The following is a 72,089-nucleotide window of genomic DNA, read 5'->3' as shown; positions in this document are numbered from 1 at the left end:
ATTTTCCCGGAATAAATTGTCACCAAGCTCTAAGGTGAGGTTAATCCGGGTTGCAGCGGTAGCTAGCAACCTAGTAAGAGACGATCACCTCCAATGTCAAGAAATATAAAACCCCCCAACTCCTAAAAAAAGAGTCAGATCAAAACAAAAAGTACACCATTAGAACCGCCTTGTCCGAATCCTCTATAAAGGAAACTTACCGCCCTTTGGCTTGAATAACAAAGAAAATATATTGGCTTGAAAATCAAGAAAATTGACTTTTACCACGTTATTCTCCACAAACGAGATATTTTTTTCTTTCCGCTTTTTTTTTCTGCTCAGCTAGCTGGGCACTGGAAAATCATAGAGAGCTGTATAATAGCTCATTTTAAAGGAAATTGCAACATCTAGTCACTTTTGTATTTAAAAATAAACTACTTTTTAAAGTAGAATCAATTTTGTCAAAAAAATTGCATTTTTGATGTATTTTCATACTGCAGTCTTTTCAAAGATATTTGAATTTTGAAGCAATAAAACAGTCCATGTAATGAACTCTATAGTAATAATAGCTACTTGTCTCAATAGTAACCGAAACTCCTGGAACCAAAATTTTCTTTTTTGGCTTAATCGCTAAAATTATTATGTAAACTGCAAAAATATTTATGATACCTAATCAGTAATAGTAATTTTTTAATTTAAACAACAAAAATACATGAAAATTCTAAAATTAGTTTTGCTTTTTGTCTCCTGGAAGAAATTTTTTTTTTCATCTCAGTTCAAATTTATTATTGTATCCTGGAACCAAGCTTTTTTTGGTTTGTAACCCGTAAAGTACATATCTCCATATTTTTGTCTCATAATTGCAATTATTTTAGTTTTCAGTCCAGAATCACTAAACTTAGTATGTAAACTGCAAAAATATTTTTGGTGTCTAACCAATAATACTAATTTTGTAATTCAAACAAGATAAATACCTGAAAATTTTAAAATTAGTTTTGTTTTATGCTAGGTTTTATATACTCGACACGGGATTTTGTGTGCTTAATAATTTTAAACATTGAAAAAATATGGTTTCACGCGAGTGGAAAAAAAGAAAGAATAACCAAAAACAATATCAAAATAGAACAATCCAAATTTCTACTAATAGAAAACTTTACTACACAAAAAATAAAGCTAACATCCTGAAATATCAGAAAAGTTTATTTAAAAGAGATAAAAATGCCACCAAACGCAATAAAGCTCGAGCACGCGTAAGGATTGCTACTAAGATGTCTTGTGATCCAGGATTTAAGAAAATGAAATATGACAGAGCAAAACAGAGGTATCTTACGGATCAGGGGTATCGAGAAGGGAAAATTGAGACAGCGAAACAAAAGAGCAAGGAAAGGTATGATAACGATATAGATTACCGAAACAAACATAAGAAAAAAGTTGCTACCAGAATAATGGGTAGATACTGGGGTGACAAAAGCTATAATGAAAAAATTAAATTCTCTGCGAGGTTGTACCGAAGAACGCATAAGGACAAAGGGAAAAATTACATTCAGAAATACAAGAAGATGGCAAAAATGCAGGCTGATCTTTGTAAATTGAGAAACATTTTACGCATGTTTTATCGGGATCACGAAAAGTATTCGAAATTACAGATTAAAATTCTCTTTGAAAGAGCGGATGCTGTTGAAAAGTCGGCTAGTCATGCTTTGGCAAAGCTTCATAGCAATATCCAAAAGAAATGTTGTCAGTTTAACGAAAAGCTTCCAAGGTATGGATTGGCAACTGCGGAACAGTTTATAGATGCAATGGAAAATGTTCGACAACACAGTGAATATACGGAGGCGTACTTCTTAGAAAATTCGTATATTAATTTTGGAAGGAGCAATTGCAGTTTATGTAGCAGCAATAAAAATATATATACAAGCATACCTATCAACAGCGAAGGAAAAGCAATGTTTTTCAATTATGGCGAAAACGAGCCTGTTAGGGTTATTAGTAAATGTGTTTGTAAGACTAATGATTCAGAACAAATTCCTGGAACACCGACTCAAGAAAAAAGCATTTCTAACTGTGTTTTAAACATTACAATAAAGAACGAACTATAGCCCATAGTAATTGGAATCCGGGCTGCAGTGGTAGTTACAATTAAGATATCCGGGTTGCAGCGGTAGCTAGCAACCTAGTAAGAGACGATCACGTCCAATGTTAAGAAATATAAAAACCCATAGTTCCTAAAAAAAGAAGTCAGATCAAAACAAAAAGTACACCATTAGAACCGCCTTGTCCGAAACCCCTGTATAGGAAACTTTCTGTCCCTTGGCTTGAACAGAAAGGGAAATAAATTGGCTTGAAAATCAAGAAAAGTGGCAGCTACTACAACATTCTTCCTAAACGGGATATTTTTTTCTTTTTTTCTTTTTTTCTTTTTTTCCAGAGATAGCTTGGCACTGGAACATCGTAGAGGGTTGTTCAATAGCTCATTTTAAAGGAAATTAATTGGGTTAAAAACCTTTTGTAACTAAAATAAATTATTTCTAAAAGAGATTAAATTTTTTCACCAAAAACTGCATTTTCGATGTCTTTTCACACTGCAGTCTTTCAAACATAATCGTTTACCAGCGGTAAGATTTGAACCCACGCCTCCGAAAAGACTGGTGGCTAACACCAGTGCCTTGGACCACTCGGCCAAGTTGCCTCTCATAAATAATATATATGTGAATCCGGGTTGCAGCAGTAGCTAGCAATCTAGTAAGAGACGATCATCCGGGTTGCAGCGGTAGCTAGCAACCTAGTAAGAGACGATCACCTCCAATGTCAAGAAATATAAAACCCCCCAACTCCTAAGAAAAGAGTCAGATCAAAACAAAAAGTACACCATTAGAACCGCCTTGTCCGAATCCTCTATAAAGGAAACTTACCGCCCTTTGGCTTGAATAACAAAGAAAATATATTGGCTTGAAAATCAAGAAAATTGACTTTTACCACGTTATTCTCCCCAAACAGGATATTTTTTTCTTTCTTTTCCACAGATAGCTTGGCACTGGAACATCGTAGAGAGTTGTTCAATGGCTCATTTTAAAGCAATGGCGCTATTTGTACTTAATTTTTTTTATTAATTTTTTTTACGAAAAACTTAATTTTTTATATACAATATTAATCAATGACGTCATAGTCTTTGGATGTAGTTAGTACATAAAGTCTGGATCATCGAATTAAAGCTGAAACTAAGTAAAGAACAATTATGCCTCCATATATTCACAGTGATCTATAAAATTTCCCATTACATCTATAAACTGTTCCACAGTTGCCGGTTCATACCTTGGAAGCTTTTCACTAAACATGCAACATTTCTTTTGGATATTACTATGAAGTTTTGCGAAAGCATCTCTAGCTGACTTTTCAACAAATCCATTCTTTCAGAGATAATTTTAATCTTTATTATAATAAGGCCAAAACAAAATCGTCGACTTGCAACCTTACTTTTGACACATTAGTTAAATCTTCATCAGGCTTAAAAAATGATTTGCTAGTTTTACATGAAAGAACGAACCTTAGTCCATATACAATAAAAAACGACACCTTGCCCATGTTAACTAAAACATAAATAGGGAATATGTAATTTCCAATAGTATCATGGCTGTAGAGATGGCTGAAACCTAGTTACAATAAAAAACGATCATTGGAATAACAAAAATTGAATACCTTTGGAATTAGCTAGCTACTTGATTATTTGAGACTCGTCTCTTACTATTTAAAAGAAGAAAAAGCCGTAGGCTTTTTCCTGTGTGTAATCAGTTTATTATCATAGGCAGCGCGCTAGCACTGCCTGAGTAAAGAACGATGTGGGCACAATGTGTTTTTTTTCCGGGTTGCAGCGATAGCTAGCAACCTAGTAAGAGACGATCACGTCCAATGTTAAGAAATATAAAAACCCATAGTTCCTAACAAAGGAGTCAGATCAAATTATAATCAAGTTATAATAAAGATCCAACTCTTGCCTATACTAACTGGTATGGGTCGCTTAAATATAGTGTAGGCTTGTAAAGTTATATCCGGGTTGCAGCGGTAGCTAGCAACCTAGTAAGAGACGATCACCTCCAATGTTAAGAAATATAAAACCCCCCCACTCCTAAAAAAAGAGTCAGATCAAAACAAAAAGTACACCATTAGAACCGCCTTGTCCGAATCCTCTATATAGGAAACTTACCGCCCTTTGGCTTGAATAACAAAGAAAATATATTGGCTTGAAATTACAGTAAAGATCCGGGTTGCCGCGGTAGCTAGCAACCTAGTAAGAGACGATCACGTCCAATGTTAAGAAATATAAAAACCCATAGTATAAATTAAAAACAAAAGTGGTCCAAGCACAGAGCCCTGTGGGACACCTTTCACAATAGGCAAGGAAGAGGAAAAGGTGCCATTAACCGAAACATACTGAGATCTCCCTGAGAGATAAGACCTAAACCATTCAAGTGGGACTCCATGCACTCCAAATGAAGATAATTTAGACAAAAAAACAGAGTGAACAACCATATCAAATGCCTTTGAAAAGTCAAGAGATAGACCCAAAACACTCAAGCCCTTTTCACGGTTAACGTGCACAAACTCTGTTGCATCTTCAAATGCATGCAAGGTTGAAAAACTGGGACGAAAGCCATACTGACGGTTGGTTATGAGAGAATTACCTGCAGTCGTATTAGTCCTAAATACAAATGAAGAGAGTCTACAATACAGTACTTTTTCAAAAACCTTAAAAATTACAGGAAGGAGAGAAATAGGTATATAATTTGAAATTAGAGATGAATCACCTTTTTTAAACATAGGTACAACATTAGCAACTTTAATTAAATAAGCAAAAACGCCAGAAGAAAGAAATAGGTTACTTATATGTGAGAGGGGGTTAGAAACAAACTGACCAATTTTTTTAAGAACATTACAGCTCAAACCAAAACCATCAACTGAACGGCTATTTGAAAGCTGAAAAATAATATTAGAAATTTCTGTATCACTGCATGGAAAAAGGAAAAATTACTTTTCTGATAAGGGAAAACTACTTACTCTGCTGTAGGATGGATTAGGAACTGAAGGAAGTGAGGTGAAATACGAATTGAAGGTGCTTGCTGAAGAATTTTTGTCCACGAAAGATCCATCAGCTTTCCTGCAGCGACAAGGGGGGGACTGTTTGAGTTTCTTGCGGGATTACAATAAAGAACGAACTCCTGCCTATACTAACTTGCATAGGCAACCGGGTTTCAGCGGTAGTATCTATATGGGGAGACACCCCGCTCTTAATTGTTATAGCTATATGGTGGGACTGTCCGCTACTTATCATTATAGCTATATGGGGATTACAATAAAAAACGATCATTGGAATAACAAAAATTGAATACCTTTGGAATTAGCTAGCTACTTGATTATTTGAGACTCGTCTCTTACTATTTAAAAGAAGAAAAAGCCGTAGGCTTTTTCCTGTGTGTAATCAGTTTATTATCATAGGCAGCGCGCTAGCACTGCCTGAGTAAAGAACGATGTGGGCACAATGTGTTTTTTTTCCGGGTTGCAGCGATAGCTAGCAACCTAGTAAGAGACGATCACGTCCAATGTTAAGAAATATAAAAACCCATAGTTCCTAACAAAGGAGTCAGATCAAATTATAATAAAGTTATAATAAAGATCCAACTCTTGCCTATACTAACTGGTATAGCGTATATAAGGCAGTATCAAAATGTAAGATTATACAACATATTAATTTACTAAAAGTGGAGGACTCATACAAGGAACTAAGTCATTATATAGAATAAGTGTCAAGTAGACTCTGTCACCGTAAAGACTTCATTTACGGTGATAGCAATATTAGAGTTTCTGTGGAATACATGAAAGAACGACCTCTAGCCCATATTAAATGAAACACAGTAAAGAATGTTACATAAAGGACCGATATAGTTCATCATAAATGGTATTTTTCAATTAGGTGTTTTTAATCCGGGTTGCAGCGGTATTACAATAAAGAACGAACTCTTGCCTATACAAACTTGTATAGTGGGAAATAAGGATCGATCATAATATAATAAAGTATAATAAAGATCGAACTCTTCCCTATACTAGCTTGCATACGCAACTTCACTATAGTTAAGATTACAGTATTTATATTATACATCATTATAGATTATAAAAGGTTCAAATGTTCGAAGATTATAGAGTTAAAAATTTTCCCACAGTGAAGAATCCAACCCGAGCCTGTTAAGTGAAAGTTAACTATCCTAGCCACTAGACCATATGGAACCATAAAGAACTATGATTTAAGAGCCATATGCATATTATTATTTCACCAAACATAAGGCCAAAACAAAATCGTCGACTTGCAACCTTACTTTTGACACATTAGTTAAATCTTCATCAGGCTAAAAAAATTTTTTGCTAGTTTTACATGAAAGAACGAACCTTAGCCCATAGTAGCAGAAATAAGAATATCTAGGTTGCAGCGGTAGCTAGTTACATTAAAGGACGATCATTTGAATATTATCCGGGTTGCAGCGGTAGCTAGCAACCTAGTAAGAGACGATCACCTCCAATGTTAAGAAATATAAAACCCCCCAACTCCTAAAAAAAGAGTCAGATCAAAACAAAAAGTACACCATTAGAGCCGCCTTGTCCGAATCCTTTATAAAGAAAACTTACCGCCCTTTGGCTTGAATAACAAAGAAAATATATTGGTTTGAAAATCAAGAAAATAGACTTTTACCACGTTATTCTCCACAAACGGGATATTTTTTTCTTTCCGCTTTTTTTTCCTGCTCAGCTTGCTGGGCACTGGAAAATCATAGAGAGTTGTATAATAGCTCATTTTAAAGGCAATTGCAACATCTAGTCACTTTCGTAATTAAAAATAAAATACTTTTTAAAGTAGAATCAATTTTGTCATTTAATTGCATTTTTGATGTATTTTCATACTGCAGTCTTTTCAAAGATATTTGAATTTTGAAGCAATCAAACAGTTCATGGTAATGAACTCTATAGTAATAATAGCTATTTGTCTCAATAGTAGCCGAAACTCCTGGAACCAAAATTTTCTTTTTTGGCTTAATCGCTAAAATTATTATGTAAACTGCAAAAATATTTATGATGCCTAATCAGTAATAGTAATTTTTAAATTTAAACAACAAAAATACATGAAAATTCTAAATTAGTTTTGCTTTTTGTCTCCTGGAAGAAAAATTTTTACAACAAAGAACGACACCTAGCCCATGTTAACTGAAACATAAATAGGGATTATGTTGTTCCCATCAGTATCATGGCTGTTTACATTAAAAGACGATCATTGGAATAACATACCACTGCATACATTGGACTTAGTTAGCTACTTGATTGCTTGAGGTTAGTCTCTTACTATTTCAAAGAAGAAAAAGCCGTAGGTTTTTTCCTGTTTGTAATAATATAGCATGAAATCCGGGTTGCAGCGGTAGCTAGCAACCTAGTAAGAGACGATCACGTCCAATGTCAAGAAATATAAAAACCCCCAACTCCTAGAAAAATAGTCAGATCAAAACAAAAAGTACACCATTAGAACCGCCTTGTCCGAATCCTCTATAAAGGAAACTTACCGCCCTTTGGCTTGAATAACAAAGAAAATATATTGGCTTGAAAATCAAGAAAATTGTCTTTTACCACGTTATTCTCCAAAAACGGGATATTTTTTTCTTTCCGCTTTTTTTTCCTGCTCAGCTAGCTGGGCACTGGAAAATCATAGAGAGCTGTATAATAGCTCATTTTATAGGAAATTGCAACATCTAGTCACTTTTGTATTTAAAAATAAAATACTTTTTAAAGTAGAATCAATTTTGTCAAAAAAATGGCATTTTTGATGTATTTTCATACTGCAGTCGTTTCAAAGATATTTGAATTTTGAAGCAATAAAACAGTCCATGGTAATGAACTCTATAGTAATAATAGCTACTTGTCTCAATAGTAACCGAAACTCCTGGAACCAAAATTTTCTTTTTTGGCTTAATCGCTAAAATTATTATGTAAACTGCAAAAATATTTATGATGCCTAATCAGTAATAGTAATTTTTTAATTTAAACAACAAAAATACATGAAAATTCTAAAATTAGTTTTGCTTTTTGTCTCCTGGAAGAAAAATTTTTTTCATCTCAGTTCAAATTTATTATTGTATCCTGGAACCAAACTTTTTTTGGTTTTTAACCCGTAAAGTACATATCTCCATATTATTGTCTCATCATTGCAATGATTTTAGTTTTAAGTCCAGAATCGCTAAACTTATTATGTAAACTGCAAAAATATTTATGGTGTCTAACCAATAAAACTAATTTTGTAATTCAAACAAGATAAATACCTGAAAATTTTAAAATTAGTTTTGTTTTATGCTAGGTTTTAGATACTCGACACAGTATTTTGTGTACTTAATAATTTTAAACCTTGAAAAAATATGGTCTCACGTGAGTGGAAAAAAAGAAAGAATAACCAAAAATTATAATAAAGAACGAACTCTTGCCTATACAAACTTGTATAGTGGGAAATAAGGATCGATCATAATATAATATACAGTAAAGAACGATATCTTGTCCATAGTAACTGATATACGGTGCTTCCAGGGGTAGCTATCCGGGTTGCAGCGGTAGCTAGCAACCTAGTAAGAGACGATCACGTCCAATGTTATCCGGGTTGCAGCGGTAGCTAGCAACCTAGTAAGAGACGATCACGTCCAATGTTAAGAAATGTAAAAACCCATAGTTCCTAAAAAAGGAGTCAGATCAAATTCAAAAGTACACCATTAGAACCGCCTTGTCCGAAACCCCTTGAAAGGAATTAAATAAGAGACGATCACGTCCAATGTTAAGAAATATAAAAACCCATAGTTCCTAACAAAGGAGTCAGATCAAAACAAAAAGTACACCATTAGAACCGCCTTGTCCGAAACCCCTGTATAGGAAACTTTCTGTCCCTTGGCTTGAACAGCAAGGGAAATATATTGGCTTGAAAATCAAGAAAATTGACTTTAACCACGTTATTCTCCCCAAACGGGATATTTTTTTCTTTTTTTTTCTTTTTCTTTTCCACAGATAGCTTGGCACTGGAACATCGTAGAGGGTTGTTCAATAGCTCATTATAATAAAGATCGAACTTTTCCACATACTAACTTGCATACGCAACTTCACTATAGTTAAGATTACAGTATTTATATTATGCATCATTATAAATTATAAAAGGTTCAAATGTTCGAAGATTATAGAGTTAAAAATTTTCCCACCCCGGGAATCGAACCCGAGCCTGTTAAGTGAAAGTTAACTATCCTAGCCACTAGACCATATTGAACCATAAAGAAGTATGATTTAAGAGCCATATGCGTATTATTATTTCACCATACCAATTATAATAAGGCCAAAACAAAATCGTCGACTTGCAACCTTACTTTTGACACATTAGTTAAATCTTCATCAGACTTAAAAAATGTTTTGCTAGTTTTACATGAAAGAACGAACCTTAGTCCATATACAATAAAGAACGACACCTTGCCCATGTTAACTAAAACATAAATAGGGATTATGTAATTTCCAATAGTATCATGGCTGTAGAGATGGCTGAAACCTAGTTACAATAAAAAACGATCATTGGAATAACAAAAATTGCATACCTTTGGAATTAGCTAGCTACTTGATTATTTGAGACTCGTCTCTTACTATTTAAAAGAAGAAAAAGCCGTAGGATTTTTCCTGTGTGTAATCAGTTTATGTCATAGGCAGCGCGCTAGCACTGCCTGAGTAAAGAACGATGTGGGCACAATGTGTTTTTTTTCCGGGTTGCAGCGATAGCTAGCAACCTAGTAAGAGACGATCACGTCCAATGTTAAGAAATATAAAAACCCATAGTTCCTAACAAAGGAGTCAGATCAAAACAAAAAGTACACCATTAGAACCGCCGTGTCAGAAACCCCTGTATAGGAAACTTTCTGTCCCTTGGCTTGAACAGCAAGGGAAATATATTGGCTTGAAAATCAAGAAAATTGACTTTAACCACGTTATTCTCCCCAAACGGGATATTTTTTTCGTAGAGGGTTGTTCAATAGCTCATTTTAAAGGAAATTAATTGGGTTAAAAATCTATAGTAACTAAAATAAATTATTTCTAAAAGAGAATAAATTTTTCCACCAAAAACTGCATTTTTGATGTCTTTTCACACTGCAGTCTTTCAAACATAATCGTATACCAGCGGTAAGATTTGAACCCACGTTTAATTAAAGCTCTGCATATGATATATCACCTTCTCTGTTCATCCTAAAACATTAAAATAAAGGCCGAACTCTTTAGAGCTTTAATAAAGGCTCGTATAAGTATGTTTAAAACTAAGTATATGAGTGAAAACGCTCCTTCAAAGTTCGGAATAATCATTTAAGAAGAATAGATTTTCGAATTTTTTTCCGGGTTGCAGCGGTAGCTAGCAATCCGGGTTGCAGCGGTAGCTAGCAACCTAGTAAGAGACGATCACCTCCAATGTTAAGAAATATAAAAACCCGTAGCTCCTAAAAAAAGAGTCAGATCAAAACAAAAAGTACACCATTAGAACCGCCTTGTCCAAATCCTCCATAACGGAAACTTACCGCCCTTTGGCTTGAATAACAAAGAAAATATATTGGCTTGAAAATCAAGAAAATAGTCTTTTACCACGTTATTCTCCCCAAACGGGATATTTTTTTGTTTCTTTTCCACAGATAGCTTGGCACTGGAACATCGTAGAGAGTTGTTCAATGGCTCATTTTAAAGGAAATCTCTAGATCTAGCGCTATGTGTACTCAATTTTTTTTAAATTAATTTTTTTTACGAAAAACTTAATTTTTTATATACAATATTAATCAATGACGTCATAGTCTTTGGATGTAGTTAGTACATAAAGTCTGGATCATCGAATTAAAGCTGAAACTAAGTAAAGAACAATTATGCCTACATATATTCACAGTGATGTATAAAATTTCCCATTACATCTGTAAACTGTTCCACAGTTGCCGGTTCATACCTTGGAAGCTTTTCACTAAACATGCAACATTTCTTTTGGATATTACTATGAAGTTTTGCGAAATATAATAAAGAACGAACATTAGCTCATAGGTTACATAAAGGATTAGAATAAGGACCGAAGTCTATACAGTAAAGAACGATTTCTCATCCATAGTAACTGATATATGGTGGTTCCAGGGGTAGTTACTTGTGTTATAAAGAACGACCTCTAACCCAAGTTAATTGATCCGGGTTGCTGTTACATTAAAGAACGATCATTGAAATAACAAACCATTGCAGACATTAGACTTAGTTAGCTACTTGATTGTTTGAGGTTCGTCTCTTACTATTTCAAAGAAGAAACAGCCGTAGGCTTTTTCCTGTTTGTAATCAGGTTTGATAATAATATATATGATTACATAAAGGATCGATTTATCCGGGTTGCAGCGGTATCTAGCAACCTAGTAAGAGACGATCAGGTCCAATGTTAAGAAATATAAAAACCCCTAACTCCTAAAAACAGAGTCAGATCAAAACAAAAAGTACACCATTAGAACCGCCTTGTCCGAAACCCCTATAAAGGAAACTTACCACCCTGCGGCTTGAATAACAAAGAAAATATATTGGCTTGATAATCAAGAAAATTGACTTTAACCACGTTATTCTCCACAAACGGGATATTTTTTTCTTTCTTTTCCACAGATAGCTTGGCACTGGAACATCGTAGAGAGTTGTTCAATGGCTCATTTTAAAGGAAATCTCTAGATCTAGCGCTATGTGTACTTAATTTTTTTTTTAAATCAATTTTTTTTTACGAAAAACTTAATTTTTTATATACAATATTAATCAATGACGTCATAGTCTTTGGATGTAGTTAGTACATAAAGTCTGGATCATCGAATTAAAGCTGAAACTAAGTAAAGAACAATTATGCCTACATATATTCACAGTGATGTATAAAATTTCCCATTACATCTGTAAACTGTTCCACAGTTGCCGGTTCATACCTTGGAAGCTTTTCACTAAATATGCAACATTTCTTTTGGATATTACTATGAAGTTTTGCGAAAGCATCTCTAGCTGACTTTTCAACAAAATCCATTCTTTCAGAGATAATTTTAATCTTTTTATAATAAGGAACGACTTCTTCCCTATGCTAAATTTTATAAGCCACTTAATTATTACATTAAAAGACGATTATTGGAATAACGAACAATTGTACACATTGGAATTAGTTAGCTACTTGATTGTTTGAGGTTCGTCTCTTACTATTTCAAAGAAGAAAAAACCGTAGGCTTTTTCCTGTTTGTAATCAGTTTTTTATCCGGGTTGCAGCGGTAGTTAGCAACAAAAATCGATATAGTTCATCATAAATAGTATTTGTCAATTAAGTATAATAAAGAACGACCTCTTGCCTATACTAAATTTTATAGGCCACTTAACTATAGTAACATAAAGGATCGATACTGTAATTGGGAACTAAAAGAGATCAACTCCGAGTGGCCTTGAACCAACAACTGTTCGGTTAACGGTCGATCGTGCTAGCCACTGGCACCACGAAGTCATTAACTAAAATTGTAATTCGGGTTGCAGCGGTAGCTAGCAACCTAGTAAGAGACGATCACGTCCAATGTTAAGGAATATGAAAATCCATTGCTCCTAAAAAAGGAGTCAGATTAAAACAAAAAGTACACCTTTAGAACCGCCTTGTCTGAATCCCCTTTATAGGGAATTTTCTGTCATTTGGCTTGAAAAGCAAGGGAAATATATTGGCTTGAAAATCAAGAAAAGTGGCGGCTACTACAACATTCTGCCTAAACGGCATATTTTTTCTTTCTTCTTTCTTTTCCACAGATAGCTTGGCACTAGAACATCGTAGAGAATTTTTCAATGACTCTTTTTAAAGGTAATTAACTCAGTTAAATTAAAATAAAGAACAAACTTTAGCCAATAGTAACTTAAACACTTTATATAAGAATTTTATAGTAAAGAATGAACTCAAGTCCAAAGGAACTGAACCCTGTGGTTCATTCATATAATCTTCATTATTTTAGCTAGGTTTTTCTATAATAAAGAACGAGCTCTTGCCTATACTAAACTTTATAGGCCACTTAACTATAGTATAGCTTAGTAAAGTTTAGACGAAAGACCGATATAGTTCATCATAAATGGCGTTTGTCAGTAATTTCATATTAAAGATCCGGGTTGCAGCGGTCGCTAGCAACCTAGTAAGAGACGATCACCTCCAATGTTAAGAAATATAAAACCCCCCAACTCCTAAAAAAAGAGTCAAATCAAAACAAAAAGTACACCATTAGAACCGCCTTGTCCGAATCCCCTATAAAGGAAACTTACCGCCCTTTGGCTTGTATAACAAAGAAAATATATTGGCTTGAAAATCAAGAAAATTGACTTTTACCACGTTATTCTCCCCAAACGGGATATTTTTTTCTTTCTTTTCCACAGATAGCTTGGGACTGGAACATCGTAGAGAGTTGTTCAATGGCTCATTTTAAAGGAAATCTCTAGATCTAGCGCTATTTGTACTTAATTTTTTTTTAATTATTTATAATAAAGAACGAATATTTTACCGATTATCTACTTATAACCATATATGACGTAATAAGTGACATGACGTAATATCTAAAACCTATTGTGTACTAATAACCATATTTGACTTAATTAGCGACGTGACGTAAAAATTGAAAAAATTAATTTTTATTTTATTTTCGTTTTTAGTTCAGAATCGCTAAAGTTATAAACTGCAAAAATATTTATGGTGTCTGAACAATAGTTTTAATCTTTTAATTTAGACTAGAAAAATACCTGAAAATTTAAAAATTAGTTTAATTTTTTGTTAGGTTCTTGATACTTGATACGGGACATAAAAATCCAACTAATGGTTACATAATGGTTTCAATCAAGCAAGCTACACGAAAGTTAAAAAAAGAGTACTACCAAAAAAACAGAGATAGCATCTTGAAAAGAGAAAAGCAAAGGTATTCAACCGACCAGGCGTATCGAGATGTGAAAATTGATAGTGACAAACAGCGTTATTATAATGATGTTTGCAATAAAGAACGAACTCTTGCCTATACAAACTTGTATAGTGGGACATAAGGATCGATCATAAATGGTGTTAGTCAAGAGGATCTCATGTAGTAGTTATTAAAATTCACTCTATAAAGAGGGTACAATGTTATCATACCGACTTTGCCTTTAAGATTGAAGCCATTTGTTGAATAAAGCAACTTGTTCTCTTGAAAATTAATTGCAATAAAGAACGAACTCTTGCCTATACAAACGTGTATAGTGGGCCATAAGGATCGATCATAAATGATGTTAGTCAAGAGGATCTCATGTAGTTATAATAAAGATCGAACTCTTCCCTATACTAACTTTTATACGCAACTTCACTATAGTTAAGATTACAGTATTTATATTTTTTTACATTTAAGTTTCGTCTCTTACTATTTAAAAGAAGAAAAAGCCGTAGGATTTTTCCTGTTTGTATTTATAGTTAAAAAACGAACTCAAGTCCAAAGAAACTGAACACTGTGGTTCATTAATATTATCTTCATTATTTTAGCTAGAATGTAAATAAACAAGTTTCTTTTTTAAATTTTAAATTGAAAAGATAGTGATTTTAATTCAACATATTAAAAGTTCTCCCCGACGCGGAATAGAACCCCCTTCTCCCAGGTAACAAGTGTGCATACTTACCAATAGTCTATCGAAGACTTATAAAATAAAAGTTACATATAAGATATGATAATAATTTTTTAATCCGGGTTACATAAAGGCTTGATGATCGAATTTTTACATTAAAGAACGAACTTTAGTGCATAGTTTATATTAAAGGACGATCATTAGAAAAGCACACCATTGCATATATTGGACTGAGTCAGTTTTTCAGTTTAGAATCGCTTAAGTTACAGTAAAGAACGATCTCTCTCCCATAGTAACTGATATGTTACATTAAAAGACGATCATTGGAATAAAAATTTATTACATGTATTGGACTTAGGTAGCTACTTGATCGTTTGATGTTCGTCTCTTACTATTTCAAAGAAGAAAAAGCGGTAGGCTTTTTCCTGTTTGTAATATTTTTCTGTTTGTTATCAGGGTTACAGCGTTATCCGGGTTGCAGCGGTAGCTAGCAACCTAGTAAGAGACGATCACGTCCAATGTTAAGAAATATAAAAACCCATAGTTCCTAAAAAGGGAGTCAGATCAAAACAAAAATTACACCATTAGAACCACCTTGTCCGAAACCCCTGCATAGGAAACTTTCTGTCATTTGGCTTGAACAGCAAGGGAAATATATTGGCTTGAAAATCAAGAAAATTGACTTTAACCACGTTATTCTGCACAAACGGCATATTTTTTTTTCTTTTCCACAGATAGCTTGGCACTGGAACATCGTAGAGAGTTGTCCAATAGCTCATTTTAATTCGGGTTGCAGCGGTAGCTACCAACCTAGTAAAAGACGATCACGTCCAATGTTAAGAAATATAAAAACCTATAGCTCCTAACAAAGGAGTCAGATCAAAACAAAAAGTACACAATTGGAACCGCCTTGTCCGAAACCCCTGGTATAGTTTACATTAAAAGACGATCATTTGATTGATAAACAATTGCATACATTGGAATTAGTTAGCTACTTGATTGTTTGAGGTTCGTCTCTGACTATTTCTAAGAAGAAAAAGCCGTAGGCTTTTTCCTGTTTGTGATCAGTTTATTCGGGTTTCAACGGTAGCTAGAAACCTGGTAAGATACGATCAGGTCCAATGTTAAAGAATATAAAAACCCATAGCTCCTAAGAAAGGAGTCAGATCAAAACAAAAAGTAAAACATTAGAACTGTCTTGTCCAAAACCCCTGTATAGGAAACTTTGTGTCCCTTGGCTTGAAGAGCAAGGGAAATATGTTGGCTTAAAAATAAAGAAAAGTGGCAGCTACTACAACATTCTGCCTAAACGGGATATTTTTTTCTTTTTTCTTTTTTCTTACTTGTCTTCCACAAATATCCGGGTTGCAGCGGTAGCTAGCAACCTAGTAAGAGACGATCACGTCCAGTGTTAAGAAATATAAAAACCCATAGTTCCTAACAGAGGAGTCAGATCAAAACAAAAAGTACACCATTAGAGCCGCCTTGTCCGAAACCCCTGTATAGGAAACTTTCTGTCCCTTGGCTTGAACAGCAAGGGAAATATATTGGCATGAAAATCAAGAAAAGTGGCAGCTACTACAACATTCTGCCTAATCGAGATATTGTTTTCTTTTTTTTTTATTTTGTATCCAGAGATAGCTTGGCACTGGAACATCGTAGAGAGTTGTTCAATGGCTCATTTTAAAGGAAATTAATTGTGTTAAAAATATATATTAACTAAAAAAAATTATTTCTAAAATAGAATAAGTTTTTCTACCAAAAACTGCATTTTTGATGTCTTTTCACACTGCAGTTTTTCAAACATAATCGTATACCAGCGGTAAGATTTGAACCCACGCCTCCGAAGAGACTGGTGGCTAACACCAGTGCCTTAGACCACTCGGCCAGGCTGCCTCTCATAATTTGGGTTGCAGCATTAGCTAGCAACCTAGCAAGAGACGATCAGTCCAATGCTAAGAAATATAAAAACACAAAAATCCTAAAAATACAGTCAGATCAAAACAAAAGTACATCATTAGAACTACCTTGTCTGAAACCCTACTATATAAATTAAAGCTATGACGTGAATAGAAATACACCAAATTATATTGTTGTTTCTGAAGAGGTCATGAGATAATACCATTGCGCCATGACGTCATGAAATAAAATCATTACGCCGTGACGTCATAATTACTATATAAGAAGCCTCAGAACTGTAAATGTTCTCATTCATAATTAGATAAGGGTTAGATCAAAGCAAGATATACGAAAGTTAAAAAAACATTACTACACAAACAACATAGATAGTATCTCTAAAAGAAAAAAGCAAAGGTATTCAACCGACCAGGCGTATCGAGAAGTAATAATTGAGAGAGCAAAACAAAACAACAAGATGTGTTATCACAATGATGAAGATTATAGACATGCAAAAATTGAGACAGCCAAACAAAAGATCAAGGAACGGTATGGTAATGATGAAGATTACAGAGAAGCAAGAATTGAGAAGGCTAGACAAAAGATCAAGGAGCGTTATCGCAATGATAAACTTCATAGAGAAGCAACAATTGAGACAGCCAAACAAAAGAGCAAGGAACGGTATGATAACGATATAGATTACCGAAATTTACAGTAAAGAACGATCTCTCATCCATAGTAACTGATAAATGGTGGTTCCAGGGGTAGTTACTTGAGGTTCGTCTCTTACTATTTCAAAGAATTTACAGTAAAGAACGATATCTCATCCATAGTAACTGATAAATGGTGGTTCCAGGGGTAGTTACTTGAGGTTCGTCTCTTACTATTTCAAAGAAGAAAAAGCCATAGGCTTTTTCCTGTTTGTAATGATTTTTTTAAAGATCGATATATTTTTTAAAGTCATAACTATAAAGAACAAACACTAGCTATAGTGACTAAAATAATAATTAATAGTAATAGTATAATCCGGTTTGCATCGGTAGCTAGCAATCCAGTAAGAGACAATCACGTCCAATACTATATTATAATAAAGAACGACCTCTTGCCTATACCAAATTTTATAGGCCAATTAACGATAGTATAGGCTAGTACAGTTTTATTTAAGGTCAATATATTAAAATTTTCCATTATCCGGGTTGCAGCGGTAGCTAGCAGCCTAGTAAGAGACGATTACGTCCAGTGTTAAGAAATATAAAACCCATAGGTCCTAAAAAAAGAGACAGATCAAAACAAAAAGTACACCTTTAGAACCACCTTGTCCAAAACCCCTATAAAGTAAAATTTCTGTCCCTTGGCTTTAACAACAAGGGAAATATATTGGCTTAAAAATCAAGAAAAGTGGCAGCTACTACAGCATTCTGCCTAAACGGGATATTTTTTTCCACGGATAGCTTGGCACTGGAACATCGTAGAGAGTTGTTCAATGGCTCATTTTAAAAGAAATTAGTTAGGTTAAATTACATTAAAAGACGATTATTGCAATAACAAACCATTGCATACATTGGAACTAGTTAGCTACTTGAATGTTTGAGGTTCGTCCCTTTCTATTTCTTAAACAGTTCGTGGTAACGAACTGTAATTAAGAGCGGCTCGTCTTAATAGTAACCGAAACTCTAAAAAACGGAATTTTGATACCAATAGATATATCAAAAGAATCGGACTTTAATGCTGATTTGAAATTTACGTCAAGTTTACGAAAGTTTCGTCAAGTTTTGTTTTACCATCCAAAAATAAAAAGCTTGAGCACTCAACGCACCTAACTGTAGAGGTTTCCTGAAAACCTAACTGTAGAGGTTTCAAGCTCCTATCTGCAAAATTCTGGAATTTATTACTTTTTTTGCCAGAAGAAAGATCACGGGTGTGTGTTTATTTATTTATTTTTTTTTTCCCTATGGATGATCATATCGACCCAGTGGTCCAAGAATGTCGCAGGAGGGCTAATTCGAACGGAAACTAAAAGTTCTAGTGCCTTTTCAATAAAAAAAAAGACAAAATAGAATCACTTTTTTACAAAAAAACAACAATTTTCATGTCTTTTCGTACTGCAATCATTTCAGCGATATTTGATTTTTGAAGCAATTACATAAGGAATCATGTTAAACATTGTCCAACGATGTCATAATCGTAAGTTGTAGCCAGGTCATCTCTTACTATTTCAATTAAGAAAAAGCCATAGGCTTTTCCTGTTTTTATTCCGGGTTACAGCGGTAGCTAGCAACCTAGTAAGAGACAATTATGTCCAATGTTAAGAAATACAAAAATCCATAATTCCTAAGAAATGAGTCAGATCACAAGAAAAACTACACCATTAGAGCTGCCTTGTCCAAAATCCTTCTATAGGCAACTTTCTGTCCCTTGGCTTGGGTTGAAGCGGTATTATAATAAAGAACGACATCTAGCCAATGTTAACTGTAAAATAATTATAATAATTATAATAATAATTATAATAATTATATTTTTTTAAATTTTAAATTTAAGAGATACTACTTTAAATTCAATATATTAAAAAAAAATTCTGATGGGGAATCGAACCCAGGTCTTCCGCATGACAAACAGGGATAGTGACCACTGTACTATCAGAGACTTATAATATATAAATAATATATGTCATGATATTAAATTGATTAATACATTTTTGTACATGTTTTATATTAAAAGACGATCATTAGAAGAACAAACCATTGCATACATTGGACTTAGTTAGCTGCCTGATACTTTGAGAGTCGTCTCTTACTACTCCAAAGAAGAAAAAGCCTTAGTTTATAATAAAGATCGAACTCTTCCCTATACTAACTTTCATAGGCAACTTCGCTATAGTTAAGATTACAGTGTTTATATTATGACAATCCGGGTTGCAGCGGTAGCTAGCAACCTAGTAAGAGACGATCACGTCCAATGTTAAGAAATACAAAAACCCATAGTTCCTAAAAAAAAAGAGTCACATCAAAACAAAAAGTACACCATTAGAACCGCCTTGTTCGAAACTTCTGTATAGAAAACTTTCTGTCCCTTGGCTTGAACAGCAAGGGAAATATACTGGCTTGAAAATCAAGAAAAGTGGCAGCTACTACAGCATTCTGCCTAAACGGGATATTTGTTTTTCTTTTTTTATAATAAAGAACGACCTCTTGCCTATAATAAATTTTATACACCACTTAATTATAGTATGGGTTAGTATTTCCACAGATAGCTTGGCACTATAACATCGTAGAGAGTTGTTCAATGGCTCATTTTAAAGAAAATTAATGGGATTAGAAACTTTTTGTAATTAAAACAAATTATTTTTAAAATAGATCAGGGTTGTAGCGGTAGATAACAACCTAGTAAGAGAGGATCACATTCAATGTTAAGAAATATAATAACCTATAACTCCTAATAAAAGAGTCAGATCAAAAGAAAAAGTACACCATTAGAACCGCCATATCTGAAAACCCTGTCGAGGAAACTTTTGCCTGAAAAAGATTCAGATCAATTACATTAAAGGACGTACTATAGCTCATAGTAACTGGAATCTGGGTTGTGGCTGTATTAACATTAGAAATGTGGCGTTATTTAATTAAAAGTGTTTTTCTGAAATTAAGGCTCTAAACGAATTTTCTCGAACTCGTGATGTATCTGGATCATTTTTTCTGGCTAGGAAATTTCAGGATGTCAATTAAAAAAAAATATGGAGCTGTTCTAAAGGAAAAAAATGATAAATAGATAAATATATAAACAGTGGCTCGTTTAAAGCTATAAGGTATTCTTGGAGAATGAATGTGCTTGATTCGCCCATGTTTGGAGAAAAATATTGGAATTCAAGTAAATAATATGTAGGTAAATGAAACAATTGCTATTGCATACTGCAGTTAAACACTTGCGGTGAAACTAATAAGTTTTCTTTGAAATGTTATTTTGTTTTATTTGATGTATGACCTGCATAATTTTCTAGGACAATGAATGGATTAAAACGGGTTAGATTTAACTCAGCTTTCTCGCTGTGTAAACTAGCCTCTGTAACTGGTGTGTCCACCCACGAACGATGTGCGTATCTAATTAGATCAATGGCCTCAGCAAATAAGATGGTACAAATTTGGCAAGGAAGTAATGATAGAACCACAGACTATGCCCCACGAGCTCTTCGCCGCATTAAGGAGAAATCTAACTTCACAAAGGTTTTCTCAGTTTTTTTTTTCGTGCTGATGTTGTATTAAAATTGAATTTGCTCTTCATATATATATATATATATATATGTTTAAACAAAAAGTGTCGAAGAATATCAGTTGGCTTTTCTTAAAACATCAAAAATATAAAACTGTTTCAGAATGACCTCTGTATTTGAGATACATAACAACTCTGGACAATGTTGGCTCAAGCTATTGATAAATTTGGCTTTTTCTCAGGCTGCCAGGGGCTTGGGTTGCAGGTATTCCCATATTTCACACTATATAACAGTTCCGTGTTCAGAAATGTCTTTGGCCGGGATTCATTTTTAGGTTTCTGGAGTTTTTTTTTTGAAGGAAATGACTAGAGGGAGTGATATTACAAATACAATTCCGTTAAGGTTTGACGAGCAGAAATATCTAAACTAAAACTACTACCAATGCTACTACTAGCAACTCATTGCAGCACCAACCGACCGAGGCCAACACATCTGTACACGATCATCTTCTATCAAAATCAATTCACCACTTCACTCAAAGTTTCACCTAGCAAAGGCAAGGTTAAGACCTTTGTTTTCATGAGACTGTGGTAAATGTTATAACCAAACCTGTTGGTAAATAAATGTAGTTGTAATGGAGTCCTCAACAGGGTTTAAAGCAAAGTGTCAAATAATTAACCGTTTTACCCTCCATGCAATATGCCGTATTCAGGATTTTGTTCGGGAAGGTTTATGTTTGTTCGGAAGGGGGGGAGACTAAAAAAAACTTTAAAAATGCAACCAATATTTGTTTGCATGTAGTGTTGTTGCTTTTTGTACGAGTCTGATAAAAATTTTGGGGGAGGGGGGGGGAAACCAGTAAACCCTCCAGTAGAGTGCTAAGTACCATTTTGCTTGAGGCCCTAGGAATTCCCATACTATTTGCTTGATGCTCTACTCCTTTTCAAAGAGAGTGAGTATCCTCTCACAAGAATATATACTACAGTTTGACGTGCACATTGCAAAAAGTGAGCAAACCTTTTATACCCATAAAGTGGTCAAACATGTTTTGAAACTATAGTCAAGATTGTATAACACAATCAGACTGGTTTTTGTTATTGATTGAAAGTACACATGGAATTTCACACGAATATACACTACACTTTGACGCCTACATTTTAAAAAGCGGGCAAACCTATAAAGTGGTCAAGCACGTTTTGAGAGTATAGTCTTAATAAAGATCGAACTTTTCCCTATACTAACTTGCATACGCAACTTCACTATAGTTAAGATTATAGTATTTATATTATGCATCATTATAAATTATAAAAGGTTCAAATGTTCGAAGATTATAGAGTTAAAAATTTTCCCACCCCGGGAATCGAACCCGAGCCTGTTAAGTGAAAGTTAACTATCCTAGCCACTAGACCATATTGAACCATAAAGAAGTATGATTTAAGAGCCATATGCGTATTATTATTTCACGATACCAATTATAATAAGGCCAAAACAAAATCGTCGACTTGCAACCTTACTTTTGACACATTAGTTAAATCTTCATCAGGCTTAAAAACCATTGCATACATTGGACTTAGTTAGCTCCCTTATTCTTTGAGAGTCGTCTCTTACTACTCCAAAGAAGAAAAAGCCGTAGGCTTTTTCCTGTTTGTAATCAGGGTTTATATAATCTGGGTTGTCAATCCGGGTTGCATTATTATAATTATAATAAAGAACGAACTCTATTATTATAATATACATAAAGGATCGATACTATAAATATGATTTATTGATAGCTAAATAAGTGGTAGTAAGAGACGATCAATTCCAATGTTAAGAAATATAATCCGGGTTGCAGCGGTAGCTAGCAATCTAGTAAGAGACGATCACGTCCAATGTTAAGAAATATAAAAACCCATAGTTCCTAACAAAGAATCCGGGTTGCAGCGGTAGCTAGCAACCTAGTAAGAGACGATCACCTCCAATATTAAGAAATATAAAAACCCATAGTTCCTAACAAAGGAGTCAGATCAAAACAAAAAGTACACCATTAGAACCGCCTTGTCCGAAAGCCCTGTATAGGAAACTTTCTGTCCCTTGGCTTGAACAGCAAGGGAAATATATTGGCTTGAAAATCAAGAAAATTGACTTTAACCACGTTATTCTCCCCAAACGGGATATTTTTTTCTTTTTTTTTCTTTTCCACAGATAGCTTGGCACTGGAACATCGTAGAGGGTTGTTCAATAGCTCATTTTAAAGGAAATTAATTGGGTTAAAAATCTATAGTAACTAAAATAAATTATTTCTAAAAGAGAATAAATTTTTCCACCAAAAACTGCATTTTTGATGTCTTAATAAAGATCGAACTCTTCCCTATACTAACTTGCATACGCAACTTCACTATAGTTAAGATTACAGTATTTATATTATGCATCATTATAAATTATAAAAGGTTCAAATGTTCGAAGATTTTTACAGTAAAGAACGATCTCTCGCCCATAGTAACTGATTTATGGTGGTTCCAGTTACAGTAAAGAACAAACTTCCAGCCCATAGTGTCTAAAAAAAATATTATAATTTCATGTTAAAGATTGATCAATGATGTCATAATCGTATGTTGTAGGCAGGTCGTCTCTTACTATTCCAATTAAGAAAAAGCCATAGGCTTTTTCCTGTTTGTAATACAGTAAGGATTTCAGTTTTCAGTGTTATGATATAGAACGAAGATAAAGTTATTATAATCATATTGAAATAGTTACTGTTTACGATATGTTGAAAATATAAAAAGGGATTGACTTCTCTCGTTTAACCATATTACAGTAAGGACCGAAGTCTATCTCATAGTAACTGATGCAACCGGGAAAAGAAAAAGATGTCTGTAGTGCATCTGACGGCATTATAATCATGAACTAATTCGTGAGGATCGTCAACTAACCTGAGGATCGTGTCTTACAATTCTAACTAAGAAAAAGCCATAGAGGTCTTACTGTTTGTAATCCAGGTTTCTAAAGAGAGCAATAAGGTTTTATAAAAAGAAGCGAAATCTAGCCTATACTAACTGAAATCTGGGTTGCAGTGGAAGCTAGCAACCTAGTAAGAGACGATCACGCCCCATGTAAGAAATGAAAGAGTCCATATTTTATAAAATTATAATTAGATGAAAAACGAAGTACACTCTTAGAATCGCCTTGTCCGAAACTCCTACATAGGAAATCAAACAGTTCGTGGTAAAAAACTGTATAGTAAGAGCGACTCGTCTGAATAGTAACCGAAACTCAAAAAAATGGAAAAAACGAGCCTGAGAAAATTTGCCTTATTTTTGGAAAAAGGGAAAAGAAACCCCTAAAAGTCATAGGCTCTTAATAAAAATCACACCATCAGATTCATTGTAACAGAGAACCTTACTCTAGAGGTTTCAAGCTCCTATCTACAAAACGGTGGAATTTTGTATTTTTGCCATAAAAAAGATCACGGATACCTATTTATTTTTTTATTTTTCCCATGGGAGATCGTATCAACCCACTGGTCCTAGAATGCCACAAATGGGATCATTCGAATTGAAATTTAAAGTTCTAGTGCTTTTTTAGTTAAAAAACAAAATTTAATTAAATTAAAAACTTTTTTTATTTAAATTCTACTAAAACTGCATTTTTATTGCTAATTTTTTTATAATAAAGAACGACCTCTTGCCTATACTAAATTTTATACGCCACTTAATTATAGTATAGGTTAGTAATTCAACAGATATCATGGCACTGGAGACTGAGACAACCAAAATCACGGTATTTTTACAATCTGTCCATAATCTCAAATAATTTTCATTCCATTCAGCCTTCCTTTGCTGTTTTTATGATTTTGGCTTCCTCTTTTCCCACGCTTAAAAAACTCAGTGAACGCTCCTCAGTCCACGAAGCATGAAGAAATGACTAAATTGTTTTACCTTGTATATGTATTCCTGGAAAAATTGCAGACCTCGATTTTTTGCGCTTGCATGAACAGCATGGTACACAACATGAGCCAATATTTCTGAAGCTAAAGTCGTAGTAAATTCACAGTTCTTCCAATCACACAAAAAGTTTAAATAACAAAGATTTTTGGCTAAAATCAATGGTATTTCTAAGTAGCGTGTCAAAACAATCACAATGCTTCAAAACAATACTTCAAATCAAAATTTCACGAGATGTTTCTTTGCATTAAACAAAAAAGACCTCATTGGACATTCAGGTTAAAGGAACTTATATATTTTCTTCTAATTTTAGCTGTCTTAAATAGCATGATATATAATTGAAAAGGCATTCTGTCAAACAGTTCGTGTTAACGAACTGTAAGTAAGAAGCAAAACGGCCCAGTAGAAACCAAAACTCTAAATAACGAAATTTTGATGTCAATACATATGTCAAAAGAATTGGCTTATTATGCTGATTCCAAATATATAAGATTCATTAAGTTTAGTGTTACCCACAAAAAACTACGAGCATAAGAAAATTGGCCTGATTTTCGAAAAAGGGGAAAACACACCCAAAAGGCCAAAGAATCCTAATTAAAATCACACCACTAGAATCAGCTAACCAGAGGACCCTACTCTAGAGGTTTCAAGCTCTTATCAACAAAAATGTGTAATTTTGTACTTTTGCCAGGAGAAAGATCATGGATGCATGTTTATTTGTGGTTGTTGTTTTTCTAGAAGTGATCGTATCGAACCGATTGTCCTAGAACATCGGGAGAGGGCTCATTTGAATGAAAGTTAACAGTTACAATGGCCTTTGTAAGTGACAAAATTGGAGGACACCTAGCCCCCCTCCCGCACCCTCTTTCCCCCAAAAATCTTCCGATTGCAATTATACGATATCCATTTTGTTCAGCATAGTTGAAAAGTTCCAAAACCATCTTTAGAGATAACATGACCCCCCCCCCGCAGCCCCTGGGGCTAGGTCCTTAAGTTATAACATTTGCCCCTTATTTACGTATAGAATTTCTTACTGGAAAGTGTACAGATATTTGGAGGAGGGATTTTGTGCTTGCGTGGGTTTCTATGGGTATAATTTTCCGCGTGGAAGGAAATTTCCGGGGGTGAACTTTCCAGGAGAAATTTTACACTGGGGGATTTGACCGAACTCCTATACGAAATTCTTTTATTTGTCCTACTTTCTCTTTGCCTACTCAATTTTGTATGTGGAGATGTTCCAGGGGAAATTTTCAACGTGTTTGGATTTCCAGGAAACAATTTCCAAGGAAGGAAATTTCTGGAGTGATTGGGAAAACGATTAGAACTCAAAGTCTTTTTCAAATGAAAGTATGCTAAGGACACTTTTTCAGGCTGAATCTTCTGCAAGAAATTTTACAGGGAGTGGGGAATTTTCAGTGAGGATGAAATTGTCTGGAAATAATTTTACAGAAGGGGTGTATTTTTCGCGGCAGGAACTTTCCACAGAGGTGTTTCCTGTGAGGGGAGGAAATATTTCATGGAGGGTGATCCGGATTTACCGGCATTATTTGAAAAACGATCAGGAACAACAAAAAAAAAAAAAAAAAAAAAAAAAAAAAAAAAAAAAAAAAAGGAGCAACATTAAAACTCAAAACGAACAGAAATATACGAACTTCTATAACTCAAAACGAACTTCTATATTCGTATTTTTTTATTGCGTATATTAGGGACTTCTTCCCCTAGTCAATACCTCACACTTTACGCTCAAGTTCGAATTTTGTTCGAATCACGAGCCCGTTAATCACAAAGGCAGGTTATTTAGAATAAATAGCTCTTTTGAAAGTACTAAAAAAAAACTTTAGCGTAAAGAGCGAGGTATTGACTAGGGGGCAAACCCCCTCATATACGTAATAATTTCTGTTCGTTTTAAGTTTTAATGTTGCTCCTTACTTTCAGTTGAACAAACTTATTTATTTTTTTTTATTTAATTTCTGATCGTTTCTCAAATAATGCTGAGAAATCCAGCGCCCCCTTCATAGAAATGTCCCTTCCCCCAAGAAAACATCATCCAAGAAAAGATCCTCCCCCGTAGCCCCCTCCAACCCCCCCCCCCCCACCACCACCACCACAAAAAAAATCCAGAAATCGTCTGTATACTTCCCATTAACCAATACTATATGTAAACAATGGGCAAAGTTCATACCTTGCAGCCCTTCCTCGGGAACTGTGGGGCAATAAGTTATCCTCAAAGACATATTTATTAGATTTTTGACTATTCTGAACAAATGGCTATCTCAGAATTTTGATTGGGTGACTTCGGGAGAAAAATGAGCGTGGGAGGGGGCCAGGTTGCCCTTCAATTTTTTTGGTCACTTAAAAAGGGAACTAGAGCTTATAGCCATCTCACGATATTCTAGGACTACTGGATCGATACGATCACCCCTGGGAAAAAAAAACAAAAAAATACAACAAACAAATAAATAAATACGCAGCCGTGATCTTTCTTCTGGTAAAAAATACAAAATTCCAGATTTTTGCAGATAGGGGCTTGAAAATTCTATAGTAGGGTTCTCTGATACGCTGAATCTGATGTTGTGATTTTCATTAAAGTTCTGTAACTTTTAGGGTTTGTTTCCCCCTTTTTCAAAAATAAGGCACATTTTCCCATGCGCGTAACTTTTGATGGGTAATATTAAACTTAACGAAAGTTATATATTTGAAATCAGCATAAAAATATAATTTTTTTTATGTATCTATTGGTATCAAAATTCTGTTTTCTAGAGTTTCGGTTACTATTGCGCCGGGTCGCTCCTTACTTACAGTTCGTTACCATGAACTGCTTGAAAAAAAATACATATTTTGTTAGAAATTAGCTGGAACTTCCAAAATATCAAACAGTTCTTGGTAAAGAACAGTAAGTAAAGAGCGATGCGGCTCAACATTAACCAAACTCTAAAAAACGGAATTTCGATTCCAATAGACATATCACAAAACAATTGGCTTATTGTACTGATTCTAAACATATAAAATTTTTATTTTATAAAAATAAAAAAAAGGTTTAGTGTTACTAGTAGGGAAAGTGGTACCAGCCCCGTACGAACATAATTTATGTATGTTTTTATGGGTTTTGTCACTGAGAATGAAAAAAAAACAGAATTTTTCTCACTTTGATGTATTTTCATGGTCGATTTATTTGTTGTTTCCAAGTGTATTGTCTACGGGGCGAAGTTTCCACATGCGCATTAACGGTGGGGAAGAGATATACTGATCTAGGACAAGAGGGGGAAAATGGATTTCCGAGAAATTGATTGCGTAATCGACTAGGACAAATGGATTTCTGCCTAACCACCACAGCTGCCATCTACAATTTAGTCTAACGCTGACAGTACATAATTTCTGCTTTTTTTATGGTTTTTGTCACTGAGCATAAGAAACAGGATTTTTCTCACTTTGATTATAATAAAGAACGACTTCTTACCTATGCTAAATATTATACGCCACTTAATTATAGTATAGGTTATCCGGGTTGCTACAGTAAAGAACGATCTGTCATCCATAGTAACTGATATTTACATTAAAAGACGATAACTGAAATAACAAACCATTCCATACATTGGACTTAGTTATTAGCTACTTGATTGTTTGAGTTTCGTCTCTTACTAATAAAGAAGAAAAAGCCATAGGCTTTTTCCTGTTTGTATTTATAGTTAAAAAACGAACTCAGGTCCAAAGAAACTGAACCCTGTGGTTCATTCATATTATCTTCATTATTTTAGCTAGAATGTAAATAAACAAGTTTCTTTTTTAAATTTTAAACTGAAAAGATAGTGCTTTTAATTCAACATATTAAAAGTTCTCCCCGACGGGGAATCGAATTCTTTTACAGTAAGGAACGAACTGTAGCCCTTAGTAACTAAAGTATTGAATCAAACAGATCGTGGTCATAATAAAGAGCTACGTAATGGTTCATTTTAAAGGAAATTGTTGTATACAGAAACCTTTTGTAATTAAAAAAATAATTATTATTATAAAATAAATGTTTACGATATGGCAAAGAACTAACTCGAGTCCATAGTAACTAATTTAGTTTTGAAAAGAAGGAATTACGGCAGAAACCTAAACGGTAGTATAAGTAAGCTACATTTTATAAAAAAGGGTCCATCGAGATTTGGACTTATATTGCAGGATTCAAAGTCCTAAGTGCTAACCACTACACCAAGAAATGTTCATATAATAATTTCAGTAAAGAACGAACATCCAGCCCATAGTAGCTAAAATAAGATTATAATTTAAGACATGAGCTAGAAATTTGTTTGCTTTCGTATAAAATACTGGTACCGGTCGGATTTGAACCCATTACATAAAGCGTCGATATAGTTCATTATAAATTGAGGCTATGTAAGTCTGAACAGATATAGCTGAAACCTAGTAAAGAAGAAACCTAGAACCATGGCACACAGAAACTAAAACTTAAGACAATACAAGCATCTTCAGAAAGTTTTTTTTTATCTGGAGTATCCGGGTTGCAGCGGTAGCTAGCAACCTAGCAAAAGACGATCACGTCCAGTGCTAATAAATATAAAAACCCGTAACTCCTAAAAAAAAGAGTCAGATCAAAACAAAAAGTAAACCACTAGAACCACCTTGTCCAAAATCCTTATATGTGAAACTTTGTGTCCCGTGGCTTGAACAGCAAGAGAAATACATTTGCTTGGAAATCAAGAAAAGTGGCAGCTACTACAGCATTCTGCCTAGACGGCATTTTTTTTCTTGTTTTTTCCTCCACAGATAGCTTGGCACTGGAACATTGTAGAGAGTTGTTCAGTGCTCATTTTAAAGGAAATTAATAGGACTAAAAACTTTTTGAATTAAAACAAGTAATTTTTAAAGTATTATAATAAAGAACGACCTCTTGCCTATACTAAATTTTAAAGGCCACTTAACTATAGAGTATAGGCTAGTACAGTTATATATAAGGTCAATATATTAAAATTTTCCATTAAAAGACGATCATTGGAATAAAAACTCATTACATATATTTGATTTAGTTACCTACTTGATTGTTTGAGGCTAGTCTCTTACTATTTCAAAGAAGAAAAAGCCATAGGTTTTTTCCTGTTTGTAATCATCCGGGTTGCAGCGGTAGCTAGCAACCTAGTAAGAGACGATCACCTCCAATGTAAAGAAATATAAAACCCCTAACTCCTAAAAAAAGAGTCAGATCAAAACAAAAAGTATACCATTAGAACCACCTTGTCCGAAACCCCTGTTAAGGAAGCTTACCGCCCTTTGGCTTGAATAACAAAGAAAATATATTGGCTTGAAAATCAAGAAAATTGACTTTTACCACGTTATTCTCCACAAACAGGATATTTTTTCTTTCCGCTTGATTTTTCTTCTGAGCTAGCTGGGCACTGGAAAATCATAGAGAGCTGTATAATAGCTCATTTTAAAGGAAATTGCAACATCTAGTCACTTTTGTAATTAAAAATAAAATACTTAATTAGTTTTACTTTTTGTCTCCTGGAAGAAATTCTTTTTTCATCTCAGTTCAAAGTTATTATTGTATCCTGGAACCAAACTTTTTTTGGTTTGTAACCTGTAAAGTACGTATCTCCATACTATTGTCTTATAATTGCAATTATTTTAGTTTTCAGTCCAGAATCGCTAAACTTATTATGTAAACTGCAAAAATATTTATGGTGTCTAACCAATAATACTAATTTTGTAATTCAAACAAGATAAATACATGAAAATTTAAAAATTAGTTTTTTTTTATGCTAGGTTTTAGATACTCGACTCGGGATATTGTGTACTTAATAATTTTAAACCTTGAAAAAATATGGTCTCACGCGAGTGGAAAAAAAGAAAGAATAACCAAAAAAACTATCAAAATAGAGCAATCCAAATTTCTACTAATAGAAAACTTTACTACACAAAAAATAAAGCTAACACCCTGAAATATAGGAAACGTTTATTTAAAAGAGATAAAAATGCCACCGAACGCAATAATCCGGGTTGCAGCGGTAGCTAGCAACCTAGTAAGAGACGATCACGTCCAATGTTAAGAAATATAAAAAACCATAGTTCCTAACAAAGAAGTCAGATCAAAACAAAAAGTACACCATTAGAACCAACTTGTCCGAAACCCCTGTATAGGAAATTTTCTGTCCCTTGGCTTGAGCAGCAAGGGAAATATATTGGCTTGAAAATCAAGAAAAGTTGCATCTACTACAACATTCTGCCTCAACGGGATATTTTTTTTTTCTTTTTTTCTTTTTTTCTTTTCCACAGATAGCGTGGCACTGGAACATCGTAGAGGGTTGTTCAATAGCTCATTTTAAAGGAAATTAATTGGGTTAAAAACCTTTTATAACTAAAATAAATTATTTCTAAAAGAGAATAAATTTTTCCACCAAACACTGCATGTTCGATGTCTTTTCACACTGCAGTCTTTCAAACATAATCGTATACCAGCGGTAAGATTTGAACCCACGCCTCCGAAGAGACTGGTGGCTATCACCAGTGCCTTGGACCACTCGGCCAGGCTGCCTCTCATAAATAACTATATATGTGAATCTGGGTTGCAGCAATAGCTAGCAATCTAGTAAGAGACGATCAGTCCAATGCTAAGAAACATAACAAAACTCCTAAAAATAGAGTCAAATCAAAACAAAAGTACATCATTAGAATTACCTTGTCTGAAACCCTACTAGATAAATATTGAATGTCGTCATAGTTTTATATTAGAGCTATGACGTGAATAGAAAAACACGAAGTTATATTGTTGTTTCTGAAGACGTCATGAAATAATATCATTGCGCTATGACGTCAATAAAATCATTACGCTGTGGCGTCATAATTACTATATAAGAAGCGTCAGAACTGTAAATGTATACATTCATAATTACATAATGGTTTCAATCAAGCAAGCTGCACGCAAATTGAAAAAAACAGTACTACACAAACAACAGAGATAGTATCTTGAAAAGAGAAAAGCAAAGGTATTCAACTGACCAGGCGTATCGAGAAGTAAAAATTGAGAGAGCCAAACAAAAGATCAAGGAGCGTTATCACAATGATAAACTTTATAGAGAAGCAACAATTGAGCAGGCTAGACAAAAGAGCAAGGAACTGTATGGTAATGATGAAGATTACAGAGAAGCAAGAATTGAGCAGGCTAGACGAAAGATCAAGGAGCGTTATCAAAATGATGAAGATTATAGAGAAGCAACAATTGAGCAGGCTAGACAAAAGAGCAAGGAACGGTATGATAATGATAAAGATTACAGAGAAGCAAGAATTGAGCAGGCTAGACAAATCCGGGTTGCAGCGGTAGCTAGCAACCTAGTAAGAGACGATCACGTCCAATGTTAAGAAATATAAAAACCCATAGTTCCTAAAAAAGAGTCAGATCAAAACAAAAAGTACACCATTAGAACTGCCTTGTCCAAATCCTCCATAAAGGAAACTTACCGCCCTTTGGCTTGAATAACAAAGAAAATATATTGGCTTGAAAATCAAGAAAATAGTCTTTTACCACGTTATTCTCCCCAAACGGGATATTTTTTTCTTTCTTTTCCACAGATAGCTTGGCACTGGAACATCGTAGAGAGTTGTTCAATGGCTCATTTTAAAGGAAATCTCTAGATCTAGCGCTATGTGTACTTAATTTTTTTTTTTTAATTAATTTTTTTTTACAAAAAACTTAATTTTTTATATACAATATTAATCAATGACGTCATAGTCTTTGGATGTAGTTAGTACATAAAGTCTGGATCATCGAATTAAAGCTGAAACTAAGTAAAGAACAATTATGCCTACATATATTCACAGTGATGTATAAAATTTCCCATTACATCTGTAAACTGTTCCACAGTTGCCGGTTCATACCTTGGAAGCTTTTCACTAAACATACAACATTTCTTTTGGATATTACTATGAAGTTTTGTGAAATCCGGGTTGCAGCGGTAGCTAGCAACCTAGTAAGAGACGATCACGTCCAATGTTAAGAAATATAAAAACCCATAGTTCTTAAAAAAAGAGTCAGATCAAAACAAAAAGTACACCATTAGAACCGCCTTGTCCGAAACCCCTGCATAGTAAAATTTCTGTCACTTGGCTTGAAAAGCAAGGGAAATATATTGGATTGAAAATCAAGAAAAGTGGCAGCTACTACAACATTCTGCCTAAACGGGATATTTTTTTCTTTTTTCTTTTTTTTTTCTTTTTTTGTATCCAGAGATAGCTTGGCACTGGAACATCGTAGAGGGTTTTTCAATAGCTCATTTTAAAGGAAATTAATTGGGTTAAAAATCTATAGTAACTAAAATAAATTATTTCTAAAAGAGAATAAATTTTTCCACCAAAAGCTGCATTTTGATGTCTTTTCACACTGCAGTCTTTCAAATATAATCGTATACCAGCGGTAAGAATTGAACCCACGCCTCTGAAGAGACTGGTGGCTAACACCAGTGCCTTGGACCACTCGGCCAGGCTGCCTCTCATAAATAAATATATATGTGAATTTGGGTTGCAGCAGTAGCTAGCAACCTAGTAAGAGACGATCAGTCCAATGCTAAGAAATATAAAAACCCAAAACTCCTAAAAATAGAGTCAGATCAAAATAAAAGTACATCATTAGAAATACCTTGTCTGAAACCCTACTAGATAAATAATGAACGTCATCATAGTTTTATATTAGAGCTATGACGTGAATAGAGTGACGTCATAATTAGTATATAAGGAAAGTCAAAACTGAAAATTCTCTCATTCTTGATTAGAATAATGGTTAGATCAAAGCAGGCTATACGCAATCCGGGTTGCAGCGGTAGCTAGCAACCTAGTAAGAGACGATCACGTCCAATGTTAAGAAATATAAAAACCCATAGTTCTTAAAAAAAAGAGTCAAATCAAAACAAAAAGTACACCATTAGAACCGCCTTGTCCGAAACCCCTGCATACTAAAATTTCTGTCCCTTGGCTTGAACAGCAAGGGAAATATATTGGCTTGAAAATCAAGAAAAGTGGCAGCTACTACAACATTCTGCCTAAACGGGATATTTTTTTCTTTTTTTTTTCTTTTTTTTCTTTTTTTGTATCCAGAGATAGCTTGGCACTGGAACATCGTAGAGGGTTGTTCAATAGCTCATTTTAAAGGAAATTAATTGGGTTAACAATCTATAGTAACTAAAATAAATTATTTTTAAAAGAGAATAAATTTTTCCACCAAAAACTGCATTTTGATGTCTTTTCACACTGCAGTCTTTCAAACATAATCGTATACCAGCGGTAAGAATTGAACCCACGCCTCTGAAGAGACTGGTGGCTAACACCAGTGCCTTGGACCACTCGGCCAGGCTGCCTCTCATAAATAAATATATATGTGAATTTGGGTTGCAGCAGTAGCTAGCAACCTAGTAAGAGACGATCAGTCCAATGCTAAGAAATATAAAAACCCAAAACTCCTAAAAATAGAGTCAGATCAAAACAAAAGTACATCATTATTACATAAAGGACCGATATAACTTATCATAAATGGTGTTTGTCAATTATTATTAGAGTAAAGAACATCCGGGGTGCAGCAGTAGCTGGCAACCTGGTAAGAGACGATCACGTCCAATGTTAAGAAATATATTACAGTAAAGAATGATCTTTCTCCCATACTAACTGATATAGGGTGGTGCCAGGTGTAGTTATATAAAGGACGAATATAGCTCATCATAAATGGTGTTTGTCAATTATCCGGGTTGCAGCGGTAGCTAGCAACCTAGTCTGGGTTGCAGCGGTAGCTAGCAACCTAGTAAGAGACGATCACGTCCAATGTTACGAAATATAAGAACTCATGGTTCCTAAAAAAGGAGTCAGATCAAAACAAAAAGTACACCATTAGAACCGCTTTGCCCGAAACCCCTGTATATGAAACTTTCAGTCCCTTGGCTTGAACAGCAAGGGAAATATATTGGCTTGAAAATCAAGAAAATTACATCAAAATACGATCATTGGAATAACGTACCACTGCATACATTGGACTTAGATAGCTACTTGTTTGCTTGAGGATCGGCTCTTACTATTTCAAAGAAGAAAAAGCCGTGGGATTTTTCCTGTTTGTAATGATATAGAATAAAAAGAAACCCAAGTTGTAACTGACGTCATCCTGGTTGTTATAGTAAAGAATTATAATAAAGATTCATTAAAACTCGATCATTGGAGTATCCGGGTTGCAGCGGTAGCTAGCAACCTAGTAAGAGACGATCACCTCCAATGTTAAGAAATATAAAACCCCCCAACTCCTAAAAAAAGAGTCATATCAAAACAAAAAGTACACCATTAGAACCGCCTTGTCCGAATCCTCTAAAAAGGAAACTTACCGCCCTTTGGCTTGAATAACAAAGAAAATATATTGGCTTGAAAATCAAGAAAATAGACTTTTACCACGTTATTCTCCACAAACGGGATATTTTTTTCTTTCTTTTCCACAGATAGCTTGGCACTGGAACATCGTAGAGAGTTGTTCAATGGCTCATTTTAAAGGAAATCTCTAGATCTAGCGCTATTTGTACTTGATTTTTTTTTTTTATTAATTTTTTTTACGAAAAACTTAATTTTTTATATACAATATTAAACAATGACGTCATAGTCTTTGGATGTATAGTTAGTACATAAAGTCTGGATCATCGAATTAAAGCTGAAACTAAGTAATTTATAATAAAGATCAAACTCTTCCCTATACTAACTTGCATACGCAACTTCACTATAGTTAAGATTACAGTATTTATATTTCCGGGTTGCAGTGGTAGCTAGCAACCTAGTAAGAGACGATCACGTCCAATGTTAAGAAATATAAAAACCCATAGTTCTTAAAAAAAAGAGTCAAATCAAAACAAAAAGTACACCATTAGAACCGCCTTGTCCGAAACCCCTGCATACTAAAATTTCTGTCCCTTGGCTTGAACAGCAAGGGAAATATATTGGCTTGAAAATCAAGAAAAGTGGCAGCTACTACAACATTCTGCCTAAACGGGATATTTTTTTCTTTTTTTTTTCTTTTTTTTCTTTTTTTGTATCCAGAGATAGCTTGGCACTGGAACATCGTAGAGGGTTGTTCAATAGCTCATTTTAAAGGAAATTAATTGGGTTAACAATCTATAGTAACTAAAATAAATTATTTTTAAAAGAGAATAAATTTTTCCACCAAAAACTGCATTTTGATGTCTTTTCACACTGCAGTCTTTCAAACATAATCGTATACCAGCGGTAAGAATTGAACCCACGCCTCTGAAGAGACTGGTGGCTAACACCAGTGCCTTGGACCACTCGGCCAGGCTGCCTCTCATAAATAAATATATATGTGAATTTGGGTTGCAGCAGTAGCTAGCAACCTAGTAAGAGACGATCAGTCCAATGCTAAGAAATATAAAAACCCAAAACTCCTAAAAATAGAGTCAGATCAAAACAACAGTACATCATTATTACATAAAGGACCGATATAACTTATCATAAATGGTGTTTGTCAATTATTATTAGAGTAAAGAACATCCGGGGTGCAGCAGTAGCTGGCAACCTGGTAAGAGACGATCACGTCCAATGTTAAGAAATATATTACAGTAAAGAATTATCTTTCTCCCATACTAACTGATATATGGTAGTTCCAGGTGTAGTTACATAAAGGAAGAATATAGCTCATCATAAATGGTGTTTGTCAATTATCCGGGTTGCAGCGGTAGCTAGCAACCTAGTCTGGGTTGCAGTGGTAGCTAGCAACCTAGTAAGGGACGATCACGTCCAATGTTACGAAATATAAAAACTCATGGTTCCTAAAAAAGGAGTCAGATCAAAACAAAAAGTACACCATTAGAACCGCTTTGCCCGAAACCCCTGTATATGAAACTTTCAGTCCCTTGGCTTGAACAGCAAGGGAAATATATTGGCTTGAAAATCAAGAAAATTACATCAAAATACGATCATTGGAATAACGTACCACTGCATACATTGGACTTAGATAGCTACTTGTTTGCTTGAGGATCGGCTCTTACTATTTCAAAGAAGAAAAAGCCGTGGGCTTTTTCCTGTTTGTAATGATATAGCATAAAAAGAAACCCAAGTTGTAACTGACGTCATCCTGGTTGTTATAGTAAAGAATTATAATAAAGATTCATTAAAACTCGATCATTGGAGTATCCGGGTTGCAGCGGTAGCTAGCAACCTAGTAAGAGACGATCACCTCCAATGTTAAGAAATATAAAACCCCCCAACTCCTAAAAAAGAGTCATATCAAAACAAAAAGTACACCATTAGAACCGCCTTGTCCGAATCCTCTAAAAAGGAAACTTACCGCCCTTTGGCTTGAATAACAAAGAAAATATATTGGCTTGAAAATCAAGAAAATTGACTTTAACCACGTTATTCTCCACAAACGGGATATTTTTTTCTTTCTTTTCCACAGATAGCTTGGCACTGGAACATCGTAGAGAGTTGTTCAATGGCTCATTTTAAAGAAAATCTCTAGATCTAGCGCTATTTGTACTTGATTTTTTTTTTAATTATTTTTTTTTACGAAAAACTTAATTTTTTATATACAATATTAAACAATGACGTCATAGTCTTTGGATGTATAGTTAGTACATAAAGTCTGGATCATCGAATTAAAGCTGAAACTAAGTAATTTATAATAAAGATCAAACTCTTCCCTATACTAACTTGCATACGCAACTTCACTATAGTTAAGATTACAGTATTTATATTTCCGGGTTGCAGTGGTAGCTAGCAACCTAGTAAGAGACGATCACGTCCAATGTTAAGAAATATAAAAACCCCTAACTCCTGAGAAAAGAGTCAGATTATAATAAAGAGCGACCTCTTGCCAATACTAAATTTCATACGTCACTTAATTATAGTATAGGTTAGTAATTCCACGGATAGTTAATTATGTTCCTTAAGAAATCATCATAGCTTTCTATGTAGCAATTTTCTTTAGTCCGGGTTGCAGCGGTAGCTAGCAACCTAGTAAGAGACGATCACGTCCAATGTTAAGAAATATAAAACCCCCCAACTCCTAAAAAAAGAGTCAAATCAAAACAAAAAGTACACCATTAGAACCGCCTTGTCCAAAACCCCTGTATAGGAAACTTTCTGTCCCTTGGCTTGAACAGCAAGGAAAATATATTGGCTTGAAAATCAAGAAAAGTGGCAGCTACTACAACATTCTGCCTAAACGACATATTTTTTCTTTTTTTCTTTTTTCTTTTCCACAGATAGCTTGGCACTGGAACATTGTAGAGAGTTGTTCAATAGCTCATTTTAAAGGAAATTAATTGGGTTAAAAATCTATAGTAACTGAAATAAATTATTTCTAAAAGAGAATTGTACTAACAGAGTACATGACGCCATTTGCAAAAATCCAATATAAGGCTCTTCACGAATTTATAAACGATAGTAACTGCATGCTGCTGTTTTTTAAAACGATCTACAAATTCTTGAAAAACCTTAAAAATAAATTACTCAATTAAAAAATGGCCAAAGAGGGTTAAAAACACCAATCATTTGATGAATTTTAAAAGATAGATCTGCAGATATTTGTTTCAGTCGCGAGGGCACATCAACAACGTCAAATTTAGAAACGATTCTATGGTTCCGGTACCACAGAGGCAAACGCAGCAGATATTTAAGGTAATTAAAACATGCTGAGCGTATTTTCTTCGCATCCGTCTTGCGAAGGAGGAAAGCAAAACCAGAAAGACAAAAAACAGCAGGGGCAAAAAAACTAGAATAAAGACGGCGAAGTCCTTTTCGGTTATACCGACCACGATTGGGTGATTTTTTTCCGTAACCAGCCCGCATAGTTTTCAGCACGCTGGACATAATAGCGGACCAAGTAGACAAAAGTGACTACCTGAACATGGTATAGTTGAAGAACTCAAGCAAATAGGCGATGCTGGTGGAGGACTCCCAAAACACAAGAACTCACATTTGGCAGCATTAACTGAAAGGCCTAATGCGGACAGTGTGGCTGAAAGCAGGTCAAAGTTGGCAATTAGATTTTGTTTTGTCCGGGTAAGATGCAGAACATAATCAGCATAAGCAACGTGACTAATGCCTAAACTATCATTGTAAAAAACTGATTGTTGAAGATGTCAGAGACACAAATCTAAAACACACTTAAATATATTCCCCTTACCTAACGCCTTTATTAACAGGAATATGCTCCCCTACAGTACCCTTACAGTTCACCCTAACTAAAGAATTAGCATACCAAAACTTAAGCACGGAAACATCAGAAAGGTTAACGCCAGACGCTGCTAAACAGCATTTGAAGGAATTACATTGTCAAAAACATTAGATATATCAACGGTCAAACAATACAAAGGACTTTTTTTTAGTAGCAGCTTTTTTCATTAGCCGACCCACAATATGGCGAGCTTAACCACGGCCCTTACCTTTTCTAAAACACGCTGGAAGGGCGTAAAATCGTACTTGGATTTTTCTAGTAAAATTTCTTTGGCTTTTTCTAGATTCCATGAGCATCATGAGAGGGCTACTCTGGCAACGTTTTCCTCTACACCGATATCTATAAAACGTCTAACCTTTTCATCACATTCAGGTACTTTATATGGACTACCAGCATATACATTACTCCAGTGTTTGGCCGTGAGAATGAAGGTCTCAAAATACTTCAAATTAACTTCATTTTTTACTTCAAAATTCAAAATTAACTTCACCATTTTCGTAGCTTTTTTTTTATAATAATAAAGAGGCACTAGCCAAAAGAATACCAAGAATACCAATCGTACTTGGATTTTCCTAGTAAAATTTCTTTGGCTTTTTCTAGATTCCATGAGCATGATGAGAGGGCTACTCGGGCAACGTTTTCCTCTACACCGATATCTATAAAACCTCTAACCTTTTCATCACATTCAGGTACTTTATATGGACTACCAGCATATACATTACTCCAGTGTTTGGCCGTGAGAATGAAGGTCTCAAAAGATTCTTTATATTGCTTAGCGACAACGGCATCTTGCAGATCATCGGGTTCTGCTGCTGACAGCAACGCTTGGAGGCTCAAAAGCTCTGTCCGAAGTGTCATCGCTGCTGTCCAATTAGTTTTTAGAGTATCTAAGCAAAAGACCCCAGTTACGGACGATATATTTGGATGCCAGATTTTTGTCAAAAATTTAATTTTTGGGGGATTGAATGGATAAGTATCTGGAATAAGGATTTCTAGGTTGTATTTTCCTCCTTCATATGGTGTATCACGGGGTCCGTATATCATTCCACTTAATTGTGTAAAATTATCATTTATTGGTTCAAAATAAATTGACCATTTAGATCCCTCATCACTTTCGCAAACTTCTATCAGCTCCTTTTTTATCCTTTTGTAAGCAATTCTTGTTGTCATTTCTTGGAATTTAGTTGCGTTCAAACCTGTAAGCTGAATCTCGTAGCGAGTGGATTTTATCTAACAAAAAAACAAACTAATTTTAAAATTTCTAGGTATTTTTCTAGTTTGAATTAGAACGTTAGAATTGTTGTTCAGGCACCGTAAATATTTCTGCAGTTTACATAATAACTTTAACGAATTCTGAACTGAGCTTAAAAAATCTTTCATTTTTTTTTTCATATCTCAAAAAGACATTTCTTATACTTATAAGAAAATAAATTCGCTAAAATGTTTTTCTAACAACGATTTCTACTAAGCTTTAAACTTTTGGTTTTCTTTTTTAAGGTTTTTGAATTGTTGTAATCCGGGTTGCAGCGGTAGCTAGCAACCTAGTAAGAGACGATCACGTCCAATGTTAAGAAATATAAAAACCCATAGTTCCTAACAAAGGAGTCAGATCAAAACAAAAAGTACACCATTAGAACCGCCTTGTCCGAAACCCCTGTATAGGAAACTTTCTGTCCCTTGGCTTGAACAGCAAGGGAAAGATATTGGCTTGAAAATCAAGAAAAGTGGCAGCTACTACAACATTCTGCCTAAACGGGATATTTTTTTCTTTCTTTCTTTCTTTTTTTCTTTTCCACAGATAGCTTGGCACTGGAACATCGTAGAGGGTTGTTAAAAAGCTCATTTTAAAGGAAATTAATTGGGTTAAAAACCTTTTGTAACTAAAATAAATTATTTCTAAAAGAGAATAAATTTTTCCACCAAAAACTGCATTTTCGATGTCTTTTCACACTGCAGTCTTTCAAACATTTACAATAAAGAACGAACCTTAGCCCATAGTAGCAGAAATAAGAATATTTAGGTTGCAGCGGTAGCTAGCAACCTATTAATTACATAATCCGGGTTGTAGTGGTAACTAGCAACCTATTAAGAAACGCCAAATTAAAAGATGATCATTAGAAGAACAAACCATTGCTTATATTTGACTTAGTTAGCTGCCTGATTCTTTGAGGTTCGTCTCTTACTATTCCAAAGAAGAAAAATTACAGTAAGGACCAAACTCTATCTCATAGTAACGGATGCAACAGGGAAAAGAAAAAGAGGTCTGTGGTATATATGACGTCATACAAGGTTACATTTTTTACAATAAGGAACGAACTTTAACCCATAGTAACTTAAGTATTAAATCAAAGGTTCGTTGTCATAGTAAAGAGCTGTGTAATGGCTCATTTTAAAGGAAACTGCTGTATATAGAAACCTTTTGTAATTAAAAAAATTAATTATTATTATAAAACAAATTATTACGATGTGGTAAAGAACTAACTCTAGGCGATAGCAACTAATTTAATTTTGAAAAGAAAGAATTACAGCAGAAACCTAAATGGTAGTATAAGTAAGCTACATTTAATAACGACCGTCCACCAGGATTTGAACTCGGATCGCAGGATTCAAAGTCTTAAGTGCTAACCACTACACCAACAAATGTTCATATAAGAAAGAATTTTAACAGTATATGATAACTTAAAGACCAAACTCTAACCATCAGTATTGTCTATCAGATCGTTTTAACGAACTTTATAGCAATTTTATACATTAAAAGACGATCATTGGAATAAAAAATTATTGCATACATTGGACTTAGTTAGCTACTTGATCGTTTGAGGTTCGTCTCTTACTATTTCAAAGAAGAAAAAGCCGTAGGCTTTTCCTGTTTGTAATATCCGGGTTGCAGCGGTAGCTAGCAACCTAGTAAGAGATATAATAAAGAACGACCTCTTGCCTATACTAAATTTTATACGCCACTTAATTATAGTATAGGTTAGTAATTCAACAGATAGCATGGCACTGGAACACCGTAGAAAGTTGTTCAATGGTTCATTTTAAAGGAAATTAATGGGGTTAAAATTTGCAGTAAAGAACGAACCTTAGCCCATAGTAGCAGAAAAAAGAATATCTAGGTTGCAGCGGTAGGTAGCAACCTATTAATCACATAATCCGGGTTGCAGTGGTAGCTAGCAGCCTAGTAAGAAACACCAAATTAAAAGATGATCATTAGAAGAACAAACCATTGCTTATATTGGACTTAGTTAGCTGCCTGATTTTTTGAGGTTCGTCTCTTACTATTCCAAAGAAGAAAAAGCCGTAGGCTTTTCCTGTTTGTAATAATACATTAAAAGATAATCCGGGTTGCAGCGGTAGCTAGCACTCCGGGTTGCAGCGGTAGCTAGCAACCTAGTAAGAGACGATCACGTCCAATGTTAAGAAATATAAAAACCCATAGTTCCTAAAAAAGGAGTCAGATCCAAACAAAAAGTACACCATTAGAACCGCCTTGTCCGAAACCCCTGTATAGGAAACTGTCTGTCCCTTGGCTTGAACAGAAAGGGAAATATATTGGCTTGAAAATCAAGAAAAGTGGCAGCTACTACAACATTCTTCCTAAACGGGATATTTTTTTCTTTTTTCTTTTTTTCTTTGTTTCCAGAGATAGCTTGGCACTGGAACATCGTAGAGGGTTGTTCAATAGCTCATTTTAAAGGAAATTAATTGGGTTAAAAACCTTTTGTAACTAAAATAAATTATTTCTAAAAGAGAATAAATTTTTCCAGAGAATATATATATAAATATATATATATATATATATATATATATATATATATATATATATATATATATATATATATATATATATATATATATATATATATATATATATATATATATATATATATATATATATATATATATATATATATATATATATATATATATATATATATATATATATATATATATATATATATATATATATATATATATATATATATATATATATATATATATATATATATATATATATTTAGCCCTGCTTGCCTTTGTATTTATTGTTCATGCACTAATATTGTTCCAGGGAGACTTGAAGTCATACATATTGGATCAGCAGAAAATTGGTTATATTCCGACTGTGAGTGCCCTAATGAAAATGTCACTTGTTGTTTCAAATGGGATATATGCTATTCATAATAAAGGAATGATTCATCCAGATTTTGCTGCTAACCTAACCTAACCTAACCTGACTCTTACATTCCCTCACCTCTTGCAATTTGAGAACATATTGGACCGGTTTGAAAAAAGTTTCTTTTACCTGTTATTAATCCCAATAATCATATATATATATATATATATATATATATATATATATATATATATATATATATATATATATATATATATATATATATATATATATATATATATATATATATATATATATATATATATATATATATATATATATATATATATATATATATATATATAATGTGGGCACAATTTATTTACTTTTTTGTTGTTTTTTAGACCAGGGCACTTCTTATATAAGGAGTTGTCATGGGAAAAAACTTCGAAAAGGGCCCATTCGATGGGGAATTAAAAGTCCTAATTTTCCCAAACACATCCAATCAAAATTTTGAAATAGCTATTTTGTTCAGCGTAGTTGAAAGGTTCAGAAACTATATCTGTGAGACTGACCCCCCCCCCCCCCCACACACACAGCCCGCAGGGCAAGGACGGTAAGTTGTGCCCGGGGGGTATGCAAGGTTTTTATAGAAAGAGTGGTCGTATAAACTTTGGAGGGGGCTAATTGGATTAATAATCAGAATTTCTAATGCACTTTTTAAGAGTCAAAGTTATCGTAGGGTTAGATACCCTCCCCCTCACGCCTAATTTTCCCGAAATGTATCTGATAGAAATTTTTAGATGGCCATTTGTTGTTGTAGAAAACTTCTAAAAGGGCTCATTCGATTGGAAATTGAAAAGACCAGTGCCCTTTTTATAGTCGAAAGTGATTGAAGGGCAACCAGCCCCCCTCCCCCCCTGCTCATCATTTCTCCAGACACATCCAATCAACATGTTGAGATAGCTATTTTGTTCAACGTAGTTGAAAGGTCCCGAAATTATGTGTTGTAAAATTAAAAGGGTTGTAAGATGCCCCCAGGGCATATAAGGTTTTTCTGGAAAAGGTGGTTGTATAAACTTTGGAGTGGGCTCATCAGGGGTGGATCCAGGATTTTTTAGGGGGGGGGGGCAAAATAGGTTGATCCGATAAACTTGTATTAGGAGCAAGTTTAATTGACGCAGTCTTGCGTTAATTAAGTAAATTACACTACTTTAGACTACGTTAGGGGAGGGGGCACCCCTCTTGCCCCTTGGATCTGCCACTCTCATTGGATTGGAAATCAGAAGTTCTAGTGGCCTTTTAAGAGTCAAAGTGATTAGAGGGCAGCTACCCCTCCATGTCTTATTTTCCCCAAATGTATCTGATAGAAAACTTCAGATAGGCGTATGTTAAAAAATAGTCAAAAGACCACATAACAAGGCCTTTGGGGTTGCCCTGGAGGTGAATAAGGTTTATATGAAAGGGATGGCTGTTTGAGGTTTAGAAAAGGCTCATTTGATTGGAAATGTATGGCTCTAGTTCACTTGTAAGAGTCAAACATGATGAATGTTACATACAGGAAATATAACATGGCAATTAGACATCCCCCTCCTTGACATCTTCTTTTCCCCAAACGTATCCTATCGAAATTGTGAGATAACTATTTTGTTACCAATAGTTGAAAAAGCATATAACAATGTCTTCAGGCTTCACACAATCCCCTAGAGCCCAAGGGAAAGGGTTGTAAGCTATGCCTGGGGCATATAGGGTGTTTAAGGAACGGATGGTCGCATAAACTTTGGATCGAATGGGGCTCATTTGATTGGAAGTCGGAAGTAGTGCCCTCTTTAAGATTCAAAAGTGGATGAAGGGTATTCAGCCCCCTTCCCAAGCCTATCATTCCCCAAAAAATATCTGATCAATATTTTAAGAGAGCTATTTTGTTCAGCATTGTTGAAATTCCCAGTAATTGTGTCTTTGGGGATGTCAACCTCCCCACAATCCTCAGGCCAAGGTCTGTAAGTTAGGCAATTCTTTCATTGTTTACATACAGTATATTTTTTATTGAGAAAGGTACCCATATTTGAGCTTTACTTTCCCAGAAGACGAAGGTAATTCAAGTGAGACTTTTAGAGAATGTTGAGATGAGTTTTGAACTAAATCAAAACATGTTATGTGTATACGAATTGTCAAAAGGGTGTAACTCAGGAATCACTGAGCATATAAATTTGGAACTTACAGGAAAAGATAAAGGAGATGATGAAAAAGGCAATATTTGTATGCCACCAATACTACTAAAACTATCACCACTACTTTATTTACAATTTTGTGGGTAATTTTTAACTAAATAAAAAGAGGCTATGTGCATGCACACTGTCAAAATAGCGTATCTCAAGAATTGATTTGAGTATTAAGTTGGAACTTTCAGAGAATGCTTAAAGGGGAAGATCGTCTCATCAAAAGGCGATATGTGCACACTACTGCAAATACTACTATCACTGCACATTTACTACTACTACTACTACTGTTGCTACTTGTAAGGTTGCCACTCCATAAATATTCTAACAATTTATATTTAGTGGGCAATTAACTATTTTTCCTGTGTGGCCAAATCTTCATTCCTTGTTCTGCCCCGCAAGTAGTGCTATAAACTTTGTCATTTTTGTGTCTAAGAGGTTAGAGTAATAGCGGAAATAAGATGTTATACGTTGATTAATTGCCACGTTGATGCCACGTCTCCCACATTGATGTTAGTGTTGAAAAAAAAAACTTGAAACTTTTAAGTTAGGATTCAAAAGATTTGTTCAAGATTACAACAGGGAAAGTAGCATTTGTACTTTATTTTCAGCTTTAGACACAGGTGCACATTGATCAAGTCTTAGCTTCAATGACGTCAGGTCACAAAAATTTAAGGGATGATACATTTTCACTGTCTAGGAAAGGAGATAAAAAAAGCTAAGAGGCAAAGGCTCTTCTTGCACCCCAACTTACGCCACTGCTTGGGCTTTATCAGAGGGTTTTCTGACAATGTATGTGCAGGTTAAAACGCTAGAAGGATGTTTTTCCAACAAATATATATAAAATTCTTCAGAGGGGCGTTCCTTTTGATTGATATTTGGATAAGGCAATCTTCCTTCTCACATCCCTGTGTGTAACTGTACTACTACTTGTATTCTGTACTACTACTTGTAAGGCTAACATCATTGAGATGAAAATTTCAAGAGGTAAATGAAGATACAGGTTATCAAAAGGACACATCAACAATATCATAGCAATGGCCATTTTTGTTAAGTTGAAACTTCCAGGACTTGATGAGAGGGATGTTCTACTGAACAACAGGCAATATGTTAATACTTCTGCTGCTACTAGTACTACCCCTATTACTAGTAATATCAATACTACTACTGTTACTACAATTACAATGCTGCATAAGGGTATGAAGGTGAAATTTTCAAGGAATTTTGAGGGAGGAGGAAAGGTGAACTGAATCATAACACGCCGTCTGTATGCAGTTTGGCGTGGGAAGTTGAAACTGAGAGGACTCGTTATGGGGGATGTTGAACTAACTCAAAGAAAATATTTCTATCCTAATGCTACTGCTTATACTGATATTACTACTACTTTTACTATTATTACTACATCTAGTACTACTACTGCCACGTAAGTTAAGGCTACTACTGTTAATTCTTCTGCTAATGCTACTATTATTGCTAATAAAACTAAGGGTATTAAGGCGAAAAATTTGAGACATATTGAAAATGTATGGAACTAAATCGAACCGCACTATCTCCTCACACGTTCTCGAGAGGACATACCAGAAATGCTTTGGAAACTGTAGATGGTGTTAAGTTTAAACTTTCAGCGTGTTTTGAAGGGGATCTTGAAGAAATCAAAGGTGCTATGCACATACTACTACTAATGCTGCTACAACTATTGCTACTGCGCAAGCTAAGGGTATTAAGTTAAAGCTTTTAAGCAATATTTAGACGGGTGTTGAACTAACTTAAAACAAACTTTGAGCATGTGGACTCTCAAAAAGGTGACAAAGCAATATCTCAAGGCCGACTTACATTATTAGCTAGACCTTTAAGGGTACTTTGTGGCAGATTTTGAACTAGCCAGAAAGCACTATGTGTATGCTATTAATACTACTACTACAGTTACTGTAACTAATGACGCTACGGATATCCAGGTGAAACTTTTAGGGAACGTTTAGGGGGAGTTTCAGTAAACAAAAAAACTGTACGCATGAAGGTTTTTAAAAGGGGATATAAGCAATATCATAGGCAGTACCACTCTAGGCAGCTATTATAATAGTTAGAAGAATCATTGAAACTTTTAAAGAAGCTAGTTCGATTCAAAGTCAAAAGTTCTAGTGCCCTTTTTAAGAGTAAAAAAAAGTATTTGGAGCGCAAGCAACCCTTCTCTGACACCCATTCCTTTTATTAACACATCCAGTCAAAATTTTGAGCCATTATGTTCAGCATAGTAAAACGGTCCAGCAATTGTCTCTAGGGATATTGGGCATTTCAATCCCCACAATTATACTATTGGCACATTTTAAAACTAAATCAAATGGCATGGTTTCCAATGTTTTTATGGTTTCCAATAAGATACCTCAGCAACATATCGAGAACGACTGGGGGTATTAAGTTGAAATTTTTGGGGCTACTGCTATGCTACTTCTGCTTTTACAATTTAAATAAATAAAAAGAGTGCAAGTGTATCCAGGTTGTCAAAGAGCGTATATAGAATCTTTTGGGAACGATATTAAGTTTTGTTTTTCAGTTCAACTTGAGGAGGTATAAAATTAAATTATAAAATACTATTTGTATCAGGATTAACAAATTTTGACAAATTTTCTCCAACTTACAAATAGCAAGCCAAACTATGGATTCTTATAGAAAAAAACTGAAAAGATATAAAATATTATATGTTTTTCCATGGAAAAGACTATGTCAATAAAAAATGAACAGAAATTAAATTAAAAAGCTTTTTCCACAAACAAGTTTTTGAAAGATTATAATAAAGATCGAACTCTTCCCTATACTAACTTGCATACGCAACTTCACTATAGTTAAGATTAAAGTATTTATATTATACATCATTATAAATTATAAAAGGTTCAAATGTTCGAAGATTATAGAGTTAAAAATTTTCACACAACGGGAATCGAACCCGAGCCTGTTAAGTGAAAGTTAACTATCCTAGCCAATAGACCATATGGAACCATAAGAAAGTATGATTTAAGAGCCATATGCATATTATTATTTCACCATACCAATTATAATAAGGCCAAAACAAAATCGTCGACTTGCAACCTTACTTTTGACACAATAGTTAAATCTTCACCAGGCTTAAAAAATGTTTTGCTAGTTTTACATGAAAGAACGAACCTTAGCCCATAGTAGCAGAAATAAGAATATCTAGGTTGCAGCGGTAGCTAGCAACCTACTACTACATAATCCATGTTTAAGTGGTAGCTAGCAACCTAGTAAGAAACGCCAAATTAAAAGATGATCATTAGAAGAACAAACAATTGCTTATATTGGACTTAGTTAGCTGCCTGATTCTTTGAGGTTCGTCTCTTACTATTCCAAAGAAGATTACAGTAAAGACCGATCTGTAGCCCGTAGTAACTGAAGATCCGGGTTGCACCGTATTATAATAGAAAAGAGGAACTCTCACTTAAATCCGTGTTGCAGCGGTAGCTAGCAACCTAGTAAGAGACGATCGCGTCCAATGTTAAGAAATATAAAAACCCATAGCTCCTATAAATCCAGGTTGCAGCGGCAGCTAGCAACCTAGTAAGAGACGATCACGTCCAATGTTAAGATATATAAAAACCCATAGCTCCATAAGATATATAAAAACCCATCTGACTCCAAAAAAGGAGTCAGATCAAAACAAAAAGTAAACCCTAAGAACTGCCTTGTCTGAAATCCCTGCATAGTTACATTAAAAGACGATCATTGGAATAACAAACAATTGTATACATTGCAATTAGTTAGCTACTTGATTGTTTGAGGTTCGTCTCTTACTATTTCAAAGAAGAAAAAGCCGTAGGCTTTTTCCTGTTTGTAATCAGTTTATTATCCGGGTTGTTATAATAATCTTAATAAACATGAAATATTTTAATAAATCATCATAAGGATGATAATGCGACAAACTTGTCTGTTAACAAGTTTACATACAGTACAATAAAGAACGATAAAGAACAGTATCATTGCTGTAGAGATGGCTGAAACCTAGTTACATTAAAAGACGATCATTGGAATAACAAACAATTGCATACATTGGAATTAGCTAGCTACTTGAATGTTTGAGACTCGTCTCATACTATTTCAAAGAAGAAAAAGCCATAGGCTTTTTCCTGTGTGTAGTCAGTTTATTATCTTAGGCAGCGCGCTAGCACTGCCTGAGTAAACAACGATGTGGGCACAATGTGTTTTTTTTCTTCTTCAGTCGTCCGGGTTGCAGCGGTAGCTAGCAATTACATGAAGGATCGATATTGTTCATCATAAATTCAGAATATGTAAGTTTCTTCAGATATAATACAGTAAATTATAGTAAGGAACTCTTGCCCTTAGTTACCTATTTCCTGTCAAATTAGCTAATTAATTTCATCTGATTTTGTTTTAAAAACAATTCCTGCACACGATCCGAACACAAGCCAGTTGGCTGAAAGCCAACTATCCTAAGCCACTAGACCATATGAGATATGTATAAAAAGCTAATTTATTGTTTTATGATCTCTTATAGCATAAATTTCATCGGATATAGCTGAAACATAGTAAAGGAAAATCAGGGCACATAGTAACTAAAGCTTCTATAATAAAGAATGAACTCTTGCCTATGCTATATTAGATACTCAACTTAATTATAGTTAATGATATAGTAATGATATGGTTTTATTTATAGCTGAATTACAAATTAAAAGAAAACCACCCCGGCTGGATTGGAACCACCAACCTTTCAGTTATCGGCAGATCATTTTAAAGGATATTGCTACATCTAGTCACTTTTGTAATTAAAAATGAAATAATTTTTAAGTAGAATCAATTTTGTCAAACAAACTGCATTTTTGATGTATTTTCATACTGCAGTCTTTTCAAAGATATTTGAATTTTGAAGCAATCAAGCAGATCATGTTAATGAACTGTATAGTAATAATAGCTACTTGTCTCAATAATAACCGCAGCTCTAAAGAACGAAATTTTGATACCAATAGATACATCAAAGCAAAAAGTTCGTCCCAATAATAATTTGCTACGTCTAGTTCCTTCTGTAATTAAAGATAAAATGCTTTTTTAATAGTTCCGGGTAGCAGCGGTAGCTAGCAACCTAATTAAAAGACGATCATTCGAAGATCATACCATTGCATATATTGGACTTAGTTAAATGCTCGATTCCTTGAAAAAAAAAAATCTTATTTATCAACTGAAACTAGAATAATTCCTGATCATTTTAAATAAAATAATTTTATTTAGCTGCAAAGTGCAAAAATATTAAGGTGTCTGAACAATAATTTCCATTTTTTAATTCAAACCAGAAAAAAGCCTGAAAATTTAAAAATTAATTTGTTATAATAAAGAACGACATCTAGCCCGTGTTAACTGAACTATAGATAGGGATTATGTAATTTTCATCGGTATCATGGCTCTAAATATAGCTGTTATAATAAAGAACGAATATTTTACCGATTATCTACTAATAACCATATATGACGTAATAAGTGAAATGACGTAATATCTAAAACCTATTGTGTACTAATAACCATATATGACTTAATGAGCGACGTGGTAAAAATTGAAAAAAATAATTTTTATGTTATTTTCGTTTTTAGTTCAGAATCGCTAAAGTTATAAACTGCAAAAATATTTATGGTGTCTGAACAATAGTTTTAATCTTTTAATTTAGACTAGAAAAATACCTGAAAATTTAAAAATTAGTTTAATTTTTTGTTTGGTTCTTGATACTTGATACGGGACATAAAAAAATCAACTAATGGTTACATAATGGTTTCAATCAAGCAAGCTACACGCAAGTTAAAAAAAGAGTACTACCAAAAAAACAGAGATAGCATCTTGAAAAGAGAAAAGCAAAGGTATTCAACCGACCAGGCGTATCGAGATGTGAAAATTGATAGTGACAAACAGCGTTATTATAATGATGTAGTTTATAGACATGCGAAAATTGAGACAGCCAAACAAAAGAGCAAGGAACGATATGATAACCATATAGATTACCGAAACAAACATAAGAAAAACGTTGCTACCAGAATAATGGGTAGATACTGGGGTGACAAAAGCTATAATGAAAAAATTAAATTATCTGCGAGGTTGTACCGAAGAACGCATAAGACAAAGGGAAAAATTACATTCAGAAATACAAGAAGATGGCAAAAATGCAGGTTGATCTTTGTAAATTGAGAAACATTTTACGCATGTTTTATCGGGATCACGAAAAGTATTCAAAATTACAGATTAAAATTTTCTTTGAAAGAGTGGATGCTGTTGAAAAGTCGGCTAGAAATGCTCTGGCAAAGCTTCCTAGCAATATCCAAAAGAAATGTTGTCAGTTTAACGAAAAGCTTCCAAGGTATGGATTGGCAACTGCGGAACAGTTTATAGATGCAATGGAAAATGTTCGACAACACAGTGAATATACGGAGTCGTACTTCTTAGAAAATTCGTATATTAATTTTGGAAGGAGCAATTGCAGTTTATGTAACAGCAATAAAAATATATATACAAGCATACCTATCAACAGCGAAGGAAAAGCAATGTTTTTCAATTATGGCGAAAACGAGCCTGTTAGGGTTATTAGTAAATGTGTTGGTAAGACTAATTCGAAAAAAAACGTTCGAATAAACGAAAAAAGCATTTCTAACTGTGTTTTAAACAGTTCTTTTAGTTCTACTGAATATTTGGCAAAAAATTCTCTGTGTAGTAGAACAAACTGTCCTGAAAAGTACGAGACAACTATTGAAAAATGCTCTAAAACTAGATCTGACAAGGAAATTATGATGGCTGAAGTCACCTATAACAATCTGAGTAAACATTCAAAACCAAAAATTGGGCAGCAGGTTACTTGGCAATGTCACCCTGATATCTGCAAGCTCTATCCGACGGATATTGAATTATGTCAAATTCTTTTTGATATCCTTGAAAATAATATAGCATTAAAATTTTCAACTGACAAAGTGGTTAATTTCTACCTTGGCGGCTTGGATTATTGTGAAATCAATTACAGGGACACAAGAAAGCATGGGCATTCGTTATACTGTAGCCCAAATGAGGGATGTCAGAGCTATTTGCGTTCTCTAAGGGCACTAGCTCCACATTTTCCTGTCTTGAACTGTTTCATTAATAGCGTATATAAGGCAGTATCAAAATGTAAGATTATACAACATATTAATCTACTAAAAGTCGAGGGCTCGTACAAGGAACTAAGTCATCCGGGTTGCAGCGGTAGCTAGCAACCTAGTAAGAGACGATCACATCCAATATTAAGAAATGTAAAAACCCATAGTTCCTAACAAAGGAGTCAGATCAAAACAAAAAGAACACCATTAGAACCGCCTTGTCTGAAACCCCTGTATAGGAAACTTTTTGTCTCTTGGCTTGAACAGCAAGGGAAATATATTGGCTTGAAAATCAAGAAAATTGACTTTAACCACGTTATTCTCCCCAAACGGGATATTTTTTTCTCTTTTCTTTTTTCTTTTCCACAGATAGCTTGGCACTGGAACATCGTAGAGGGTTGTTCAATAGCTCATTTTAAAGGAAATTAATTGGGTCAAAAATCTATAGTAACTAAAATAAACTATTTCTAAGAGAGAATAAATTTTTCCACCAAAAACTGCATTTTTGATGTCTTTTCACACTGCAGTCTTTCAAACATAATCGTATACCAGCGGTAAGATTTGAACCCACGCCTCCGAAGAGACTGGTGGCTAACACCAGTGTCTTGGACCTCTCGGCCAGGCTGCCTCTTATAATTTGGGTTGCAGCAGTCGCTAGCAACCTAGTAAGAGACGATCAGTCCCATGCTAAGAAATATAAAAACCCAAAACTCCTAAAAATAGAGTAAGATCAAAACAAAAGTACATCATTAGAACTACCTTGTCTGAAACCCTACTAGATAAATAATGAATGTCGTCATAGCTTTATTTTAGAGCTATGACGTGAATAGAAAAACACGAAATTATATTGTTGTTTCTGATGACGTCATGAAATAATATCATTGCGCCATGACGTCAATAAAATCATTACGCCTTGACGTCATAATTACTACTTAAGAACGACAAAGATGTAAATTCTCTCATTCTTGATTAGAAAGTACTACACAAACAACAGAGATAGTATCTTGAAAAGAGAAAAGCAAAGGTATTCAACCAATCAGGCGTATCGAGAAGTAAAAATTGAGAGAGCAAAACAAAGGTATTCAACCAACCAGGCGTATCGAGAAGTAATAATTGAGAGAGCAAAACAAAACAGCAAGATGTGTTATCACAATGATGAAGATTATAGACATACAAAAATTGAGACAGCCAAACAAAAGTTCAAGGAGAGTTATCACAATGATGAAGATTACCGCATCAAATATAAGAAAAACCGAAAACAAAGGTATTCAACCGTCTAGGTGTATCGAGAAGTAAAAATTGAGACAGCTAAACAAAAGATCAAGGAGCGTTACTGGGGTGACAAAATCTATAATGAAAAAACTAAATTCTCTGCGAGGTTGTACCGAAGAACGCATAAGGACAAAGGGAAAAATTACATTCAGAAACACAAGAAGATGGCAAAAATGCAGGCTGATCTTTGTAAATTGAGAAACATTTTACGTATGTTTTACCGGGATCACGAAAAGTATTCAAAATCACAGATTAAAATTCTCTTTGAAAGAGCGGATGTTGTTGAAAAGTCGGCTAGAAATTCTTTGGCAAAGCTTCATAGTAATATCCAAAAGAAATGTTGTCAGTTTAACGAAAAGCTTCCAAGGTATGGATTGGCAACTGCGGAACAGTTTATAGATGCAATGGAAAATGTTCGACAACACAGTGAATATACGGAGGCGTACTTCTTAGAAAATTCGTATATTAATTTTGGAAGGAATAATTGCAGTTTATGTAGCAGCAATAAAAATATATATACAAGCATACCTATCAACAGCGAAGGAAAAGCAATGTTTTCCAATTATGGCGAAAACGAGCCTGTTAGGGTTATTAGTAAATGTGTTTGTAAGACTAATGATTTAGAACAAATTCCTGGAACACCGACTCAAGAAAAAAGCATTTCTGACTGTGTTTTAAACAGTTCTTTTAGTTCTACTGAATATTTGGCAAAAAATTCTCTGTGTAGTAGAACAAACTGTCCTGAAAAGTACGAGACAACTATTGAAAAATGCTCTAAAACTTTTGGGCAGCAGGTTACTTGGCAATGTCACCCTGATATCTGCAAGCTCTATCCGACGGATATTGAATTATGTCAAATTCTTTTTGATATCCTTGAAAATAATATAGCATTAAAATTTTCAACTGACAAAGTGGTTAATTTCTACCTTGGCGGCTTGGATTATTGTGAAATCAATTACAGGGACACAAGAAAGCATGGGCATTCGTTATACTGTAGCCCAAATGAGGCATGTCAGAGCTATTTGCGTTCTCTAAGGGCGCTAGCTCCACATTTTCCTGTCTTGAACTGTTTCATTAATAGCGCATGTAAGGCAGTATCAAAATGTAAGATTATACAACATATTAATCTACTAAAAGTCGAGGGCTCGTACAAGGAACTAAGTCATTACATAGAAGAAGCGTCAAGTAGACTCTGTCGTAATAATAGTCAAGACTTCATTTACGGTGATAGCAATATTAGAGTTTCTGTGGATGAAAATACAATAATAAAATTATTCTGTGAGAGCCTTGATAAGGTAGCTAACATCAGGGATGTATATCCCACAATGCATTGTGACAGTTGTGAGCAGATAAAGACAAAATACCAATTGAAGAGTCTAAGATCCCTTTCAAATAAGAAAGGTTTTGATGTAATGATGGCCACGATTTTAGAACACCTACAACAGGACATACCCAAAGATGACAGAGAACAACTAATTCAATGTACAGGTTGGAAAGAGGATGTCATAGATTCATTCTTTGTCTGTGATTACTGTGCTGGGAAAATGTTGAAAAGTCAGGAGAATGTCCGATCAGTATTAAATAACCTTCATATAGACTGTACACCGGAATGTATAAAGTGTTTAAATAATTTTGAAATGGCAATAATTCGATTTGTAATGCCTTGTCTTACGATCGTCAGATTAGGGCAAGTAACTGCATTGAAGAGACCTAGAACAGAACTTGTTGACGTTCTTAAGGGTAGAATAGTATATCTACCTGTTGATGTGCAAGCAAATGCAGATATTCAGCCTGAAAAACTTCTTAACATTGATAGTTTTGTAGTCATTGTCAATGGTCAGCCTACTTACAACAAGAATGTTTGGACTGCACTAATAGATCTGAGAAAAGTCCATGAAGCACTGTTGTTTTTAAGAGAGAACAACAGTCTCTATAAATCAATACATGCATACACCCTAGAAGATTTAAATAAAATACTTGAAGCACGTCTTGCTGAAAAAGCGGTTGGTGTTGATAATTTACCTGAAATACCGGAAGCTGCAATCCTTCAGAAACTGACAGAAAGCGCAAAATCTACATTGGTTGAACATTTTTTCTGTCCAGCCTCTCAATTCAGCGGTTCCAAAAGACTTCATTGAAGATTTTAAGCAGATGAAAGATCTTGGTACTGACCAATGTCAAATCAAGAAACTAAAAGATGAGAGCGAAGACTTATTTCAGGAAGAACTTGATCTAAAAGTGTTTCCAAATCTTTTCCCGAAAGGCAAATATGGCTTGCGTGACAAGGCAAGACCATTTCGGATTAGGAATGCAGAATATTTTAAATAAAGGCTTCTTAGCAGACATACTAATTTTAGTCTTGACAAACAGTTTCTTTTTCACAGCTTCCAATTGCAATAATTCTCTTACATGTGTAATAGCGTCGGTCATATGTTGCGGACTGTGAAACCAAATCAAAATGCTCGTAAATTTATAGACTGGCTTCATTCCCGTGATGGAGAGATGGAAGCGACTTTGTTTTCTGTTCAATCAAAAATCAGAGGATCTCAGCAGTATTTTCAATCTCTTTCCTATAAAGTAAAGTCAATGATTGAGCAATTGGGTCCACCTACTTTGTTTCTGACAGTTTCATGTGCTGAGTGGTACTCTCCTGAATTTATTGATTATTTACGGACTATCCATAAGAACTTACCTGGTGTGGCAAAAATAACCCCAGCAGAGTTGACGTGTCTAGATCCAATTGCAGTTTCCATGCACTTTGACAAAAAATGGACACCTATTTTTAATGAGCTAATTTGTTCAAAGACAAATCCTTTGTTTGGTAAAATTAAGGATCATTTCTGGCGTATCGAGTATCAGAAACGAGGTGCGCCTCATGTACACTGTGTGTTGCGGATTGAAGATGCTCCTATTATTGGGAAATCAACAGCGTCTGAAGTGATTCAGTATATATAATAAAGATCGAACTCTTCCCTATACTAACTTGCATAGGCAACTTCAATATAGTTAAGATTACAGTATTTATATTATACATCATTCTAATTATAAAAGGTTCGAATGTTCGAAGATTATCCGGGTTGCAGCGGTAGCTAGCAACCTAGTAAGAGACGATCACCTCCAATGTCAAGAAATATAAAACCCCCCAACTCCTAAAAAAAGAGTCAGATCAAAACAAAAAGTACACCATTAGAACCGCCTTGTCCGAATCCTCTATAAAGGAAACTTACCTCCCTTTGGCTTGAATAACAAAGAAAATATATTGGCTTGAAAATCAAGAAAATTGACTTTTACCACGTTATTCTCCACAAACGGGATATTTTTTTCTTTCCGCTTTTTCTTTCTGCTCAGCTAGCTGGGCACTGGAAAATCATAGAGAGCTGTATAATAGCTCATTTTAAAGGAAATTGCAACATCTAGTCACTTTTGTATTTAAAAATAAAATACTTTTTAAAGTAGAATCAATTTTGTCAAAAAAATTGCATTTTTGATGTATTTTCATACTGCAGTCTTTTCAAAGATATTTGAATTTTGAAGCAATAAAACAGTCCATGTAATGAACTCTATAGTAATAATAGCTACTTGTCTCAATAGTAACCGAAACTCCTGGAACCAAAATTTTCTTTTTTGGCTTAATCGCTAAAATTATTATGTAAACTGCAAAAATATTTATGATGCCTAATCAGTAATAGTAATTTTTTAATTTAAACAACAAAAATACATGAAAATTCTAAAATTAGTTTTGCTTTTTGTCTCCTGGAAGAAATTTTTTTTTCATCTCAGTTCAAATTTATTATTGTATCCTGTAACCCGTAAAGTACATATCTCCATATTATTGTCTCATAATTGCAATTATTTTAGTTTTCAGTCCAGAATCACTAAACTTATTATTTAAACTGCAAAAATATTTATGGTGTCTAACCAATAATACTAATTTTGTAATTCAAACAAGATAAATACCTGAAAATTTTAAAATTAGTTTTGTTTTATGCTAGGTTTTAGATACTCGACACGGGATTTTGTGTGCTTAATAATTTTAAATCTTGAAAAAATATGGTCTCACGCGAGTGGAAAAAAAGAAAGAATAACCAAAAACAATATCAAAATAGAACAATCCAAATTTCTACTAATAGAAAACTTTACTACACAAAAAATAAAGCTAACATCCTGAAATATAAGAAAAGTTTATTTAAAAGAGATAAAAATGCCACCAAACGCAATAAAGCTCGAGCACGCGTAAGGATTGCTACTAAGATGTCTTGTGATCCAGGATTTAAGAAAATGAAATATGACAGAGCAAAACAGAGGTATCTTACGGATCAGGGGTATCGAGAAGGGAAAATTGAGACAGCGAAACAAAAGAGCAAGGAACGGTATGATAACGATATAGATTACCGAAACAAACATAAGAAAAAAGTTGCTACCAGAATAATGGGTAGATACTGGGGTGACAAAAGCTATAATGAAAAAATTAAATTCTCTGCGAGGTTGTACCGAAGAACGCATAAGGACAAAGGGAAAAATTACATTCAGAAATACAATTATAAAAATTAGTAATTCCACAGATAGCTTGGCACTGGATTATGTAAAGGTTTGATACAGTACATGGGAATTTTACATAAGGGACCGATATATTTCATCGTAATTGGTATTTGTCAATTTGGTTTTTCATATACTGATCCATTATTATGTAAAATGCAGTAATTTTTGGGGGGTTTTAACAAAAAATTTATTTGTTAACTGAAAATTGAACAATTCCTGAAAATTTTAAATATAATAAGTTTATTTAACTGCAAATTGCAAAAATATTTATGATCTCTGAGGAATAATTTTAATTTTTTTAATTCAAACCAGAAAAATACCAAAAAACTTTTAAATTAGTTTAGTTTTTCTTTCGCTTTAAATTACTCGTTACGCCATTTTACCGGGTGTAAATCATAATATTTCCCATACCAGGAATCTCACCCATAATTTTGGGTGAGAGTCAGCTAGGTAGCTAGCAACCAAGTAAGAGACAATCACGTTCAATGTTAAGAAATATAAAAACCCATAACTCCTAAAAAGAGACTGACAAAAACAAAACGTACACCATTAGAACCGCCTTGTCCGAAATTAGGTTTTTTATATAATTATCCATTATCTGGGTTGCAGCGGTAGCTCTTGCATAACCACGTATGACGTAATAAGTGAATGAAATATTTATACATTGTTATCTTTCGACAAAAATAGTTTATTTTATTGTTGTTCTCAGTCCAGTTTCGCTAAAGTTGTTATATGAACTGCAAAAATATTTATGGTCTCTGAGAAATAATTTGAATCTCTTAATTCAAACTAGAAAAATACTTTAAAATTTTAAAATTAGTTTATATTAAAGAAAAAACTATAGTCCATAGTAACTGAAGTATTTTTTTTACAGTAAGGACCGAAGTCTATCTTATAGTAACTGATGCAACAAGGAAAAGAAGAAGAGGTATGTCATATATGCTACAAAATCTGTATGGTTTCCGATTATTTCCACCCCAATCTGGGAGGAGTGGAATCACACATTTGGGCAATTTCATGCAGTCTCACTCAGAAAGGTCATACTGTGTTAGTTCTTACCCATATGTACGAAGGCTATCTTGGAGTGAGAGAATTTGAAAATGGGATTCGCGCTCACTACTTACCTTTAAAACCGTTCTATGACAATAATACTCTACCAACTGTTTTTGGAGCCTTACCCCTCATTCGTGACGTTCTTTTGGAAGAGCAAATACAGATTGTCCATTGTCACTCTGCCTTTTCCTCCTTAGCTCATGAAGCTCTTTTAGTTGGTCGTCTTCTTCAACTGAAGGTTGTATTTACGGACCATTCTCTTTTTGGATTCGCTGATGCTTCTGCCATTGTGATGAACAAGTTTTTGGAGATTTCTCTTGCTGCATGTGATCACTGCATTTGTGTTTCTCATATCGGCAAAGAAAATATGGTTTTGAGAGCAAAGTATGAAAAATCTGAAGTGTCAGTTATACCAAACGCCTTTGATGCTTCACACTTCAAGCCAGATCCAAGTCAAAGAGATCCTTCCAAAATAACAGTGGTTGCAATTAGTCGGTTGGTCTACCGAAAAGGAATTGATCTGCTCGTCAAAGTTATTCTGATTATCTGTGAACAGTTTAAAGAGGTGCAGTTTCTAGTGGGAGGAGACGGACCTGGAATGCTTCCCTTAGCAGAAATGGTTGAAAGATATTCTCTCCACTCTAGAGTCTCCTTATTAGGCGCGTTGGATAAATATGGCGTTCAACGGGCCTTAGTCAAGGGAGATGTATTTCTCAACACTTCACTTACTGAAGCCTTTTGCATAGCCATTTTAGAAGCAGCTGCCTGTGGGCTGCACGTAGTTAGTACAAAGGTTGGAGGGATACCTGAAGTTTTGCCAGATCCTCTAATCACTCTAGTCGAACCAACTGTTGATGCTATTGTTTCTGGGCTAGGAAAGGCCATTGATCTTGAAAGACAAGGATTTCAGCGATCTTTGGATGAGTGCTACTTAAAGATTCGTAATGCTTATAGTTTGGAACGAGTTGTGGATAAGACTTGTAAGGTTTATGACAAAGTTTTGAACAAGCCTCAATACAGCATCAAAGAAATCTTTTGGAGGTATTATGACTCTGGTCCAATTGCTGGCAAAATATTCCTTCTTCCCGTAGCAGCTGCTTATATTCTTCTTCGATTTCTTGATTGGCTTCGACCCAGACAGGTTATTTTACCGGTAGAAGACAAAAATTCAGAAGCATATAAAATAAGTCTTGTTGCACCCAATAAATCTTACCAAGAATTGAATACGTCTTGACTAGTGCCTTGAAACCTCTTGTTGAAGAAAATCTATTAAATCTTTGTATGTTTTCATCTGTTGTTTTTTTCAATTATTATTTTATTTTTGTTTTATTTATTTAAACTTTATTTCCTTTATTTTCTTTATTTAAACTTTATTTATTTTTATTTTATTTATTTTTTTTTGTCAACCTAAAAAAAAAAAATCCAACCTCGACCATATTATTGTGTCTACGTCCGGTCTAATTAAATCCGAGGTGTTTGTTGATGAAGATAAAATCAATAATGACCATCTCCCTATTTCGTGCCTAATTGAGCCTCCTGATGTTCAAGTCCACTTTAAGGGTCCCCATTCAAAATGGTATCAAAGGCCCAATTGGAATCGGATAAACGTTGAGATGTATAATACTACTTTATGCACTCTACTCTCAACTATTAAAGTCCCGTTTCACTTGCTCCAGACTTTAATAAAGTGCCTTGATTCTAAGGAAGATCCGGGTTGCAGTGTTACATTAAAGAACGAAGTTTCGTCCATAGTAATTGAAGTATTATAAGAAATCATTATATAGATGATTCATTATAGATGAATCATTATAGATGATTCTTTAATGATTAATACTAGACATAAATTAAATTATAATAAAGAAAGACCTCTTGCCTATACTAAATTTTTATAATAAAGATCGAGCTCTTCCCTATACTAACTTGCATACGCAACTTCACTATAGTTAAGATTACAGTATTTATATTATACATCATTATAAATTATAAAAGGTTCAAATGTTCGAAGATTATAGAGTTTTCCCACACCGGGAATCGAACCCGAGCCTGTTAAGTGAAAGTTAACCATCCTAGCCGCTAGACCATATGGAACCATAAAGAAGTATGATTTAAGAGCCATATGCATATTATTGTTTCACCATACCAATTATAATAAGGCCAAAACAAAATCGTCGACTTGCAACCTTACTTTTGACACATTAGTTAAATCTTCATCAGGCTTAAAAAATGTTTTGCTAGTTTTACATGAAAGAACGAACCTTAGCAGAAACGCCAAATTAAAAGATGATCATTAGAAGAACAAACAATTTCTTATATTGGACTTAGCTAGCTGCCTGATTCCTTGGGGTTCGTCTCGTATAGTAAAGAGCGATATCTAGCCTACGGTTCTGTAAAGGAATATAAATGGTTATCCGGGTTGCAGCGGTAGCTAGCAATCCGGGTTGCAGCGGTAGCTAGCAACCTAGTAAGAGACAATCACCTCCAATGTTAAGAAATATAAAACCCCCCAACTCCTAAAAAAAGAGTCAGATCAAAACAAAAAGTACACAATTAGAAACGCCTTGTCTGAATCATCTATAAAGGAAACTTACCGCCCTTTGGCTTGAATAACAAAGAAAATATATTGGCTTGAAAATCAAGCAAATTGACTTTTACCACGTTATTCTCCACAAACAGGATATTTTTTTCTTTCCGCTTTTTTTTCCTGCTCAGCAAGCTGGGCACTGGAAAATCATAGAGAGCTGTATAATAGCTCATTTTAAAGGCAATTGCAACATCTAGTCACTTTTGTAATTAAAAATAAAATACTTTTTAAAGTAGAATCAATTTTGTCAAAAAAATTGCATTTTTGATGTATTTTCTTACTGCAGTCTTTTCAAAGATATTTGAATTTTGAATATAATAAAGAAAGACCTCTTGTCTATACTAAAAAAGAACTGTATAGTAAGAGCGATCTGGATCAATATTACAATAAAGAACAAATTTCCGAGTTGCAGTGGTAGCTAGCAACCTAGTAAGAGATGTAAAGTAAAGAACAAACTTCCAGCCCATAATACTAAAATACGATTATATTTTCGTTTTAAAGATCGATCGATGATGTCATAATCGTAGGTTGTTGCCAGGTCGTCTCTTTCAAATCGAATTAAGAAAAAGCCATAGGCTTTTTCCTGTTTGTAATACAGTAAAGATTTCAGTAAAGGTACGGACAATAATGATCCCCAATGACAGAAATGACGACATCCGGGTTGCAGCGGTAGCTAGCAATCCGGGTTGCAGCGGTAGCTAGCAACCTAGTAAGAGACGATCACCTCCAATGTTAAGAAATATAAAACCCCCCAACTCCTAAAAAAAGAGTCAGATCAAAACAAAAAGTACACCATTAGAACCGCCTTGTCCGAATCCTCTATAAAGGAAACTTACCGTCCTTTGGCTTGAATAACAAAGAAAATATATTGGCTTGAAAATCAAGAAAATAGACTTTTACCACGTTATTCTCCACAAACGGGATATTTTTTTCTTTCTTTTCCACAGATAGCTTGGCACTGGAACATCGTAGAGAGTTGTTCAATGGCTCATTTTAAAGGAAATCTCTAGATCTAGCGCTATTTGTACTTAATTTTTTTTTTTTTAATTAATTTTTTTACGAAAAACTTAATTTTTTATATACAATATTAATCAATGACGTCATAGTCTTTGGATGTAGTTAGTAAATAAAGTCTGGATCATCTAATTAAAGCTGAAACTAAGTAAAGAACAATTATGTCTCCATATATTCACAGTGATCTATAAAATTTCCCATTACATCTATAAACTGTTCCACAGTTGCCGGTTCATACCTTGGAAGCTTTTCACTAAACATGCAACATTTCTTTTGGATATTACTATGAAGTTTTGCGAAAGCATCTCTAGCTGACTTTTCAACAAAATCCATTCTTTCAGAGATAATTTTAATCTTTAATTTTGAATATTTTTCGTAATCCCGGTAAGAAATTCGTAAAATTTTTCTAAATTTACTAAGATCAGCCAGCATTGTTGCCATGTTTTTGGACTTCTGAATATAATTTTTAATTTTGCCCTTATGCGTTCTTTGCAGCTTGTGTAAACTGCAAAATATCCATGGTATCCGAGCAATAGTTTGAATATTTCAATTCAAGCTAGAAAAATACCTGAAAATGTTAAAATTAGTTTTATTTTTAGTTAGGTTCTAACTACCCGATGTGGAATTTACTATGTATTTTCAGACCAAAAAATTCAATTTTTTATTATATTTCATTTTTCAGTTTAGAATCGCTAAAGTTATTATGTAAACTGCAAAAATATTTATGATATATGAGCAATAATTTTAATCTTTTAATTCAAACTAACAAAATACCTGAAAATTTAAAAATTAGTTTAATTTTTTGTTAGGTTATGGGTACATGATTACTTGGCAATGTCACCCTGATATCTGCAAGCTCTATCCGACGGATATTGAATTATGTCAAATTCTTTTTGATATCCTTGAAAATAATATAGCATTAAAATTTTCAACTGACAAAGTGGTTAATTTCTACCTTGGCGGCTTGGGTTATTGTGAAATCAATTACAGGGACACAAGAAAGCATGGGCATTCGTTATACTGTATTCCAAATGAGGGATGTCAGAGCTATTTGCGTTCTCTAAGGGCACTAGCTCCACATTTTCCTGTCTTGAACTGTTTCATTAATAGCGTATATAAGGCAGTATCAAAATGTAAGATTATACAACATATTAATCTACTAAAAGTCGAGGGCTCGTACTAGGAACTAAGTCATTACATAGAAGAATTTATAATAAAGATCGAACTCTTCCCTATACTAACTTGCATACGTAACTTCACTATAGTTAAGATTACAGTATTTATATTATACATCATTATAAATAATAAAAGGCTCAAATGTTCGAAGATTATAGAGTTAAAAATTTTCCCACCCCGGGAATCGAACCCGAGCCTGTTAAGTGAAAGTTAACTATCCTAGCCACTAGACCATATTGAACCATAAAAATGTATGATTTAAGAGCCATATGCGTATTATTATTTCACCATACCAATTATAATAAGGCCAAAACAAAATCGTCGACTTGCAACCTTACTTTTGACACATTAGTTAAATCTTCATCAGGCTTAAAAAATGTTTTGCTAGTTTTACATGAAAGAACGAACCTTAGTCCATATACAATAAAGAACGACACCTTGCCCATGTTAACTAAAACATAAATAGGGATTATGTAATTTCCAATAGTATCATGGCTGTAGAGATGGCTGAAATCTAGTTACAATAAAAAACGATCATTGGAATAACAAAAATTGCATACCTTTGGAATTAGCTAGCTACTTGATTATTTGAGACTCGTCTCTTACTATTTAAAAGAAGAAAAACCCGTAGGCTTTTTCCTGTGTGTAATCAGTTTATTATCATCGGCAGCGCGCTAGCACTGCCTGAGTAAAGAACGATGTGGGCACAATGTGTTTTTTTTTCCGGGTTGCAGCGATAGCTAGCAACCTAGTAAGAGACGATCACGTCCAATGTTAAGAAATATAAAAACCCATAGTTCCTTTAAAGGAGTCAGATCAAAACAAAAAGTACACCATTAGAACCGCCTTGTCCGAAACCCCTGTATAGGAAACTTTCTGTCCCTTGGCTTGAACAGCAAGGGAAATATATTGGCTTGAAAATCAAGAAAATTGACTTTAACCACGTTATTCTCCCCAAACGGGATATTTTTTTCTCTTTTCTTTTTTTTTCTTTTCCATAGATAGCTTGGCACTGAAATCCGGGTTGCAGCGGTAGCTAGCAGCCTAGTAAGAGACGATCACGTCCAATGTTAAGAATATAAAAACCCCTAACTCCTAAAAACAGAGTCAGATCAAAACAAAAAGTACACCATTAGAACCGCCTTGTCCGAAACCCATATAAAGGAAACTTACCGCCCTGCGGCTTGAATAACAAAGAAAATATATTGGCTTGATAATCTAGAAAATTGACTTTAACCACGTTATTCTACACAAACGGGATATTTTTTTCTTTCTTTTCCACAGATAGCTTGGCACTGGAACATCGTAGAGAGTTGTTCAATGGCTCATTTTAAAGGAAATCTCTAGATTTCTCTAGCGCTATTTCGTAATTTCCAATAGTATCATGGCTGTAGAGATGGCTGAAATCTAGTTACAATAAAAAACGATCATTGGAATAACAAAAATTGCATACCTTTGGAATTAGCTAGCTACTTGATTATTTGAGACTCGTCTCTTACTATTTAAAAGAAGAAAAAGCCGTAGGCTTTTTCCTGTGTGTAATCAGTTTATTATCATCGGCAGCGCGCTAGCACTGCCTGAGTAATATAATAAAGAACGACCTTTTGCCTATACTAAATTTTATACGCCACTTAATTATAGTATAGGCTAGTTGTTCCACAGATAGCTTGGCAAGACGATCAAGTCCAATGTTAAGAAATATAAAAACCCATAATTCCTAAAAAAAAGTTAGATCAAAACAAAATTTATATTAAATTTACAGTAGAGAACGATCTCTCGCCAATAGTTTACAATAATTTATAATATAAAAGGAGTTTTAGAATACACAGCTAAACGGCATCTCTTTTTCTTTTCCGGGTTGCAGCGGTAGCTAGCAACCTAGTAAGAGACGATCACCTCCAATGTTAAGAAATATAAAACCCCCAACTCCTAAAAAAAGAGTCAGATCAAAACAAACAGTACACCATTAGAACCGCCTTGTCCGAATCCTCTATAAAGGAAACTTACCGCCCTTTGGCTTGAAGAACAAAGAAAATATATTGGCTTGAAAATCAAGAAAATTGACTTTTACCACGTTATTCTCCCCAAACGGGATATTTTTTTCTTTCTTTTCCACAGATAGCTTGGCACTGGAACATCGTAGAGAGTTGTTCAATGGCTCATTTTAAAGGAAATCTCTAGATCTAGCGCTATTTGTACTTAATTTTTTTTTAATTATTTATAATAAAGAACGAATATTTTACCGATTATCTACTTATAACCATATATGACGTAATAAGTGACATGACGTAATATCTAAAACCTTTTGTGTACTAATAACCATATATGACTTAATTAGCGACGTGACGTAAAAATTGAAAAAATTAATTTTTATTTTATTTTCGTTTTTAGTTCAGAATCGCTAAAGTTATAAACTGCAAAAATATTTATGGTGTCTGAACAATAGTTTTAATTTTTTAATTTAGACTAGAAAAATACCTGAAAATTTAAAAATTAGTTTAATTTTTTGTTAGGTTCTTGATACTTGATACGGGACATAAAAATTCAACTAATGGTTACATAATGGTTTCAATTAAGCAAGCTACACGCAAGTTAAAAAAAGAGTACTACCAAAAAAACAGAGATAGCATCTTGAAAAGAGAAAAGCAAAGGTATTCAACCGACCAGGCGTATCGAGATGTGAAAATTGATAGTGACAAACATCCGTTATAATAAAGAACGACCTCTTTCCTATACTAAATTTTATAGGCCACTTAACTATAGTATAGGCTAGTACAGTTATTATATTTAAGGTCAATATATTAAAATTTTCCACTAAAAGACGGTCATTGGAATAAAAACCCAATACATACATTTGATTTAGTTAGCTACTTGATTGTTTGAGGCTAGTTTCTTACTATTTCAAAGAAGAAAAAGCCGTAGGCTTTTTCCTGTTTGTAATCAATTAGAAAGAGTTCTACCTTTAAAATGAGTTACGTAGTCTGGGTTGCAGCGGTAGCTAGCAACCTAGTAAGAGACGATCACGTCCAATGTTAAGAAATGTAAAACCCCATAGTTCCTAAACAAGGAGTCAGATCAAAACAAAAAGTACACCATTAGAACCGCCTTGTCCGAAACCCCTGTATAGGAAACTTTCTGTCATTTGGCTTGAACAGCAAGGGAAATATATTGGCTTGAAAATCAAGAAAAGTGGCAGCTACTACAACATTCTGCCTAAACGGGATATTTTTTTCTTTCTTGTTATCCAGAGATAGCTTTGCACTGGAGCATCGTAGAAAGTTGTTCAATGGCTCATTTTAAAGGAAATTAATTGGGTTAAAAATTATAATAAAGAACGACCTCTTGCTTATACTAAATTTTATACGCCACTTAATTATAGTATAGGTTAGTAATTACACAGATAGCTTGGCTCTGGAACATCGTAGAGAGTTGTTCAATGGCTCATTTTAAAGGAAATTAATGAGGTTGAAAATTTTTTGTAACTAAAACAAATTATCTTCAAAAAAGAATCGGTTATAGTAAGGACAGAAGTCTATCTCACAATAACTGTTGCAACAGGGAAAAGAAAATAGTTATGTGGTATATTTGACGTCTTACGAGGTTAAATGTGATTTTATCCGGGTTGCAGCGGTAGGTAGCAACCTAGTAAGAGACAATCACGTCCAATGTTCAGAAATATAAAAACCCATAGTTCCTAAGAAAGTTATAATAAAGAACGAGTATAAAGTAGTTATAATCACATTGAAAAGGTTACTGTTTATGTTGAAAAGATATAAAGGGATTGATTTTTCTCCTATAACCTTATATGACGTAATAAGTGAATGCAAAATTTATAAACTTTTATCTTTCGAAAAGGAATTTTATTTTATTTTAGTTTTCAGATCAGGATCGATAAAATTATTACGTAAACTGCGAAAATTATAATAAAGAACGACCTTTTGCCTATACTAAATTTTATAGGCCATTTAACTATAGTATAGGTAATATATAGTATATAGTAATAAAAGTACATCATTAGAACTACCTTGTCTGAAACCCTACTAGATCAATATTGAATGTCATCCGGGTTGCAGCGGTAGCTAGCAACCTAGTAAGAGACGATCGCGTCCAATGTTAAGAAATGTAATCCGGGTTGCAGCGGTAGCTAGCAACCTAGTAAGAGACGATCACGTCCAATGTTAAGAAATATAAAAACCCCTAACTCCTAAAAACAGAGTCAGATCAAAACAAAAAGTACACCATTAGAACCGCCTTGTCCGAAACCCCTATAAAGAAAACTTACCGCCCTGCGGCTTGAATAACAAAGAATATATATTGGCTTGATAATCAAGAAAATTGACTTTAACGGCGTTATTCTCCACAAACGGGATATTTTTTTCTTTCTTTCTTTTCCACAGATAGCTTGGCACTGGAACATCGTAGAGAGTTGTTCAATGGCTCATTTTAAAGGAAATCTCTAGATCTAGCGCTATTTGTACTTCATTTTTTTTAATTAATTTTTTTTACGAAAAACTTAATTTTTTATATACAATATTAATCAATGACGTCATAGTCTTTGGATGTAGTTAGTACATAAAGTCTGGATCATCGAATTAAAGCTGAAACTAAGTAAAGAACAATTATGCCTCCATATATTCACAGTGATCTAAAAAATTTCCCATTACATCTATAAACTGTTCCACAGTTGCCGGTTCATACCTTGGAAGCTTTTCACTAAACATGCAACATTTCTTTTGGATATTACTATGAAGTTTTGCGAAAGCATCTCTAGCTGACTTTTCAACAAAATCCATTCTTTCAGGGATAATTTTAATCTTTAATTTTGAATATTTTTCGTATATTATAATAAAGATCGAACTCTTCCCTATACTAACTTGCACACGCAACTTCACTATAGTTAAGATTACAGTATTTATATTATACATCATTGTAAATTATAAAAGGTTCAAATATTCGAAGATTATAGAGTTAAAAATTTTCCCACACCGGGAATCGAACCCGAGCCTGTTAAGTGAAAGTTAACTATCCTAGCCACTAGACCATATGGAACCATAAAAAAGTATGATTTAAGAGCCATATGCATATTATTTTTCACCATACCAATTATAATAAGACCAAAACAAAATCGTCGACTTGCAACCTTACTTTTGACACATTAGTTAAATCTTCATCAGGCTTAAAGAATGTTTTGCTAGTTTTATCCGGGTGGCAGCGGTAGCTAGCAACCTAGTAAGAGACAATCACGTCCAATGTTAAGAAATATAAAAACCCATAGCTCCTTAAAAAAGGAGTCAGATTCAAACAAAAAGTACACCATTAGAACCGCCTTGTCCGAAACCCCTGTATAGGAAACTTTCTGTCCCTTGGCTTGAACAGTAAGGGAAAAATATTGGCTTAAAAATCCAGAAAAGTGGCAGCTACTACAGCATTCTGCCTAAACGGTATCTTTTTTTTCTTTTCCACCGATAGCTTGGCACTGGAACATCGTAGAGAGTTGTTCAATGGCTCATTTTAAAGGAAATCTCTAGATCTAGCATCTTTTGCACTTAATTTTTTTTTCAATTAATTATTTTTTACGAAAAACTTAATTTTTTATATACAATATTGACCAATGACGTCATAGTCGTTGGATGTAGTTAGTATTACATATCCGGGTTGCAGCGGTAGCTAGCAACCTAGTAAGAGACGATCACGTCCAATGTTAAGAAATATAAAAACCCATAGTTCCTAAAAAAGGAGTCAGATCAAAACAAAAAGTACACCATTAGAACCGCCTTGTCCGAAACCCCTGTATAGGAAACTTTCTGTCCCTTGGCTTGAACAGAAAGGGACATATATTGGCTTGAAAATCAAGAAAAGTGGCAGCTACTACAACATTCTTCCTAAACGGGATATTTTTTTCTTTTTTTTTTCTTTGTTTCCAGAGATAGCTTGGCACTGGAACATCGTAGAGGGTTATTCAATAGCTCATTTTAAAGGAAATTAATTGGGTTAAAAACCTTTTGTAACTAAAATAAATTATTTCTAAAAGAGAATAAATTTTTCCACCAAAAACTGCATTTTCGATGTCTTTTCACACTGCAGTCTTTCAAACATAATCGTATACCAGCGGTAAGATTTGAACCCACGCCTCCGAAGAGACTGGTGGTTAACACCAGTGCCTTGGACCACTCGGCCAGGTTGCCTCTCATAAATAATATATATGTGAATCCAGGTTGCAGCAGTAGCTAGCATTCTAGTAAGAGACGATCAGTCCAATGCTAAGAAATATAACAAAACTCCTAAAAATAGAGTCAGATCAAAACAAAAGTGCATCATTAGAATTACCTTGTCTGAAATCCTACTAGATAAATATTGAATGTCGTCATAGTTTTATATTAGAGCTATGACGTGAATAGACAAACACGAAATTATATTGTTGTTTCTGAAGACGTCATGAAATAATATCATTGCGCTATGACGTCAATAAAATCATTACCTTGTGACTTCATAATTACTATATAAGAAGCTTCAGAACTGTAAAAGTTCACATTCATAATTACATAATGGTTTCAATCAAGCAAGCTGCACGGATATTGAAAAAACAGTACTACACAAACAACAGAGATAGTATCTTGAAAAGAAAAAAACAAAGGTATTCAACCGACCAGGCATATCGAGAAGTAATCAAACAAAACAGCAAGATGTGTTATCACAATGATGAAGATTATAGACATGCAAAAATTGAGACAGCCAAACAAAAGATCAAGGAACGGTATGATAATGATGAATATTACAGAGAAGCAAGAATTGAGCAGGCTAGACAAAAGATCAAGGAGCGTTATCATAATGATAAACTTTATAGAGAAGCAACAATTGAGAAGGCTAGACAAAAGAGCAAGGAACGGTATGATAATGATGAAGATTACCGAAACAAACATAAGAAAAAAGTTGCTACCAGAATAATGGGTAGATACTGGGGTGACAAAAGCTATAATGAAAAAATTAAATTCTCTGCGAGGTTGTACCGAAGAACGCATAAGGACAAAGGAAAAAATTACATTCAGAAATGCAAGAAGATGGCAAAAATGCAGGCTGATCTTTGTAAATTGAGAAACATTTTACGCATGTTTTATCGGGATCACGAAAAGTATTCAAAATTACAGATTAAAATTCTCTTTGAAAGAGCGGATGCTGTTGAAAAGTCGGCTAGAAATTCTTTGGCAAAGCTTCATAGTAATATCCAAAAGAAATGTTGTCAGTTTAACGAAAAGCTTCCAAGGTATGGATTGGCAACTGCGGAACAGTTTATAGATGCAATGGAAAATGTTCGACAACACAGTGAATATACGGAGGCGTACTTCTTTGAAAATTCGTATATTAATTTTGGAAGGAGCAATTGCAGTTTATGTAGCAGCAATAAAAACATATATACAAGCATACCTATCAACAGCGAAGGAAAAGCAATGTTTTTCAATTATGGCGAAAACGAGCCTGTTAGGGTTATTAGTAAATGTGTTTGTAAGACTAATGATTTAGAACAAATTCCTGGAACACCGACTCAAGAAAAAAGCATTTCTAACTGTGTTTTAAACAGTTCTTTTAGTTCTACTGAATATTTGGCAAAAAATTCTCTGTATAGTAGAACAAACTGTCCTGAAAAGTACGAGACAACTATTGAAGAATGCTCTGAATCTAGATCTGACAAGGAAATTATGATGGCTGAAGTCATCTATAACAATCTGAGTAAACATTCAAAACCAAAAATTGGGCAGCAGGTTACTTGGCAATGTCACCCTGATATCTGCAAGCTCTATCCGATGGATATTGAATTATGTCAAATTCTTTTTGATATCCTTGAAAATAATATAGCATTAAAATTTTCAACTGACAAAGTGGTTAATTTCTACCTTGGCGGCTTGGATTATTGTGAAATCAATTACAGGGACACAAGAAAGCATGGGCATTCGTTATACTGTAGCCCAAATGAGGGATGTCAGAGCTATTTGCGTTCTCTAAGGGCACTAGCTCCACATTTTCCTGTCTTGAACTGTTTCATTAATAGCGTATATAAGGCAGTATCAAAATGTAAGATTATACAACATATTAATCTACTAAAAGTCGAGGGCTCGTA

The 72,089-nt window shown here is 34.2% G+C and overlaps 2 pseudogenes; one reads left to right on the top strand and one right to left on the bottom strand.

Annotated features, from left to right (window-relative positions):
• Positions 1-39,406: 39,406 nt before the first annotated feature.
• LOC148943029 (ubiquitin-conjugating enzyme E2-22 kDa pseudogene) lies at positions 39,407-40,048 on the bottom strand (annotated as a pseudogene).
• A 19,038-nt stretch (positions 40,049-59,086) lies between these two features.
• LOC148943028 (phosphatidylinositol N-acetylglucosaminyltransferase subunit A pseudogene) lies at positions 59,087-60,439 on the top strand (annotated as a pseudogene).
• Positions 60,440-72,089: the final 11,650 nt, after the last annotated feature.

The sequence above is a fragment of the Artemia sp. Qi Xiang Cuo genome, chromosome 16 (assembly GCF_049724085.1).
Source record: "Artemia sp. Qi Xiang Cuo chromosome 16, ASM4972408v1, whole genome shotgun sequence".
Classification (NCBI taxonomy): Eukaryota; Metazoa; Arthropoda; class Branchiopoda; order Anostraca; family Artemiidae; genus Artemia; species Artemia sp. Qi Xiang Cuo.
Note: the sequence above shows the minus strand (reverse complement) of the source record. Positions and strands in the feature narration are given on the sequence as shown.